Here is a 72,089-nt window from a genome sequence, read left to right as displayed (position 1 = left end):
CAAACAGTGGTTTATCCCCATATATGAAGTATCAGCGTACTCAGGACAAATTGCACAACAACTTTTGGGGTCCAATTTATCCTGCTACCCTTGGGAAAATAAAAAATTGGGGGCAAAAATATCATTTTTGTGAAAATTAATATTAATTTTTTTTTACGGCTCTACATTATAAACTTCTGTGAAGCACTTGGAGGTTCAAAGTGCTCACCACACATCTAGATAAGTTCCTTAGGGGGTCTTCTTTCCAAAATGGTGTCACTTGTGGGGGTTTCCACTGTTTAGGCACGTCAGGGGCTCTCCAAACACGACATGGGTTCCGATCTCAATTCCAGCCAATTTTGCATTGAAAAGTCAAATGGCGCTCCTTCCCTTCCGAGCTCTGCCATGCGCCCAAACAGTGGTTTATCCCCATATATGAAGTATCAGCGTACTCAGGACAAATTGCACAACAACTTTTGTGGTCCAATTTATCCTGCTACCCTTGGGAAAATAAAAAATTTTGGGCAAAAAGATCATTTTTTGTGAAAATTAATATTAATTTTTTTTTACGGCTCTACATTATAAACTTCTGTGAAGCACTTGGAGGTTCAAAGTGCTCACCACACATCTAGATTAGTTCCTTAGAGGGTCTACTTTCCAAAATGGTGTCACTTGTGGGGGTTTCCACTGTTTAGGCACGTCAGGGGCTCTCCAAACACGACATGGGTTCCGATCTCAATTCCAGAAAATTTTGCATTGAAAAGTCAAATGGCGCTCCTTCCCTTCCGAGCTCTGCCATGTGCCCAATCAATGGTTTACCCCAACATGTGGGGTATCGGCGTACTCAGGACAAATTGTACAACGACTTTTTTGGTCCAATTTCTCCTGTTACCCTTGGTAAAATAAAACAAATTGGATCTGAAGTAAAAATTTTGTGAAAAAAAAGTTAAATGTTCAATTTTTTTTAAACATTCCAAAAATTCCTGTGAAGCACCTGAAGGGTTAATAAACTTTTTTAATGTGGTTTTGAGTACCTTGAGGGGTGCAGTTTTTAGAATGGTGTCACTTTTGGGCATTTTCTGTCATATAGACCCCTCAAAGTCACTTCAAGTGTGAGGTGGTCCGTAAAAAAAATGGTTTTGCAAATTTTGTTGCAAAAATGAGAAATCGCTTTTCAACTTTTAACCCTTATAACTCCCTAACAAAAAAAAATTATGTTTCCAAAATTGTGCTGATGTAAAGCAGACATGTGGGAAATGTTGTTTATTAACTATATTATGTGATATAACTCTCTAATTTAAGGGCATAAAAATGAAAAATTTGAAAATTGCGAAATTTTCATAATTTTCGACAAATTTCTGTTTTTTTCACAAATAAATGCAAGTCATATTGAAGAAGTTTTACCACTATCATAAAGTACAATATGTCACGAGAAAACAATCTCAGAATCACCAAGATCCGTTGAAGCGTTTCAGAGTTATGACCTCATAAAGTGACAGTGGTCAGAATTGTAAAAATTGGCCGTGTCAGTTAGGTGAAAACGGGCTTCGGGGTGAAGGGGTTAACGACTACGAGCATTGTGTAGTTTGATCCTGCAGTTATGAGTTAGTTCTCTCCATATGCCTTTTTTCTTATTGATCTGCAGTCCGAAGGAGATGGGGTAGAAGGAAGAGAGTAACCCACAGATGCAGTGACACATGCCTGGGATTTGGGAAACGAACTGATGGTGGCTCTCTTCTTTGCCACAGACTACAGTAATCTATAGACAGTCTCCTTTCTCAGGATACAGTGTCATCATCATCAACCAACACCAGTTGGACAATTTTGATTTTCACCATGTGTAGTCAACTCTTTCTCATTTTATTCACATTCTTAAGGTGTCGGCTCATTCGCTCTCTAACTATCTCCTCCAATTATCTGATATTTATTCAGCTTGAACCTTCATTTGTTTTCCATGGGGTAAGGACAGAAATCTGTTCGAAAAAACCTCTGGTAGCAGGTGGTCTCCAGAAGATCAAAGAATTAGACACTTTGATTCTAGAAGCCGATCCTTCTCCAGAGCCAAGAGGTCCCTATACATATTAAGGGGGTGGCCGGTCCTGCTGAAATCAGGGGGTTCAGCACACTTTACTATTACGTGTGTGGAAGTCTTAAACTGAATGAGAGTAAATTTATCCTAGAAACTAAACACAAACAAGTAGTAAAACTGGTCATAATACAATAATATTACATGAGAGATTCTCTCTCCATTGAAATAGTATATTGCCTTAGCTACCAGGATCTCTGTGTGTGCAAAGGCTAAAAGTGGGGCTTATATCTGACAGATCAGTGCGCACATGCTGTAATTCCTACTAATAAAATAGGTTTTCTATATCCATAGAGTAATTAGTTTACAGCCCCTCCGTGTTTATTTACCCATAAGAGCTGCTGTTAAATGGCTTGGGAGAGCAATTGCTTAATGGCACCATTCTGAATCACAGCCTGCGTGTGATCGGGAAAGAGAGAAAAGTGTTTCTGGCGGAAACAAATTGTACTGCTAATGGAGTTACAGACTTTATGACCCAAGGTGCATGTGTGTATGTATATATATATATATATATATATACAGTGGGCATGGAAAGTATTTACATTTTTCACTCTTTGTTTTATTGCAGCCATTTGGTAAATTCAAAAAAGTTCTTTTTTTTTCTCATTAATGTACACTCTGCACCCCATCTTGACTGAAAAAAAACAGAAATGTAGAATTTTTTGAAAATTTATTAAAAAAGAAAAAACGAAATATCACATGGTCATCATAAGTATTCAGACCCTTTGCTCAGTATTGAGTAGAAGCACCCTTTTGAGATAGTACAGTCATGAGTCTTCTTGGGAATGATGCAACAAGTTTTTCACACCTGGATTTGGGGATCCTCTGCCATTCTTCTTTGCAGATCCTCTCCAGTTCCGTCAGGTTGAATGGTAAACATTGGTGGACAGCCATTTTCAGGTCTCTCCAGAGATGCTCAATTGGGTTTAGGTCAGGGCTCTGGCTGGGCCAGCCAAGAATGGTCACAGAGTTTTTGTGAAGCCACTCCTTTGTTATTTAAGCTGCATGCTTAGGGTCATTGCCTTGTTGGAAGGTGAACCTTCGGCCAAGGCTGAGGTCCATAGCACTCTGGAAGAGGTTTTCATCCAGGATACCTCTGTACTTGGCTGCATTCATGTTTCCTTCAATGACAACCAGTCATCCTGTCCCTGCAGCTGAAAAACACCCCCATAGCATGATGCTGCCACCACCATGTTTCATTGTTGGGATTGTACTGGGCAGGTGATAAGCAGTGCATGGTTTTCTCCACACATACCGCTTACAATTATCACCAAAAAGGTCTATCTTCATCTCATCAGACCAGAGAATCTTATTTCTCATAGTCTGGGAGTCCTTCATGTGTTTTTTTTAGCAAACTCTATGCTGGCTGTCATATGTCTTGCACTGAGCAGAGGCTTCTGTTGTGCCACTCTGCCGTAAAGGCCCAACTGTTGGAGTGCTGCAGTGATAGTTGACTTTGTGGAACTTTCTCCCATCTACCAACTGCATCTCTAGAGCTCAGCCACAGTGATCTTGGGGGTTCTTCTTTACCTCTCTCACCAAGGCTCTTCTCCCACGATTGCTCAGTTTGGCTGGATGGACAGGTCTAGGAAGACTTCTGGTGGTCCCAAACTTCTTCCATTTAAGGATTATGGAGGCCACTGTGCTCTTAGGAACCTTGAGTGCTGCAGAAATTCTTTGTAACCATGGCCAGATCTGTACCTTGCCACAGTTCTGTCTCTGAGCTTCTTGGCCAGTTCCTTTGACCTCATGATTCTCATTTGGTGTGACATGCACTGTGAGCTCTGAGGTCTTACATAGACAGGTGTGTGCCTTTCCAAATCAAGTCCTATCAGTTTAATTAAACACAGCTGGACTTCAATGAAGGAGTAGAACCATCTCAAGGAGGATGATATGGAAATGGACAGCATGTGTGAGCAAAGTGTCTGAGCAAAGGGTCCGAATACTTATGATCATGTGATATTTCAGTTTCTCTTTTTTATAAATTGGCAAACATTTCTACATTTCTGTTTTTTTCAGTCAAGATGGGGTGCAGCATATACATTAAGGAGAAAACAAATGAACTATATATATATATATATATATACACACACACACACTCCTCAATACAATATGAATACAGTGCTCAGCATAAATGAGTACACTCCCTTTGAAAAGTAAGATTTTAATCACAATCTCACTGAACACAGAAACAATTTAGGGTTTGAATTTGATAGTTTCTTTTTTTAACTCATAGCATGATAGCAAGGTTAATAATATAACTTTCACTATAAAATTTTTAGCTTTACTTAAATTAGTTGATGCAACAATGAATACACTCTACATCAAAGACTACTCCATCTAGTATTTTGTATCACCTCCATGAGTTTGACGGACAGTGCCAAGTCTTCTAGGCATGGAATGGACAAATTGGCGACATATTGCATTATCTATCTCTTTCCATTCTTCAACAATGACCTCGGATAGAGCCTGGATGGTGGATGGAGAGTGAGGACAACTTGTCTCTTCATTATTCCCGATAGGTGTTCGATTAGGTTCAAATTAGGAGATACTTTCACCCGTTTTTCGTCAGAAATGGTATGCTCAATACAAAGGACTGGCACATGACTTATTCCTTCCAAAGACCATACTAAGGACCAGACGGCACTTATTAAGAGTGGAAGAAAGGTGAGCCCAGCAGCTAAATAGGAGAGGATTATTTGACAGAGCCGTCAGACTGTGGAATGCCCAACCACAAGATGTTGTAATGGCAGATACAGTATCTGCTTTTAAAAAAAGGGCTGGATGATTTCCTCAACACACATAACATTGTCGGTTATAGATAATTTAGTGATAAAATGTACAATTGGTGGAGAAAGGTTGAACTTGATGGACCTAGATCTTTTTTTCATCCTATATAATTATGTAAAACGATGAGTGTTTTGGATCATTGTCATGTTGGAAAAGTGCACGTCTACAAAGGGCATGGAGTGATGGTAGCATCTTCTCTTTCAATATAGAGCAGTATATCTGTGAATTCATGATGCCATCACTGAAATGTATCTTCCCGATACCAGCAGCACTCATGCAGACCCACTCGTAAGGACAGTGCCACCACCATGTTTCACTGTAGGTACCATGTATGTAGAAAAATGAATTTAGAAAAATTGCACACAGAGCAATTTCTAGCTGTCATTGCGTACAAGACAAAAGCACAAGAACATTAAGGATTAATGGGAAAGAGGACAATTGAAGGAATGACTGTTCCACTATTGGGTTGTGCTCTCACGTTGCGACTCTTTTGCATGTTTCTGCTGCTAGAACCTTGCTAATCTATTGCAAATGCAGCAAAAAAGTGCAGCATGTGAACCCAGCCTCAGACTAAATTTCAGTAGTTGAAGCTGCTGGGTTTCTTGTAATCATAGTGTATACACGACATCTTATCCAGGTGGGCAACCCTGTGGATTTTTCAAGAGGAATACACTTCAGGAAATGCCAGCGTTTTTCGTTCCTAAAGTGTCTTTTTAGCGTTTTTTTTTTATTTTAGTTTCCACAGTGCTTTTAAGACATTTTTGTCCACTGGCAGGTTTAATGAGCATTTTTAAGGTGTCTATAAAAAACGATATCAGTTTTTCAAGCAAAACCACTGCGGCGGACATATCAATGAGGCAACCTGAAAAGCCACAGATTGGTCCACGATGTAAGGGGACAACTTCCACTTCTGGAGAAAATGCAGCTTTTGTCACACTTATATTGGTGCATTTGAATAACTTTATTGAATAACATTGGTCTGTGTGGCTGTCAGTATTTTCCAAGGACAGCACTGGAACTGAAAATACAGTTGTGTGAATGTAGCCTTAGTGGTACTCAGGAGCCCCTGAGCCATACAGCATGTAGCTGTGAATGGCCATTCTATGGCTGTAGTAGCATAGAATATCCCAGATGCATATTATAATATAAAGATGAGTGTAGAGAGATAGTTTTTCCAGTTTCATAGTTAAAGTGAATTTGCAGCTGCACAGGGGCCCAAAAGGTAAGTGGGCCACTACTACCCCCAAAGCAGAAGGAATTGGGCATTATAACAAGCTATTGGACTGCAAAGAGCCCTTATATTGTTCTTGCACAGGAGCCTCTTCTGTCTGTGTCCGCCCCTGGTTTAAAGCTCTTCCTAGCACTGCTAGAGGTAATTGAAATGTCTCTCCCACAGACAGACCTGTCAGTTCCCTGCAGGTAGTGAGATGGAGTTAGAGTTGGACTAGTCTCGTCTCCACCTGGACGGATTTTTCCTGGCAGGATCTTTTAAGCATATTTTCTGTGATTTGCTGGACTGTTTCAGTGAGTGATATACCTGGCTACAATCATGCCACTAGGCTCTGATTTATTCTGCTCATGGTTTGGTGGGTTATCTTGAAAACATAATTGTCATACATGTAAAAAAAAAACAACTGATAAACAAGTTTATGAAAGTGGAGGTGAAATGTTAATCTCAAATGTTCCCCTTAAAGCACCACTCCAGTGTTAGTTTCTTTTCAGCCCTGGAGTGGCGCTTTAAATGTAAGTCCCCTGCCCCCTGTCATACATTCACTCTCCTTTTTCTTCACCAATTTTCAGCATCGCTCAGGTCCGGGGGCGCCATCTTGTGCCGGTAAATTCTGACTGGCCAGAAGTCAGAAGCTAAGTCATAAGTTCTCAATGCAAGTCTTTGAGAGCCAGAACAAGGCCAGAACGAGGCTCTCATAGACTTGTATTGAAAAGTGACCTCCGCGTAGGTCCATGAAACACAGAAGTGGATCGTCAGGTCACTTTACACAGGAGACCGACAGGAGCGACGCAGGAAATCAATGAAGGTGGTGGCTGGTGAGTATCAGACAGGGGGCAGGGGAATTATATTTAAAGAAACACTCCAGGATAAAAAAAAAAACACTATAGTGGCGCTTTAAGTAAAAAACAGATGATGCAGTGTTCACTGATTCCATTTATAGGCAATCATATGAACTGAATGTACTTGTGTAATATTGGGTTTGGCAACCAGAGGCCACTATAGTGCAAATGACTATAAAAAGAGCTGAGAAGGTGGAAATTTATAAGTGTGTGGCTGAGACCAAGAGAGAGACTGAAGTCCCTTATTGTGTGGACAACAAGGAACTAGGCAGCGACCATGGTGTGGTTCACAAACAAATCACCTGAAAAAGGGGGAAGCCTCACAAAGGCCTGCTGTGAAACATACAACAGCAGGGAGATATTGGTTAAGTCAGTGATTTTCAACCTTTTTTGAGCCGCGGAACACTTTTTATACTTAAAAAATCCCGGGGCACACCACCAACCAAAATGGCACAAAATGACACTAAAACAGTACATATTCTACATATAGTTAATAATATAGATTCTAAATGTATTTATACTCACTCAGTGTGAAACCTGGGCCTGTTTCGATAAACACAAAAGGGATATCCTGGCAGGAATGGTGGAAAGACACACACAAAGCTCTTCCTCAACAGTTCTCAGTCTCTCCCTGTTTTTAGTTTTTTTTTGTGCACATGCTCTACCCCTAACCCTACCCCTAACCCTACCCCTAACCCTACCCCTAACCCTACCCCTAACCCTACCCCTAACCCTAGTTCTAACCCTAGTTCTAACCCTAACCCTAGTGGAAAAAGAAAAAAAAATATTTTCTTTTTTTTTATTATTGTCCCTACCTATGGGGGTGATAAGGGGGGGGGGTCATTTACTATTTTTTTTATTTTGATCACTGTGATAGGTTATATCTCAGTGATCAAAATATACCTGGAACGAATCTGCCAGCCGGCAGATTCGGCGGGCGCACTGCGTATGCGCCCGCCATTTTGGAAGATGGTGGCGCCCATGGAGAAGATGGACGGACACCGGGAGGCCCGATAAGTATGAGGGGGGGGGCATGGGGGGTGGATCGGAGGACGGGGGGGTGGCATCGGAGCACGGGGGAGCGGGCAGGAGGACGGGGGAGCGGACAGGACGAGGGAGGGGAGCGGAGCACCGGACGGAGGACCGGAGAGGAGATCGGTGGTGGTGGTGGGGGGTACATAAGTGTTTCCAGCCATGGCCGATGATATTGCAGCATCGGCCATGGCTGGATTGTAATATTTCACCAGTTTTTTAGGTGAAATATTACAAATCGCTCTGATTGGCAGTTTCACTTTCAACAGCCAATCAGAGCGATCGTAGCCACGGGGGGGTGAAGCTACCCCCCCTTGGGTGAAGTACCACTCCCCCTGTCCCTGCAGATCGGGTGAAATTGGAGTTAACCCTTTCACCCGATCTGCAGGGACGCGATCATTCCATGACGCCACATAGGCGTCATGGGTCGGATTGGCACCGACTTTCATGATGCCTACGTGGCGTCAAAGGTCGGGAAGGGGTTAATGAGCTGTTGCTTACTTAATGATTATACACAGCATTATTGGCGGGCATTACCTTGGCGGCGGGCAAATGTGAGAGTCTCTCCGCTCTCAGGATGACACGCCGGCCTCGGTGACGTCATTAAGTCGCGCGAGCGATCAAAGCTCGCGCATGTGTTAAATTCCGTGACTTCGCATCGCTGCGCATTGCCGGGGAACTTTTCCCGCGGCACACCCGACCATGTGTCGTGGCACACTAGTGTGCCGCGGAACACTGGTTGAAAATCACTGGGTTAAGTGATCGCATTGACCCTCAGTCTACTTTCTGTGTATCCTGCCTCTAAGAGATGGAGAGCATGTAAATCTTTGTATTCCCCATGAAATAACAATTGGGAAACATTTTTTTTTTCTGAGAACACTGCACTGTTCTTTTCCTTTGTTATTCCTACTGGAAATGTATGAGTAACCTGACAGCTTGACATTATACAATAGACACACTTAGCTCCGATTGGATAATGTCAGATCAGGTAGCTTTAAAGCCCGATCTGGTAACACCCAGTTGTCAATGTAGGAGGAATAACAGAGGAACGGCAAAGCACAGAGTTACAGCAAAATATGTTACTCTATGGGGGACACAAGTATTTTTGCAAAAAGAGAAAAGGGGCAACAAGTCCTTTTAAGAATTTAAGTCCATACTGTGGGCAAACCCCTTACGCAGCAAGTTTATTTGCTAAGTCTGGATCCAAGTTTTCCTCTCCGATATGGCCCATCAGTATACTTGTTTTTTCAAAGCAATATGTTCCTCTCAAGTGACATTTGTTAACAATACAAATATTACCTTTGCTACAACACATTAGATATGTTTTCTACCTCAGGAAACTTCAAGATACCAGCTCTGCACTTGTTGTGCTAAATAGGGGTAAATGAAGCATTAAAATGGATCCCGATTTAGAGAAATGTGCAATTAGACCAGAAGTGCAGAGTAAATATGGTGCATGTGTGTGTATAAGTGTGAGAATGACAGACTGGAGCGGCCACCGCAGTGATCTTTGTCCTGTTTGGAAGCTCTCCGCCTCCTCATATCCTTGTCACCAAGTCAACCAAGAGCAGATTATCTGTAAGGGTCAACACATTTCAGCCAAGCCTCCTGAAAATACCCCTTCAATAATCAATAGACTTACTATCATACCTGCATTGATAGCATTGTGATCCCTGCCAGCTAATATCTAACAATGTTCCAATTCTCTAGTAAACAGCTCACAGAAGGTCAATCTACTGCGTCCCGACTGGGGCTGTCAGGGAATCAGATCACAGCTGGTATTTTTCCCTAAATGGGAAAAGACAAAACAAATCTAAAACTAGTTTGGTGAGAAAAGAGATAAAAATGCATTACGAAATTAGACACCACAAGAGCGGTTAGTCCCATATTCTCTATCAGGAGCACGCCACTCCCCAGCCAACTGCCTGATGATAAGAGGTCGGATACTCCTGAGTGATTGGCAGTTGGCATTTTTGTGCCGCCTGTCTGAACTCTACCGCTAGATCAAGCAAATTTTGTAACACTGAAGTTGTCCGGGATCAGGCGTTTGCCGTAAGCAGTGATCCAGGTCAACTTCAGAGCAGCGATTAGAAACTCTATTGTAAAGAGTTTGCAAAACTACAGTAGTGGCCCATTCTCTAGACCAGTATCCCCCAACACCAGTCCTCAAGAGGCACCAACAGGTCATGATTTCAGGATTTCCTTAGTATGGAGTATGGAGCTTACTCTTTGCCACATGGTTTTTTTTGCCTTCCTCTGGATCAAAATGTTAGGTTAGGCTATGGGTTGAACGAGAAGGACTTAAAGTCTTTCTTCAACCTTAATAACTATGTTACTATGTAACATGACCTGTTGATGGCTCTTGAGGACTGGAGTTGGGGGACACTGCTATAGACAATGAGCTGTAGACAATAAAAAATGTAATATCATGGGAACAGAGATGAATTTTAATAGGGAGTTACAAAAGCACTACCAAATAATATCCATCAATGTAGTTGGGAATAACCCTTTAATTCTTAAATAAAACCTGCAGAGCAATCAGCTGATTGGCTTTAGTAAACTTTGGGGATCAGTTGAGAGATGTTGCACCTGTGCATGTCGGCTATTCAAATCCGACACATGAATGGACCTGGTCCATTAGAGGAAGATCTACTTGTTGTTCATGAGTCTACACTGTAGCTCAGATGGACTTCAAGGTCTAGGGACCCTTCTCTTTGATTTGTATATGCCCTAATAGGGCCATTGAATAGGGGTTGATTTAGTTAGAAATCCCCTTTAACAATCAGGTAACATTCATTAGCTTGGGCAGAATCTACAGCTGCTACTGGAGAAAAGAAGACCTCTTTCACATGTCAGTTATTTTCTCATACAAGAAAATCGGTCAGCGTTCTGTCAGAATTTCATTAGATATTCATCAGAGTTTCATCAGTTTTTCACTGATGAAATAAAAAGTTTTCCCACCTTCTATCAGTCCATAAAAAAACATACTGCCCATTGATGGCATCCAAACGCTCCTCAATTATTTTCAAAGACCAATAAACCTTTATTGCCAGGTTTGATCCAAAAAAGTATTACAAAAAAAGAAATAGCCTTACTGTTTAGGCCTCCTTCACACTTCCGTCTTTTGTCTCACGTCGAAATCCGTCGAGTTTTGAAAAAAACAGGATCCTGCAAATTTTTCTGCAGGATCCTGTTTTTTTCCCATAGACTTGTTTTAGCGATGGATTGTGACAGATGGCCATCCGTTTCATCCGTCGTGCACTGGATCCATCGGAGAATAGCGGTCCGTCGAGGAGAGAAAATGTTCAGAGGAACGTTTTTTCTGCACGTCGGAAAATCTGTCAGTGACGGGTCCTGCGCTGTCCGTCGTCGGCTATAATGGAAGCCTATGGACTCAGGATCCGTCGTTGACCGCCACACACAGGAATCCAGCGACGTATCACGTTTTTTCCCTCTGAGCATGCCCGGAAGGATTCTTTAAGTCTGGGGAAATCTCTCTCTCTCTTGCTCTCTCTCTCGTCCCCGGAATACCAAGTCCCATATCTACAGCGGAAAAGCTCAGCTGACGCATCCGTCATAACACTGGATGCGTTGCCTCCGTTGTATCACTATTTTCTCGACATCCATCGGCACGTCTTAATGACGCATTAGGACGGGACACTGCCGACGGAAGTGTGAAAAAGGCCTTAGTAAAAGTTTGACTGCTTTCAAGAACTTGGTGCCATGCATTGTGTGCGGAGGCTTCTGAAGTTGGAGGCCTGGAGGCAGCGGAGACCTGCGGCCTACAAGTAAGTGTACTGCACCCCATACCCTACAGTGCACTGGGACTGGGACACCCCTTGTCTGTAAAGTGCCAGAGAGCAACCGGACAGCAGCTTGGTCGTGACTACCGCTGTCGGACACTTTATACACATTTTCCATTTTTATGCAGGATGCAGCCAGGCCCTTTATTGTTGGCTGGGTGAATTGGGATGTCTGCCCTTGTGGGGTGCACTTATATAGTGCTGGCAGACCGCCTGATCTAATAGTATGGGTGTCATCAATAGGCTGTAAGCCAGACACTACGTATCACACGTATTAGTGTGACTGGAGTCCTATGAAAACCTCAGCTGTGGGCATTTGTAATACTAGACAACTCCTCTATACGTGAATTGTTAGGTTTGGGAGTTGTTGCCCCTTCAGTATTTTGCATCTGTGCAGCCACGACATTTATCATGGGGGTCTACTGCATCCTTTTAGTGCATTTGTAATCTGATCTCATGTTGGTAAGACTGTTTGATCTAACACTTGGATCAATGTCAGACATGTCTAAACTAGGGTTGAGCGAAACAGATCGGACATTTTCAAAAGTCGCCAACTTTCAGCAAAGTCGGGTTTCATGAAACCCGACCCGATCCCACTGTGGGATCGGCCATGCGGTCGGCGATCTTCGCGCCAAAGTCGTGTTTCATATGACGCTTTCCCCGCCATTTTTTCAGCCAATGAAGGAGTGTGGGCAGCGTGATGACATAGGTTCCAGCTTGCTTTGTGCGGCGTCACAGGGGGTAAAACCGCCATCTTAACGCTTGGGATATAGCGATTTGCACAGTGAAACACAAACTTTGCAGGGACGGAGGGGAGAGAGAGAGAGAGAGAGAGAGAGAAAAAAAATCCCCATTGACTTGCATTGGGTTTCGTGTTTCGGTCGGCTCCCCGACTTTTCACAATAATCGTCCGATTTCAGACGATCCGACTTTCGAGACAGTCGGGTTTCAGGAAACCCGACTCGATCCTAAAAAAGCAAAAGCCGCCCAACCCTAGTCTAAACGATTTTGCATGGACCACTTGGTCAGCAAAACATTGTGGACATATGAACAGCCCCATAGACTTTTATCGGTACGAGCGTTGTCCATGAATAACACAGATAGCACTTGTACGTGAAAAACTGACGTCTACATGAGCCATGAATCCAGTGAACCTGTGGTAGAACAGATAAGATGGGACAGACCATAAAATGCTTGGAAGTTTAGGACCAGCAATGGCAGTTCCGGCATAAGCAGTACTACAGCATACATAAAATGATGGACAGGAAGGAGATGTCCAGCAGAGTGTGGTCCATTGGCCCAGGTGGCAGCAGAACGGTGTAGATGTCAGTCATTGGACAGGCAGGCATTCAGACGTTAAAGCCGATATAATTATTGGCTTCAGCCGATGGTGCATGAAGGTTTGCACTGATCCATAGTTGAATCGTTTTGACAAGTAAAAGGTTTTTATTGGTGTAAAAACAGATCCACTGTTGAACACACACTTTGACATTACACTGGGACAGGAGATCATAGTACACCCATAGGAAACTGGGCCATTTTTTGCCACTGGTCCAATTTGTTGACCCAGAAACCCATTGGATTGGTGCTTAGGGTATCTGATTGAGAAAGGTAGCAGTCTAGGTGCGACTGAAATTTCTGAACAATTTGGGAAAAATTGATAACATTTTTTAATTTCACTTATAAATATTAATTGAATCATGATGATCAGGACAATCATATTTCCTTCCAGGTAATTTTTACTGCAGAATGAATGCCGAGAAAACAAAACTCAAACACACAAATGTGGAATTGCGTTTTTTTTAACAATCTGACTTCACTTGGATTTTTTTTCCATTGATCACATGGACGGTGTCATTCAAAAGTATAACTAGGCCCTCAAAAACTAGCTGTCACATGGCTTTGTCAGTGGGAAAAAAAGAAAGTTTGAGCTCTTGAAAGAAGGGAATGGAAAAATGAAAGCTCAAAAACAAAAAATTGCTCGGTCATTTACTGGTTAAAGTTGAAAAAAACTTAAAGCCCAAGCAAAATCAGATGGGACCAGAATATGTAAGTAGAATCATTTGACACAGGCAAGCCCATGCAACTAGCCACTATACGAAGGTGGCGTGAGTACAGGTGTAATATTAGACTAATTAAAGCAATGAAGAGGGCTCAACAAATCTTTTCAAACAAAGCACACACTTCAGTAGGTGAACACCAGGGAGGAGTGAATAGCTTTGGATAAGTCCTTATCCGAATAGCTATAGCTCTTACCGAAGAAGCTGCATCGGGAACCCAGATACCTGGAGTGCTCCCGATAATCAGCTGTTCAGCACCGCAGCTGCATGTGTCGTGGCTGTGTGACAGTCACAACACATGTATGGAGAGCACAACAACAAAAATATATTTTTCGAGCATGCCGAAGACACTCGGATAGCACACGAACATGGTCGGATAACACCTTATCCGAGCACATTCACTCATCACTAATACACAGCTATGCACTGAGATTATACAGGTCCATAGAGATACATTGTGTATAACAGCGTATTTATATGTCCTTGTATTCTAGAGGTGAAGAAACGATCAGATTGTTTCCTGTTCCTATAAAACTACTACAAAATCATGAAAAGCAATTACAAAAATTATCTGATCTGCTCTCCATGGGAATCAAACCCACAAGCTACACCTTTGCAGGCAGTAGCTAAAGCTTTGAGCCACAGCAAACTAACAAGTACAGGAGGATTTTCTACACTTGAAACTGCATTGCAACCACCAAACCCACCAAGAGATTATGCTGGTATGTAGAGATGCATTTGTACATAGAGATACATCTCTACATAGCTGTGTATTTTAAGGTTCCTGTATTCTAGAGGGAAAATTAAAAAAAAGTTGTTTTTTCTTCCTATAAAAAAAATTGATAATGCAATGTTTAATTTATGAAAAATAATAGATATCACAAATCAGCAAATAGACATATTTGGTGCCTGTATAATGACTAAGTCATTATAACAACCCATAAAACACACCAATCAAATTATTTATGGCAATCAGTAAATGGTGTAAAAAAAATTGTGAAGATTTTTTTCTCTATTATACTCATAATTTTAAGTGTAACGCTGAGGCCGTGTTCATTTGTAGCGTGATTGCTGCATTTTTTCTGCAGGTGTTTTCACCACACAGCACAATAGCAATATTCACTGTGTTCATTGTGTTTTTGTTATGCTTTTCCCACCTTATTTGATGCGTTTTTGGTGCAAATGTGAAGATGAATTTTTAACACTTTTTAGTACAGAAAAATGTTGATTCTGCTCCTAAAAATGCCATTTTTTTTGTTTTCATGCATTTTTTTCAAGCTCTACAGATGTTTCTTGAGAAAAAAAAAGCACCAAAACCACAGAGCACAGTCTTTAGGCACACTGAAGGCAGGAGTTTACATTAAATCACATCCACTTTACTTGGACATTTAGGCCGTGTTCACATGTAGCGTAAATGCTGCTTTTTTTTCTGCTGCTTTTTTGCACATAAATTCTGCTCTGTTTAACTGTGCCAGCAAAGTGGATATGATTTCATGAAAACTGCGGCCTCTGTGCATCTGCTGAACTGTGCAGTTTTTTCTCTATGTGGAGCCTAAAAACGCAATATATAAAACACTGAAGTTACTTTTTTAAGTGCGGAATCAAAATTTCTATAGTATAAAAAACACCAAAAAGCAACAACTGAGAAGGAAAAGGCGATAATACAAACTTGCAATAATCAGAGAAGATTGTGCAGTATGGTGCGGGTCCTGCAGCACACACACTATTTAAGTAACATGTGAACACGGTCTTAGGGCTCATACCCATGTGCGAGAAAAACGTACGAGTGCAATCCGATAAAAAATCGGATTGCACTCGGACCAATGTTATTCAATGGGTGACATCTCATTTGTGATTTTTTTCGCAGCCGAAATCAGACTGAGAAAAAAATCGCAGCATGCCGCGATTTGCTGCGATTCTTGGATGAGACACGGCAATGCAAGTCAATGGCTGCGAGAAAAAAAATCGCACGGCACACGGACCATCCGTATGCTGTCCGTTTTTTACAGATACCTTACTATTCTGTGACATAGAACACTGTAAATGGTCCTGTAAATGATTGTAGAAAAATAGTTGCAGAGAAAAAAAAAACGCATTGCATACGCATGTGATACGGATGCCATGTGAGAAAAATCGCATTAAACTCGCATGACACTCGCATGAAAATCGCATAGTTTTCATCCGCTTTTTCGGTCTGGAAATCGGACTTTTTTTTTCTCGCAAATGAGTATGAGGCCTTACAGACACAAAAAAGCCAGATGTCATATAGTGAAGCTACATGAAGATGAGAACGTTCTGGCGGCTCCGACTGTGAATGAAGGAAAAAAAAAAATCGACAGGACCCAACTAGAGATGAGCAGGACGCATAGATGATGTCGCATCAGCCCTGGCTAACCAAAAGCCGTGCCCGGGATGCCAAATGGTTAAGGTACCTTCACATTAAGCGACGCTGCAGCGATAGCGACAACGATGCCGATCGCTGCAGCATCGCTGTTTGATCTCTGGAGAGCTGTCACACAGACCGCTCTCCAGCGACCAACGATGCCGAGGTCCCCGGGTAACCAAGGTAAACATCGGGTTACTAAGCGCAGGGCCGCGCTTAGTAACCCGATGTTTACCCTGGTTACCAGCGTAAAATGTAAAAAAAACAAACAGTACATACTTACATTCGCGTCCCCCGGCGTCCGCTTCCTGCACTGACTGAGCGCCGGCCCTAACAGCAGAGCGGTGACGTCACCGCTGTGCTGTACTTTCACTTTCACTTTACGGCGCTCAGTCAGTGTGGGAAGCGGACGCCGGGGGACGCGAAGGTGAGTATGTACTGTTTGTTTTTTTTACATTTTACGCTGGTAACCAGGGTAAACATCGGGTTACTAAGCGCGGCCCTGCGCTTAGTAACCCAATGTTTACCCTGGTTACCAGTGTAAAACATCGCTGGTATCGTTGCTTTTGGTGTCAAACACGACGATACTCGCCGGTCTGACGACCAAATAAAGTTCTGAACTTTGTTCAACGACCAGCGATATCTCAGCAGGATCCTGATCGCTGCTGCGTGTCACACTCAACGATATCGCTAGCCAGGACGCTGCAACGTCACGGATCGCTAGCGATATCGTTTAGTGTGAAGGTACCTTAAGAGATTCGCGGCATCCCGTCCAGCCGCCACTGGCCTGGACAAAGGACCAGAGTTCCCTGAATCGATTAGCTCATTCCTAGTCCCAACTGTCCCGGATAGAGCAGACAATCTCAGATTTGGGTTTGCGTCCTGCAGTCTCGGGAGTAGTGTTGAGCGATACCGTCCGATACTTGAAAGTATCGGTATCGGAAAGTATCGGCCGATACCGGCAAAGTATCGGATCCAATCCGATACCGATACCCGATACCAATACAAGTCAATGGGACTCAGGTATCGGACGGTATTCCTGATGGTTCCCAGGGTCTGAAGGAGAGGAAACTCTCCTTCAGGCCCTGGGAACCATATTAATGTGTAAAAGAAAGAATTAAAATAAAAAATATTGCTATACTCACCTGTCCGACGCAGCCGGGACCTCAGCGAGGGAACCGGCAGCGTTGTTTGTTTAAAATTCGCGCTTTTACTTGGTTACGTGAGGTCCCGGCTTGTGATTGGTCAGGGCGGCCATGTTGCCGGGACGCGGACCAATCACAGCAAGCCGTGACGAAATTACGTCACGGCTTGCTGTGATTGGTCCGCGTCCCGGCAACATGGCCGCCATTAACCAATCACAAGCCGTGACGTCACGGGAGGCTGGACATGCGCGTATTTTGAAAAGCGCGCGTGTCCAGCCTCCAGTGACGTCCCGGCTTATGATTGGTCACGGCGCCATGTTGCCGGGACGCGGACCAATCACAGCAAGCCGTGACGTAATTTCGTCACGGCTTGCTGTGATTGGTCCGCGTCCCAGCAACATGGCCGCCCTGACCAATCACAAGCCGGGACTTCACGTAACCAAGTAAAAGCGCGAAATTTAAACAAACAACGCTGCCGGTTCCCTCGCTGAGGTCCCGGCTGCATCGGACAGGTGAGTATAGCGATATTTTTTATTTTAATTCTCTTTTTTACACATTATTACATTAATGTTGTTGCGATACCCGATACCCGATACCACAAAAGTATCGGATCTCGGTATCGGAAATTCCGATACAGCAAGTATCGGCCGATACCCGATACTTGCAGTATCGGAATGCTCAACACTACTCGGGAGTCTTCCAAATGTCCCTCACTGCCTTCGGCCAGTGAAGAAAGCAATGGTAAATGGGTTTGGCTTGAGGTGTGGCTAGGGGTGTAGTAAAAGTTTACCATGGCGCACTACAAGCCTTATGATTTGTCCTTCTTTTTGTTCTTCAAAATTTGGAAACATGCTTCTACTAATGTCCACTGCACATTAGTTGGATTTCTCCTCACAGACTGACACTAGCGCTACCATTTTCAATCTGGCACATCAGCACTGAAGTAGCATACCTCAATCCAGTGTCAGACTGAAGAACATTGGGCCCACCGGAGGATTTGATTCTGAGGGCCCACCTTTCTCCCTCACTGAAGAGCCCCTTAGCAACTGCAAGGTTTGCACTATGAACTCTCCTGAAGGAGAAGCCAGGGCCCACGGGAGGATTCTCCGGTTCTCTGGTGGGCCAGTCCAACCCTGCCTCAATCATATCAGGCCTTTTTCTATCCCTATGCTGTGTGCTCCTATCCCTAAACAGTATAGGTATAAGATGGCTTTTTTGGCCAGCCCCTATGTTTTATACCGCCAGTGATAACCCTCCAGATTGGCTGTACTACACCATGTGATCAAATTGCCGCAAGGCATTATGTGGAAGTGCGCATGCTGCCACGTCAGATCCCATTGGCCCGCTCACGGAGTGTGCAGCATTTTTTTTTTAAACTGCGAACCGCGAATCTTATCGCAGATTGTTCGAATGTGCGTGAAATTTCAGATTTCCGGAAATTCGACTTGATCTTGTTCCTCCGAGGATCGATCCCCTCATCTCTATCGCACATGTATATCTGTGGAGTGAAGGACACCATTAAAAAAGATTCCGGTAATAAAGCTTCCATGTGTTATCTTTTCCTCTGATAGCCCTCCATATGCTGATAGGTTATCAGATCAGGTGTACAGAAGGAAGCTACTGCGGCACAACACATGTTCTCTCAAGATGCTGCCCGTAATCCCTAATCAGCCCCGATAATCAGTTCACATTCACAATGTGACCCGATGCGCATGGTGTCCAGGTCTAATACACGATTCCCCTGTGTGACATATAAAGTAAGGGACAAATATAGGGAAATGGTCACTAAGAAAGAGTGAAACAGCTGCACTTATCTTATGTAGGACACTCCCATCTGATGCCCATTGCCAAATCACATGAGCCAAGGAGCAGCCAATGTGGCTGTAGCACTGAGGCCATTCCCTGCAGGTGAAGCTTACCTGTCAGCTAGCAGTGCAAACTTCACAGAGGAGGACTTATCCAGCTCCTTATGTTTTCCTGATACACTCACAGCCATGAATGCGGATGACCAGTACTACTCCACAGCCCACATCTACAAGGACTCTTGTGCATTTCAGAGGAGCCAAGGCCAGGCTTACAGCCCAAGCCCCCCAGCATGTCTATACATGGGAAGACAGCAGCCCTCCACCTACTCCAATTCAATGATAAGTCTGGATCCAGGAAGCCCCCCAGATATCTCGCCATACGAGGTGCCGCCTATATCAGAAGACCCTGGTGTGCCCCATCTTCACCATCATCATCACTCTGGGATCCCTCACCCCCAGCATCAAACGATACCTTATCCAGAGGACTCCGAGCCGGGACTCTTGGATGAACGAAGCAGAACCATTTTACCTTTCCCATGGATGAAATCCACCAAATCACACAGCTGGAAAGGACAATGGACAGGTGAGTGTCAGGAGGTCTTATGCGTTATAACAGAGTTGTCAGACAAGGGATGACTAAAACTGTGAAAAGGAAAGTCCAAATATTCCTACAATCCGTCAACAATATATATGGTAATGAGTAGAAAGATCCACAAGAAGGATCATGGCGCATTAATTAATAACATGGCGGCGCCTACTAATGCATCAGAACACATGGCATCTTCGTAACCGGATGAGAGTGTGCCCATTGCAATAAGGTAACCTCAGCAGCCCTGTACAGAAGTGCACATTCTACACCAAAATGGACATGACGATGCCTGTATATAATCACGCAGCACATATATACAGTACAATACATGCATGTGTTCAGTATACTCATACTGCGTGTGTGTATATATAGATATATATATATATTATATCATACAGTATGTTACATAGAGTATAAGTATACTGAACACACAGAAGTACACAAAGTCTAGCGTATGTACGTGTATGTGTGTGTATATATGTATATATATATATATACGAGCATGCATAAAAAGAACGTGTGTATACTTATAACACACTATGTACATTTATAAATGATATGAGCATACAAAACAGACATACATACACAAGCCTAATAAAGATGATGACACATACGTTTAAAAAAAAATTAACGCTCAGCTATGAAAATAGTAAGTAAAGCTAGATCTATATTCACATGGAACATAAAATAACACGCATAAAGTATGTAAAATAGATTGTCCATATCATCATATAGAATACACTTACCTACACAAACAATATCTAGCTATAAGGAAATGGAAGACATAGTTACAGATATATACAATACATCCAAATACAGAGCTACTGTACCTTACACACGTGATATACAATATATACAGATAACTGTACAGGCAGGCACCGCACTACACATATAGAAGTATACAATATATACATAGATCCATACACAACAGGCATAACTACACATATATACAGCACGGTGGCTCAGTGGTTAGCATTGCAGCGTTGGGTTCCTGGGTACAAATCCGAGGAGCAAAAACAACATCAGCAAGTATTCTGTATGTTCTCCCCGTGGTTGCTGGGTTTCCTCCCACATTCCAAAGACCATACTGATAGGGAATGTAGATTGTGAGCCCCAATGGGGACAGCGATGATGTTTGTAGAGCGCTGCGGAATATGATGGCGCTATATAAGCAGTTAAAAATAAATGAAGTAGTACAGTATATAATATAAGCATACACAACAGACAGATGTCTGTATACAACACATAGATTATTCAATGCGCATATATGGTATATATTCTCATGAAAATATTACGGATATATACAAACTACATACAAAACGCCTACACATTTCCGCATATGTCCGTTTTCCCCCACATATTTCTACATGCACACAGTATACACATATACCTATGTACACAATCACACGCCGTCATCATCAGTCTTTTTCCCAGTCTACATGCACCTTCAGGAAACGCTCAGCGTGACTGACAGTTATCGGAACAGACTCTCTATACAGAGGGTTCAGCTACGGAACAATATTGCTCTATCTCGTGGTACAATGTTATCGCAGGTCCCATTATACACTTTATGTCACACCTGCAAAGCAAATATTTTTTTAATCACACTGTTCAAATATAGTTTTGAAAATGTATATTCTAGTAATTTTCCTGGCAGATATGTCTTATATCCGCTGCCCTACAACCCTCAGTATACAATATGCATATACACAAGCTCACATTCACTATGTCAATGGAACGCAGTGCCTGTCCATGGGCCTGTAGAATGGAGCAAAGCAGCAAGAACACATGGGAGTCACATTCAGAGACCGACAAGGAATTATGTACTGTATAACCCTGAAAAAAAAACTGTGGTGCATATATATATTTTTCTCTTCTCTCCCTCTCGCTAAAAAAAATAAAAAAAATAAAATATATAATATGCAGAGAGAGACAGCTGTACATGTTTGACATTTATATACTGACCACATATACACATAATATTCATGTTTATTATTTATGTTCTAAAAAGAACAATGATTTCTAGACATCTAAGAAATTACTTTTAACCTTTCTAGTTGTACGGAGAGGGTTTTTAATTTTTACTACATGTATTATTTGCATGTAGTTTATGTAGTAATTCGTGTTTGAGACTAAGTTCAGTATTTTGCACACATTGTTAAATATTTATTAGAAATTCTATTTCTTACTTTGATAAAATAGAAATTTGTACTAATTGACTTGATGAAAAAAAAAAAAGTATTTCTTCCTTCATGTATTATGGATTCATTACAAGTTCACAAAAAAAAAGAAAATAATTTATTGTAGACTGAAAATCAGTTACTGTAGAAATGATTAGCTGCATGATTTTCTGTGACAATACTGCAATATATGCAATATATGTACACGTGTATACGGATGTCTTAAGATAGCTATACACTTAACAATGATAATAATAATATAGATAGGTGCGTATATATATACACACATATGTATAATATATAGAGCAGTGTTTTTAGTAAAACCAGTGTGTCAGTACCGTACATTGTGCTACTTTGCTAATAAAAATAATTATTTCAGTACATTTTAATTTAATAGGCTGCATATAATCGCAGATCTTTCCTCACGTAACACATAAAATCATAGAACATGTACAAAATACAAATTCTTTCATTCAATATATAAGAGGAGACCTGAACTTCACTGTCGGTGATAATTCTCAGCTCTTCCTTTATATCTGTTCTTTTTCTTCTGGGGTATTTGTGATGAATTGTGTAAGGAGAAAAAAATATTAATTAATTTTGTAAAAAATAAAGTGAATTCACACTTTAAAATATCAAATGTCTGATCAGAAATATTAAAAGTAAATTTGTTTGCCACATGGGGCAGATGTGGCTGTGACTGTTCCAATCTTGTCTTTTTAATTTTTTTTTCATTTGAAAAGTTGAATATGTTAAAATTGTATAATTGTAAGACCAAAATAACACAAATATTCTGGAATGCTTTGATTTTTATTATTCTGGTCCATATTTATCAACCAATTTCATATATAATAATATCTCATTTCAATATTTTTACAGAATAAAACACATGATAAAAAATGATAATAATACATAATAATGCATGAAATAATTAGTATAAGTGCTTAAACTGGAAACCATTGCTTATAAAAATATAATAATCATGTACAATAAAAAATTATATTGTGGTACCGATACCGTGTTAGCCAGAAAAATCTACATAAATACTTTTATGCCCAAAAAGACAAAAGTATTGTAATACCTTAGAATATTGTTGTCTTTTTGGGCATAAAATATTTATTAAAAAAAAAAAAATTAAATAAAAAATAATAAGCATTTAAAAACGAATAATTAGGCTGCTAAAAAATAATCTATTTAAAATTTTAGCAGAAATTGCTATAATAATGGCTTTTTAAATTTATTAAATTGTTAGGAAAATTTATTAGACAAGTTTTCATAGAATTTTTATTTATCGATTAATCATTATGAGGACACCACATTACAAAATATTTTGTTTTACAATGATCCTGTGTTTTCCGAACATTATCAAATAATTTTTAATAAATGATTAAAATAAGTGTACTAATTTTATTAGCAGCTTACATTATTGACATTCCTCCATAGTCATCAATATGAGACTTCAGCAAGAAAAATAGCAAAATAGCATTGGTATTAATTAGCTAATTCATTAGTATGACTGGTCTTCAGGGCACAAAACCATATTTTTGGGCCAAGTGTGATCCAACAAAACATCAGATTGCGCTCGGACCAATGTTATTCTATGGGGCCGCGCACATGTCAAATTTTTTTTTCCTACGGACTGAGCCAGTCTGAGGAAAAAATCGCCACATGTCTGAGTTGAATATGTGGATGACATCTACTACATTACTATTTTCACGGACTCGCAAAATGGAGAAGATGGAGAATTTATTTTTTTTTTCCATCTTCTCCTCATCTGAGAAAATTGGTTCACACGCTGATGAGGTTGATTAGTAAAATCGTCCCTATTGTCTCAGATGAGAGAAAATACGCTGGTGTGACTGATCTAATAAATATAAAGACTGTATGTTGGTATTAGCTGTATTTGCCATGTTGAAAAACCAGACAATTGCCTGGGGAGGCAGCAAACATGGGGCGGCACAGAGAAGAATAATGTTATTTATTGCCCATTTTTGTATTGTGTTCAGCCACTTGATCCTGGTTACAAATACACTTTTAGCCAATGAAAACAGGGAGGTATGCTAATCAGGAATAAGTGGATACAAAGTGGGCCTGGGTCCTCATTAACTTTATAGACCGTATAATGCCTCCTGTACACGACAAAGTCCTACGTGCCGAACTTACAGCTGCAGAGTTTGGTGCCATCCCATGGCATTGTATCCTTCTCTGGAAGCTATAGATGAGAACACCTCTGTGATAGTTCATCTGATGAAGCACAGGGAGAAGCAATGGCTTATAGCAGTAAATGGGTGCTGTGTTATGGATCTATACAACACAAATCAGTTATATAGCCTTTTCTTTTCTTTATTATTATTATTATTATTATTTCTTCATTCTACAGATGCAATCTGATTGGACAGGCGATGCATCCTGTAATGATCGGATATATATATATATATATTTTTTTAATTTTTTTTTTTAGGTGTGCCCACATTAGCATATAAATCGTACGGGCGCAAGGCAAGAAAAAAATCGAATTGCGCCCGGACCAATGTTATTCAATGAGGCAGTGCAGATTTTTTTTGCATGAGAAAAAAATTGGAGCATGCTGAGATTTCACTAAGGCCGGGGTCACACTTACCGTATGGAAAATCGGCCCGAGTCTCCCTGCCGAGAGTCGCATTTTTTCCGTTTGGTCATCTGTGTGTAATGCGTTTGCAATGCGATGATGTGATTTTCTCACCAATGTATCCGTATGGCATCCATATGGCTTTACATTTCTCACTGCTTTTCCCCGTTGAATTTTATAGCTGAATGGGCTGAAATGAGGAAAATGTGTGCCTATTTATCGCAAGTTACACGGATGGTCCATGTGCTGTCCGATATTTTCTCGCACCCATAGACTTGCATTGGTGAGACTCGGACTATATACGCGTACAATCGCTGCATGCTGTAACTTCACTGGTACGTAGAATACGCCTGAGAGAAAAAACGGTGATGTGAGCTGCCCCATAGGTTAACACTGGTCCAAGTGCTACGTGATATTTTCTCACATAGCACTCGTCCGTACCCTACGCTGGTGTGACCCCGGCCTATGAAACAAAATCGTCTCACTCTTCTGGATGAGAATAGGATTTTTTTTTAACTTGTAATTTATCCCTAAATTATACAAACAGATGTTTGTTCATTTTTTTAAATCTCTATGCATATTATGGACACGAGTACAAAAATGTATTTTCTTTTGGGTAGTCTGTAACTTTAAATTCTCATAATAGTGAAAAGTTCACACTAAATAATGATAAAGATATGTTCACATCTGAGTCGGAGCCTGGGGTCACAGATTCTGCCCAAAAAAAAGCTGGACAAAAAAGTGCAGCATTCTGCATGAAAACGATGCAAGTCGACAAACGAATCCCGCAAAGTAATTATTTTTGTATTCCTGTCCTTAGAATAGAAGAAGGGAAATGAGTAGTCTAGAAGAAAAGTATAATGAAATGCTTCTATTGGACACTTGTATTCTTTATATCAGTTTTCCTCCTTTTCTCTGTATATATTAAATATATAAGTAGGTGTCATAGGTGCATGAACCCTAAGAGTTGGAAAATATGAGTATGCAGTAATGCTCAGAGATAACTAAAAGAAGACTTGGGCGGTGGTCACACGTTGTTCAATATTGTTATGCATATATATATATCAACAATTTATTTTTTTAAGTCCGAGTGTCCGTGGGAAAGAAATCGCAGCATGCATTGTTTTCATCCAAGTCTTGGGTGAGACTCACACATTGAAGTCTGTGGGTGCAAGAAAAAAAATCGGACAATTGGACCGGCATCTGATTTTTGCGGACAGATTTATGTTATAAACTTAGGAAACTGTATGTGATCACGTACATGTTGTTAAGGTAGTTGTATGAAAACGGATCAGACACGGATGTAAAAAAATGCACCCACAAAAATGGCACATGGATGAAAATCTGATAAATTGGAAAAGGTTTCTGGATGAAACTGAAATGATTCTGCATATGCTCATCTGCAGGCGTTTCAGAAAAATTTGGTTATGAATTCTGCGTCTCAGAAGATCACTCTGAGGTGGGTCCTTTCTATGTGTGAGTATAGACAAAGACCTCTATGGGAGTGGGGTGGGGAGAAGCCACCAAGGACCAACTAGACTAGTCATCCAAGACGTATAGTTCCTGGCCGGCTTTTCAAAGTTAAATGCCGCATGACTAGGGCTGGTTTCACACTTGATTTGACTACAGCACCGCTTCAAGATTTCCATGAGAAATGGAGGCCGTTATTATGCACATGTAAACAAAGCTTTAGGATCTGTTCACACTGGTATCATGGTTTCCCCTTGTAATGGAAACTATCAGGCAATGCTGGATCAGACTTGCTTTCTGTATATTCTAAAAAAAAAAAAAAAAAAACTACCCTCTGGTTTGTCTCTTTACCCTCTGGTTGACTCTTTAATCAGTGTCTACAGCAGTGACCAACACATCATTGTTGTAGTCAGTGATTTGCTCCATCAGGCTCATATCAATGACCAGAAGAGGATGTACTTACAACGGCACTGTATATTCTCTTCAGCACTGGGACTTGTAATAAAAAAATGGACAACAAATTTATAATAACACTATAAAAATCTGCTTATTTTGGTCATTTACTATAGTGATAATGTTAAAGCACACCTGACTTTTCAAAAAAAAAACAAAAAACAGTTATGTTGTCTATGTAAGGAATAACATTAGTTCTGGCCATTATATGACTTGTATCCAGTATTTTTCATCAATTTTCTCCTCTATAGGCTACATCTCTAAATTTCAGTTGTCTCTCAGCTAGTGGGTGGGGACTAGCTGCAATGTCTCCATGCACAGTGGAGCGCCCCCAAACGCAGGGCCGCGGGGTACTCGGTACCGGGCTTCTCTGTCTCAGTTCTGGGGTTGTCACGGTGGCTAGACCCGGTCCGTGACCCTGCTAAGGGGCGTCCAATGAAAGTTGTAAGTGGTGGTGCGTGGTGCAGGTCGCGATGAATAACGAGGACACAGGGTTGCAGTCTCTTTACCTCTTTACTGAAGGCTTCAAGGTCCTCAATCCAGAGTACGGTTAACAGGGCTGTCTGAGACCGGCCGGTCCGATGGCACCTCCAGAGTTCCCTTTGTAGGTGGAAATCTGTGCCTACCTTCTAGCGCCTGTGTGTTGTAGTACTTCCCTGCTGAGCACCACGGGATACTCCTCACAACTGTTGTGTCTGTTTCTAATGTTCTTTCCCACAACTTATGTCTATTCTGATGTTCTTCTCCGACCCCCAGATGATATGAATAGGACGCACCCGTATGACGGGTAGGCCTGGAGTTCTTCCGGGACCCTAGCGTCGCCCCTCTCCCACAATTGCCCCCTATGTCTGCTTAGGTGATTTTGGTGAGACAGCCAACCTAAAATTAACTGTCCTGCCTTTGGTTTGAAGTAATGCTTGGAGCTTAATACTTCCTCGGCGTTCCAGCCACCGGCTACGCGCCTCAGTAGGATGTTGCCTCGATCTTACAGCACGACTCCTACTGGTGTTATCTCCTTTTCGCTTTGATCCCGTTTCTCACTCTCCACAATAAACCTCGGTTCTTGTCCTTTCTTGAGATACCGCCGCGATGTAGTGCAGGCGCGGTTCCTTAACGTTCTTTCCTGTTCGCCAGGCCTCTGTCAGGATCCCACCCCTGACAGGGACCCCCCTGAATCTTCCCCTGCAACACCCTCTGCCACAGGATGTTGCCTGGTTCCAACCCAGTCAGCTTCTCCTCTAACTTTCTATCTAACCCCCAGTTTAACAGATTGTGAGGAGTGGCCTAATACATAGCGCCCTTTGCTCCCCCTGGAGGCCAGACTATGAAGTGTATTGGTGTCTGTGATACCTGGTCAGATGAACTCCTTCAGTGCCATGAGACGTACCGTCACTCCCCTTAGCGGCGGAGCATCAGTACTGCAACGACCAGGACTCTGGGGCGCTGCACACAGCATATATGGATATGAGGGATTCTTGCTCCCACGCTTCTTTGTAGCACATGCTCGGGTGCAGCAGCAGCATGAAGAAGATCGTACAACAGTATTGAGTAGTATAGCTGTAAATCTAACACTGGGGTGAAGAGAAATAAAACACTTTTCAGAAATGAGCAGCATGGTCTCTCTGCTTCTTTCTCTCTCATTCTGCTTCTCTCTCCTCTCCTCCTCCTCCTCTCAAAAGACTTCAATAGGCAGCTGTTATCTGATCCCTCAGTGACCTGCCAGGCATCTTGCCGATGGAGTAATATCAGGCTTTAGGTTCTGCAGGTGTGGTGTCGGGGTTCATGTACTGCAAGAGCGGTGTCAGGGTTCAGGTACGACAGGTGCGGCTTCAATACTGCAGTACCACCAAAGGACCTAAGAGTTCTGGACTACGCAACACGAAAAACAGGAAAAGGTTTAGACACATACACAAGATACAGCCCCATAGCATGATGTTGCCTCCACCATGTTTCACTGTTGGGATTGTATTGGGCAGGTGATGAGCAGTGCCTGGTTTTCTCCACACATATTGCTTAGTTACAATCACCAAAAAGTTCTATCCTCGTCTCATCAAACCAGAGAATCTTATTTCTCATAGTCTGGGAATCCTTTATGTGTTTTTTAGCAAACTCTATGCGGGCTTTCATATGTCTTGCACTGAGGAGAGGCTTCTTTCAGGCCACCCTGCCATAAAGGCCCAACTGGTGGAGGGCTGCAGTGATAGTTGACTTTGTGGAACTTTCTCCCATCTCTCTACTGCATCTCTGGAGCTCAGCCACAGTGATCTTGGGGTTCTTCTTTACCGCTCTCACCAAGTCTCTTCTCTCACAAGTGCTCAATTTGGCTGGACAGTCAGGTCTAGGAAGACTTCTGGTGGTCCACAACTTCGTCCATTTAAGGATTATGGAGGCCACTGTGCTCTTAGGGACCTTGAGTATTGCAGAAATTATTTTGTAACCTGGGCCAGATCTATGCCTTGCCAGCTCCTTGGACAGTTCCATTGACCTCATGATTCTCATTTGGTCTGACATGCACTGTGAGCTGTGAGGTCTTATATAGACAGGTGTGCGCCTTTCTAAATCAAGTCCTATCAGTTTAGTTAAACACAGCTGGACTCCAATGAAGGAGTAGAACCATCTCAAGGAGGATCACAAGGAAATGGACAGCATGTGACTTAAATATGAGTGTCTGAGCAAAGGGTCTGAATACTTATCACCATGTGATATTCCAGTCTTTCTTTTTTAATAAATTTGCAAAAAATTCTACATTTCTGTTTTTTTCAGTCATGATAGGGTGGTGAGTGTACATTAATGAGAAAAAAATGAACTTTTTTGAATTTGCCGAATGGCTGCAATGAAACAGAGTGAAAAATTTAGGTGAAGTGAGTTCTTTGGCTGTGAACTCCCAGGACCTTTCTGAGAGCACTGGGAGCGTGAGAACTTTCTCATGCTCACGGTGACATCAGACAGATTATAGGAGTTCACCGTGAGACACTGAGCAGCGGTAGCAGAGGCTGCTCATTGTCTCTGCTGGATGGCAGGCTGTACAATTGCATCATGCAACCATATAGCCTGCCATCTAGATGTAGCAGAAGTAGACCTGTCATGAGACAAATGGATTATCATCTTCTCAGCGGACAGGTGAGGAATGTTATTTATTTTAATTACCTTGCAGGGGACAGTGGCGTCACAGGAATGTGTGATGCAGTAAGTATGGTTTAATTAAGATTGATTAAAGGAGTTTGTGTCAGTCTTTCAATTAAAGGACTTTATCGCAGCAGAGCAAGAGTCAAGTGTCTTTAGCGTATCGCATCAGATGTGATTCGCTAGTGGTACCCCAGCCTAAAAGTCTAAATCTGTCCTAGTATGTGTCATCACTGAGCTTCAGCCCGGGGTCCCACTAGCAAATCACATTCTATATCCGAGCATCGGATGCGATATGCAAATGACCGTCGGCTCCTGTTCTTCTGCAAGCGGGAGCAAAGCTTCAGTGCTCTGATCCTCTAACATCAGAGAATCCGAGCACAAGTGCGGAGGAGACCATCTCGTGATTTTTTTTCATCGGATTCCATTCGTCTGATTTAATCGGATGTGAGAATGAGTCCTTCACAGTAGACTCATCATGTATCATCACTGACCTGCATCCCAGCTTTCCTATTATCAACAGCCTTCCCAGCATTGGCAGCCGTTCCAAAAAGTATCATTACCGAACTGCAACCCTGATTTCATAGCATCAGCAACAATCTCAGTGCATAATGATGAATTCTATTTCCATTGTTGACAGCAATTTCAGAATGTATCATCACTGGGCTGAAAAACTAGATTTACCAGAATTTACAGCAATCTCAGAAAGTATCATCATTGAACTGTAGCCCAGCTTTCAGATTGTCAGCAGCAGTCTCAGAACATATCAATACTGAGCTGTAACCCAGCTTTCCCAGAATTGACAGTAGTCTCAAAGTATCATCAACTACAAACCTATACTTGGCTGTAACTGCAGATGGTTAATGTATAAAGCATGTTGATTGATATACACTCACCGGCCACTTTATTAGGTACACCATGCTAGTAACGGGTTGGACCCCTTTTGCCTTCAGAACTGCCTCAATTCTTCGTGGCATAGATTCAACAAGGTGCTGGAAGCATTCCTCAGAGATTTTGGTCCATATTGACATGATGGCATCACACAGTTGCCGCAGATTTGTCGGCTGCACATCCCAAAGATGCTCCATACAAGGCAGGATGGATCCATGCTTTCATGTTGTTTACGCCAAATTCTGACCCTACCATCCGAATGTCGCAGCAGAAATCGAGACTCATCAGACCAAGCAACGTTTTTCCAATCTTCTACTGTCCAATTTCGATGAGCTTGTGCAAATTGTAGCCTCAGTTTCCTGTTCTTAGCTGAAAGGAGTGGTACCCGGTGTGGTCTTCTGCTGCTGTAGCCCATCTGCCTCAAAGTTCGATGCACTGTGCGTTCAGAGATGCTCTTAGGCCTACCTTGGTTGTAACAGGTGGCGATTTGAGTCACTGTTGCCTTTCTATCAGCTCGAACCAGTCTGCCCATTCTCCTCTGACCTCTGGCATCAACAAGGCATTTCCGCCCACAGAACTGCCGCTCACTGGATTTTTTTTCTTTTTCGGGCCATTCTCTGTAAACCCTAGAGATGGTTGTGTGTGAAAATCCCAGTAGATCAGCAGTTTCTGAAATTCTCAGACCAGCCCTTCTGGCACCAACAACCATGCCACGTTCAAAGGCACTCAAATCACCTTTCTTCCCCATACTGATGCTCGGTTTGAACTGCAGGAGATTGTCTTGACCATGTCTACATGCCTAAATGCACTGAGTTGCCGCCATGTGATTGGCTGATTAGAAATTAAGTGTTAACAAGAAGTTGGACAGGTGTACCTAATAAAGTGGCCAGTGAGTGTATAAAGCATGTACACTGTGTGCAGAATTATTAGGCAAGTTGTATTTTAGAGGATTATTTTTATTATTGATCAACAACTATCAATCAACCCAAAAGACTCATAAATATCAAAGCTTAATATTTTTGGAAGTTGGAGTGGGTTTTTTTTTAGATTTGACCATCTTAGGAGGATATCTGTTTGTGCAGGTAACTATTACTGTGCAGAATTATTAGGCAACTTAATAAAAAACAAATATATTGCCATCTCACTTATTTTCACCAGGTAAACCAATATCACTGCACAAAATGTAGAAATAAACATTTCTGACATGCAAAAACAAAACAAAACCCCCCAAAATTAGTGACCAATATAGCCACCTTTCTTTATGATGACACTCAACAGCCTTCCATCCATAGATTCAGTCAGTTGCTTGATCTGTTTACGACCAACATTGCGTGCAGCAGCCACCACAGCCTCCCAGACACTGTTCCGAGAGGTGGACTGTTTTCCTTCCCTGTAGATCTCACATTTTATGAGGGACCACAGGTTCTCTATGGGGTTCAGATCAGGTGAACAAGGGGGCCATGTCATTATTTTTTCTTTTTTGAGACCTTTACTGGCCAGCCACGTTGTGGAGTAGCTGAAGGCATGTGATGGAGCATTGTCCTGCATGAAAATCATGTTTTTCTTGATTGATACCGACTTCTTCCTGTACCACTGCTTGAAGAAGTTGTCTTCCAGAAACTGGCAGTAGGTCTGGGAGTTGAGCTTCACTCCATCCCCAAGCCGAAAAGGTCCCACAAGTTTATCTTTGATGATACCAGCCCATACCAGTACCCCACCTCCACCTTGCTGGCGTCTGAGTCGGAGTGGAGCTCTCTGCCCTTTACTGATCCAGCCTCTGGCCCATCCATCTGGCCCATCAAGAGTCACTCATTTCATCAGTCCATAAAACCTTTGAAAAGTCAGTCTTAAGATATTTCTTGGCCCAGTCTTGACATTTTATCTTATGTTTCTTGTTCAAAGGTGGTCGTTTTTCAGCCTTCCTTACCTTGGCCACGTCCCTGAGTATCGCACACCTTGTGCTTTTTGTTACTCCAGTAACGTTGCAGCTCTGAAATATGGCAAAACTGGTGGCAAATGGCATCTTGGCAGCTTCACGTTTGATTTTCCTCAATACATGGGCAGTTATTTTGCGCCTTTTTTTTGCCCAACACGCTTCTTGCGACCCTGTCGGCTATTTGCCATGAAACGCTTGATTGTTCGGTGATCACGCTTCAAAAGTTTGGCAATTTCAAGACTGCTGCATCCCTCTGCAAGACATCTCACAATTTTGGACTTTTCAGAGCCCGTCAAATCTCTCTTCTGACCCATTTTGCCAAAGGAAAGGAAGTTGCCTAATAATTAAGTACACCTTATATAGGGTTTTGATGTAATTAGACAACACCCCTCCTCATTACAGAGATGCACAGCACCTGATTTACTTAATTGGTAGTTAGCTCTCAAGCCTGAACAGCTTGGAGTAGGACAACATGTATAAATAGTATCATGTGATCAAAATACAACTTGCCTAATAATTCTGCACACAGTGTATTTCAGGGCCACTATCCATTAAAGGTGGCACACTAGTACGTCCTTTTACTTACACTTATAGAGGGTGTGTCGTAATTGGCTTTTCAGAACATACCAATGAGATAAGAAGTGTACCTGTGCTGCCGAGGAACACCCACTCTGCTCATATAGTGCTATTTGTCAGTGGATCAATGCCACTTCATTAGTTATAATTGAGTCTCGAATTCAGCAGATTGTTCGAATCTTGGCAGGAAATCTGATTCTTATGGAAGCCATTCGATATGAATTCAATATTCCTTATAGGCTGGGGTCACACTTGCGTGTGCAATGCGAGTCTCTCGCATGAATACCCGGCACTGTCGCCGGCACTCGGGACCAAAGCGTGCGGCTGCATGTATTTCTATGATGCCGGGTATTGATGCGAGTTTCTCGCATTACACACGCAAGTGTGACCCCGGCCATATATTTCATCTCTTCACTTTACTTGGCACTTTAGTGAAAAAGGAGCCTCTCTCCTACAATTTCAGCTCATCAAAACTACATTTTTTTTTTAAAGTCATTGTCTCTATTTTGAACCATGGCAACTTGGTGGATGTACGATTGATCAGAAGATCGATCTTGTGCAAGCCTAGATAGGCCCACCTGGGTCTTCTCCGCCGTTATCTTGATAGTATCAAATCATCGGGTTGCTGGTCTTCCTCTTCATCTTGTTCCATCTATTCTTCCAACCATGATGTCCTTCTCCAGTGATTACTCTCTTCATATAATGTGTCCAAAGTAGCCAAATTGTAGCTTGGGGGATCCTTGCTTCCAGTGACATGTCTGGCTTGATTTCTTACAAAATTGATTGATTTGTACTTCTTGCCATCCATGGTATTTAAAACATCCTTCTCCAGCACCACATTTCTAAGGCATTGATTCTTCTTCTGTCTTGTTTGTTTATCATCTAGGTGGTTTCGCTTCCTTATGTTACCACATAAAAGACCAACCAATGTACTAGCCATATCTTCATCGCCAGTGAAATTTTCTTCAATTTGAAGACCTTGTTCAGCTACTTCATCATTGATTTGCCCATAGCTACTCATATTTTCCTATTGACTTCCGGTGTCGTTGCTGTATCTTAAGTAATCATCTATCCGAGTAGGTTGAAGTCCTTTATGACTTCCAGTTCATCACCATCTATTTCAAATGAGTCCCGGTCGTACCTGGACGTAATCAATATCTTTGTGTTGAATAACAATCCCATGTTCAAGCTCTCCATCTTGACACTGTAACAAGTCTTTCATTCCATCTATGCTTGTTTCTATCAATGTTGTATTGTCTGCGCATTTAAGATTGTTTATTTGTCCAGCAATTTTAATTCCTTCTTTTTCGGCAAGTCCAGCCTTCCTGAAAATAGCTTTTGAATATAAGTGAAGAGAAATGGTGACAGGATGCAACCTAGTCTGATGCCTTGCTCTACTTTAAACCATGCAGTGTCTCTGTGTTCCATTTGGACTGTTGCTTCTTGGTCAATATAAAGGTTCCTAATGAGGATGATCCGAAGGATTAGCACACCCATATCCGTCATGGTAGTCCAAAGTTTCTGGTGATCAACACGGTCAAAGGCTTTGCTGTAGCCAAAGAAAAATAAATCTCCTTGTTTTCTTTGGCCTTTTCCATTATCCATCTAATATTAACTATTAGTGTTGAGCATTCCGATACCGCAAGTATCGGGTATCGGCCGATACTTGCGGTATCGGAATTCCGATACCGAGTTCCGATACTTTTGTGGTATCGGGAATAGGTATCGGAACCATATTCATGTGTAAAATAAAGAATTAAAATAAAAAATATGGATATACTCACCTCTCCGGCGGCCCCTGGACCTTACCGATGTAACCGGGAGCCTCCGTTCCTAAGAATGAGCGCGTGAAGGGCCTTCAATGACGTCGCGGCTTCTGATTGGTCACGTAACCGCTCACGTGGCAAAGTGTTTTATAAAAACAATTTTTGGGCACTTTTCTTTATTTTTACAGCTTTTACCTTGTAAGATGTAGTACAATATTGCAATATTAAAATTTCTGATGTTAAAAATGTTTATTTTTAATATTGTAATATTTACGGAAGGGAACAAGGTGTTATTTGAATTTGTAGATTTTTCAGGTTTTGTTAATTAGTGGCTTACGCAATTCACCCCCCTTGGCATTTTTCGTGTTTTGCTACCTCATGACCTGAAATTTCACTGGATTTTTTTGAATTTTCCATCAGTTCATGTAAAGAACATCCCTACAATTGTGAACATTTGGATTTCTTTTTATTGTTACGCAAGCATAAAATAGGGCAAAATATCTGTAAACTTCAATGTGCATAACTATTCACACCCTCTAAAGTCAGTACTTTTTAGAGCCTCCTTTTGCGATAATTACACCTGCAAGTCACTTTGGATAAGTATCTATGAGCTTTCCACATCTTGTCACTGGGATTTTTGCCCATTCCTCAAGGCAAAACTGCTCCAGCTTCTTCAAGTTTCCTCTGGTGAACAGCAATAGTCAAATCTGAACCCAGATTCTCAATTGGATTAAGATCTGGGCTTTCACTAAGCAACTCCAAATCATTTACACGTTTCCCATTCAACCGCTCAAGTGTTGATTTAGCAGTATGCTTTGAGTCATTTGTCTTGTTGGAAGGTAAACCTCTGTCCAATCACTGACAGACTGAAACAGGTTTTGCTCAAGAATACCCTTGTATTTCGCACCATTCGTCTCCCCCTCAACTTGAACTTTTTTCAAAAAATCATCCCCACAGTATGATGCTGCCACCATCATGTTTCACTCTGGGGATGGTGTTCTTGGGATGATGAACTGTGTTCGTTTGGCGCCAGACATATTGTTTACATTGGTGGCCAAAAAATTCAATTTTGGTCTCATCTGACCACAGCTCCTTCTCCCATACATCTGGGGAGTCTCCCACATGTTTTTTGGCAAACTCAAAAAGAGCCTTACAATTTTTGTGTGTAAGTAGTGTCTTTTTTTCTGCCCACTCTTCCATAAAGGCCATCTCTATGGAGTGTACGGCTTATTGTGGTCGTATGGACAGATACTCCAGTCTCTGCTTGGAACTCGTGGAACTTGCAGCTCCTTCAGGGTTGCCTTTTGGTCTCTGTGTTGTCTCTAATGCCCTCCTTGCCCTGGCTGAGAGTTTTGGTGGGCAGCCCTCTCTTGGCAGGTCTGATGTGGTACCATGTTCTTTTCATTTGATGATAATGGATTTGATGGTGCTTCAGGGAATCATCAGAGATTGGGATGATTTTTCATAACCCAATCCTGATTTTTACTTCTCAACAACTTTGTCCCTGACTTTTTTGGAGATCTCCTTGGTCTTCATGGTGTTTGGTTTGTGGTGCCTCCTGCTTAATGGTGTTGTTCCCTTTCAGAAAAGGTAAAGTGCATATACTGACCGGCATGTGATACTTAGATTGCACACAGGTAGACTACTTTCATTAAGCATGTGACCTACAAAGGTAAATGCTTGCACCAGAAATTTTCAATTATTTAATCCCATAAATTTAATTTCTGCCTATATTTTTCTCACTTCACCAACTTAGACTATTTAGTACTGATGTATCACACACAAATGTATCACTGAAATACCGATACAATAATTTGATAGCTTTGTACTGTTATTTTATGCTGGAAAATCGACAGTGAAAATAAGTAATTAATCCACGATTAACTATAAATGACGTCAAAATAGTAAATGAAAGCAGTTGATTCCTATTTAATAGTATTCCAGATACTGCTTAAACTTTCATGTTTATTGTCATTGGGTTTTCCAAGATCTAATCATACAAAAGTCAGAACTGACAAATGATTATTACTTCAGTGCGGGGTTTTATTCCTAATGAATCAATAAATTCTAAAGTTTAATTGCTGAACATGAAAAACTGGATTATACAAGTTCAACTGAACATCAAAAAGGAACTAAGCAGAAAAGTCCAAGGGTCTAGAAGATTGATTGATTGTGGGGTGAGGTAAACGTGCCTGATGGAAGCACTGATCATTGGTAAAAATTTTAGCTCAATTTATGAGAAATTACCAGGGTTGGAACTAGAAGCTTTGATCGACTGAAAAATTTTTAATGTCCTCTTAAGCATTTACCATATTTATGTGTAAGTTAAGATATACATTCAGACTGCGATGTGTTAAACAAAAATACACCACTTCTGTGAAGGTAAAATTCAAAAAGTAAGCCAAGAAATTAGCAGAACATGCTTGGACGATGGTACCACACACAACCATCCAAATAATCAGGAAATACAGGATGGGGGCATGGGTGAAAACCCCAATCAAGACTTCAAATCCAATCACGTAGATCAAATCAGATCTCGATATTTATTAGAACCTATGTTGAATCCTTTGATAAAATCAGACCCCAAGGTCAGAGTGCAAAATTAATGTAAACTCGTAAATTGAACACGTAAATTTATTCAGATCCTGGAATTAATTTAAACCCCTAACCCATTCCTCTAAATAAATTTAGACCTCTAAATGAATGAAGACCTTAGTGAAAGACCCCTACATTTATACAGGTCGATAGTTTTCCAATTAATGCTACCCATCATCATCCTATGTAAACATGCCACCAATAAGCCAACGAGCACACAAAGCACTAATTCGTCGGCTGATTGCTCTGTTATTTCTTGTCAGCAGCACATCAGGATGTGCTGCTGATACATTGTATGGGGACAGAACAATCCCAGTAATGTTGTTCTGTCCCCATACAGTTGTATCCACCTGTGGGAATAGGACATTAAACGAGTATATGATCGGCACCTTTTTATAGAAAAAAAAATCGCCCCCTGTAAACGATGCCTAATTTAATGCTGCTATGGACCAGGTATTAAAATTAATTTGGATCCCTGACTAGATGCTAAAATGTATTTATATCTCAGGTCTTACCCGACTAAAGTAAATTTTGATTACTTACATTCCCTTACTTTTCACTTCCAAACACTGCTGCTTGGTTTCATGCTTTCACTGCAGCTTGGCTTCCTCAGATTGACTGTTGGAAGTTGTGGAGACACAATTTTTATTACAGGAATGATTTAAGGTTTGATATATTTGCTGCTAGTACAATACAGTAAAGCCTTTGGTTCCTCTTTAGTAAAGTCTAATACTACATTCACACATCCATGTGACACAATTGTGTGCTGTCCACTTTTTTCAGACCGCACATTGATCCATAATTTAAATGATCCACAAAGATCCATTTTTTAAAAAAACGAATCCATCTCTCTGATTTGTGAGACTCAGAACTGTCCCATTTCCATGACTTTGCCATTTAAAGACAACCTTTCACTGGTTTGACTATGTTGAATTGGCCACATTATGGCATAGTGGCTGAAAAGCTGAATAAAAAGTATGGTAATTTTTATTTTATATTTGTAGTCTATGTGGCAGAGATATTAATTAGGTCTAGATTCCAATTTATCATAAGCCAAACTGGACCTTACCAGAAATTCATCTCTGGGAATGTGTACTTTTTCCTCTGCATGATTTTGGCCAATCATAAGCATGTGTCATCATCAGTCAAATGAAAAAAGAACACTCCAGAAGATTAGAAAAATATTCTCTAGCAAGACATGTAATGACAAATAGCCTCGATGTCTACAGCTACAGCAGAGCTACGTATTATTACAATCACAATCAGCTTTTATCTCACAGCAGTCAGTGTAGCAGGAGGGACAGAGCTGACAGGCCTGTGTGAGGAGTGCTGCAGAGGTGTTTGTAATGAAGCTCAGCTCTACTTCCCCTCACTGAGTGCTTGAGGTGTTTGTAATCACACTGAGCTTTGCTTTCCTCAAAACACCCTCCCACCCCCAAACATACACTGACTGCTATGATAATAAAGCTGGATGTGTTGGTATTCCCACTCACCCCTACTGTATGCAGAGATCATGGCTGAGAGCAGGGCTATATGTCATACATGTCTCACAGGAGAAAGCATGTTCTTCTGACATTTTTCCTCTGCATGATGTCTCCTGCTTATTATTGGTTAGCGTCATGCAAGGGAAGAAGTACACTCCCTCAGAGATAAATCTCTGGTAATGCCCACTTGGGCCTATCGTAAATTAGAATACAAACTTTACAAAGTAATAGCTACACAACAAAGATGGAGAAATAAAAAAACTTATTCAGGTCTTCAGTCACTATTCAATGAATTGGCTGGTATAATATGCTGAAACTGAAACTCCTGTGGTGGGCATGTAATAGTATGCAGGTACTGAGTGTGTCACCACGGAACAGACAGACCAACAGTTGAGGGGTTTAATAACAGGAATCAGGTTCTCCTCGCAGGGAGGAAGCGGTAGAAAATAACTAACAATAAAACAGTGCAAAAATATGGGAGTCAAACAGTGTAACAGAAATAAGCAGGATTTCTTGAGAAAAAGAACACTTATCAGTCTGGTGAGGACTTGCTTGAAGGGTCGTCTTCTCCATCGTAGGCGCCGAGAAACAGCGGCACTTGTCGTCCCTCTGTTGTCCGTGGGCTGAGTAGTCTCTAGGAGCCCGCTGCCTGGGGTTTTGGGAGTTAATGCGATATGCACAGGCTCGGAGTCTTTAGCTTTTACAGCACAGCCTATCCTGGGAAAACAATGGTCAGTCTATTATTAAGTCTCTCACCAGGAATCAAGGGCTCTGCACTGATACCGTGGGTACCAGGGGTCACAGTCTCTGTACTGATACCGTGGGTACCAGGGAGTCACAGTCTCTGCATGGGCCAATGTCTCTGCACGGGTCTCAAAGCGCCCCTCTCCAGTCACAGCAGAGTCTGCTTTCTGTACTCACAAGATGCAGTCTTTCTGGGCAATCTCCCTGTATTTGTCCTCTGACCAGGAGCTCTCTCTCTTGGTGCACAGCTGTGCCCTGCTCTGACCGCTGCTCATGCTGCTCTGCTTCTTGCGCGCATGTCTTTCCCACTCTGCCCGGCTTTCTTCCTGTCCCAGTCTCTAAGTCTGCCCCCTGGGGAACCTGTAGCACAGCTCAATGGTTCCAGGCACGGAGCTGAGAAGGTAACCGCCCCCAGGACTCTACTTGTGCTTCACCTCCTTACAGGCACATCTTTGTCGGTATGACTTGTTGCTGTTTTGATTATTCATCTTTAGATGCTATGACCCCCTAAGCACTGTAGGTTTAAGACATATATTCCTCTACTGAGCATCTACATCCACTGTATAGTATGAAGAGAGTTCTTTCGTTGTGTCCTCGAGACCTGAAAGGAAGATATCCATTCCAATTTCATTGAGATTTGAAGAGCTGGGGTCGCCACTCGCCATGACTTGTCACACCCCATCGTTTGTCAGAGCTCATCGAAACTAGGGTGAAAACACCAACAATCACTAAAGTTTTGTGTAACCTCGTGTTGCGCAAAAAAATTTATTTCTTTCAAATCTTTTTATGCTATAACTCTGGTGAAAAAGCTTTGATGAATCGGGTCCAATGAGTCAACAAATTGAGACAAATGTCTTAAAAAGCCCTGTAACAGTCTGACCTCCATCTGCCTTTGCTTTTACCTCCCTCTGCTGGCTTACCAACTAACTGTATTAGCTACTATCGTAACATGTATGACAAATTAATGATTGCCAAATTGAAGAGCGATGTTTAAATATTGCATTGAATTGTAAGTGAATGGTTGGGGAGACATCTGAATGACATCAAAACTAAAGGTCAATAATATTTTTACAGCTCTAACTGGGCAAAAGATGCCATGATGTCTGTTTTTGACTTTCCTATCCTAAGTCTCAATGAATCATGCAAAATCTGTTATCTGCTGCTAATTTAGAGGACTGCTTATGAGATGTCGAAACTAACTCCCTGTTTTGTATTGTGCAAAACATTGCTAAGCAGAAGTCACCTTTGAATAGTATTTTTTATAATCTGATGAAGAAACTTAATCCAATGCTGAAATAATATGCCAGAAAAACAATGAAAAGACGTGTGCGCTTCTCCACCTTGATGACATCTTTTTTTTCCGAACGCAGACAATCAACCTGACTGTAAATTTCTCTATTACATCTTGAACACCCCCATTCTTGCAACATAAATGCTGTTCCTTCTAAATATTTTCTAACTGACGTCGTCCTCTTCTAGATGCAGCTTTTGCAGCCAATCCATATTATCCAAAGTAAACTCCACCTCTTCCCAAATGCCTTCTAGCCACTTCCTCCCGCCTTACCATGGCTGTTCCAGGTTGTCATCAAGTAATGTATTAAAGGGAACCTGTCACCCCCACAGGTGTTTGTAACTAAAAGAGCCACCTTGTGCAGCACAAATGCTGCATTCTGGCAAGGTGGCTCTTTTAGTTATGATGCCTGCACACGCTGAAATAATCACTTACAAAATGGGCCCCCTCTTACCCTGAAATCGCCAGGGAGGCGGGTCTTTCCTTTCTAATCAGACGCAGCACAGCCGTCACTCCGGGCCTGGGCGCGCCGGGCGCCGCCTCCTCTTGCTTCGTTGTCGTCCCCGGCTCCTGCTCTGTAAGTACAAAGGGCAGCGCAACTGCACACGCCCCCCAAAAAAACTTAATGTGCAGGCGCCGGGGACGATAACGCAGCTAGAGGAGGTGGCGCCCGGCGTGCACAGGCCCGGAGTGACGGCTGTGCTGCGTCTGATTAGAAAGGAAAGACCCGCCTCCCTGGCGATTTCAGGGTAAGAGGGGGCACATTTTATAAGTGATTATTTGACATGTTTCTATATCTTATTTCAGATATGCCTCGTTCTTGCAGTAACAAAGCAGATAGTTTATGCTACATTCGCAGAGAAGTCACTTTTGTGTCACAAAGGCGAAACTTGACTACTATAAGGAATAGGGAGATCACAACGAGTTAGGCTCCACACATGTGCTGCAATAGATCACATCTTACCCAGTGGTTGCATGGGAAGAGGCAATCTATGTCTTTTGCACTTTCAATGATCTGGAAAGAGCTAATCAACTACAATACCAATTGCATTGCTGCATGGTGTCCCACATTAGGATAGGCGTTTAAAAGACCAAAAAGTGATCTTTATAGTAATTTTCCATCTGCAATACACCCAGTACCACATACAGAAGAACTGCCAGTTCCAAAAGCATTAGAAACATTTTCAGTCGAGCCAAATGAGCAATAAGAGGGCACTTGGTGTCATCAAGCATCTTCCTCTCATGACCCAGACTTTGTCACCAACCTCATCTGAGCCACACCTTATAACAATAAGTGAACTGAACGATCTTGTTAGAAATTTGGATCTGCCGAAGAGTAATAATGAGCTCCTAGGTTCCAGGCTACAGCAGTGGAATCTCCTAGTGGGTGATGTTGGGATTTCTCTGCCTGGCAAATGCGATGAAGATCTTGTCCAATACTTCATGAAGGGCGGTCTTGTGGCATGCAACAACATCAACAGTTTTGATGGAAGCTCGAAAGATAATTCATAATCCAGAAGAATGGAAGCTTTTCATCGTTTTGTCCAAAACAAGCCTAAAAGCCGTATTGCTGCATAATAGCAATGCGCTACCTTCAATTCCAGTTGGTTATGCAGTCCACATGAAAGAAACTTATGACAACATGAAACAGCTGTCGAGGTGCCTAAAAATTTGTGGCTCATCTGTGGTGACTTAAAGATGGTTGTAAAAAAACAGAAATGCCAAGTAAAGTCAGTTTACAAAGCCTTCTGATGATCCCCATACATCAGCCAACGTCTTGCACGAATCTGGAGCAGTCCAAATATAGCAGAATCAAAGCAAGGAGGGTGATCCAGCAATAGGCGTGGGTGAATTAAAAATATTTTTACTATTTCATATTTTAAAATATTAATCCATATGTATCAATTGTCCGCTACACTGCCACTGTGTCCAGATCTACGCGTTTTGACATAAGTCTTTTTCAAGATCTCCAAAAAAGACTTGCGTCGAAACGCGTAGATCTGGACACAGTGGCTGTGTACCGGACAACTGATACATATGGATTGATATTTTAAAATATGGAATAATAAAAATATTTTTTAATTCACCCACGCCTATTGCTGGATCACCCTCCTTGCTTTAAAAAAACAGTAAGGTTGCACCGTAATTTACCAAGAATGATTACTCTAGAACATTGAAACTGCATTGCTGCCATAGAAAATGGGTAAAAAATGAAAAAAAAGCGCTATATAATGTACAGTGGGTACGGAAAGTATTCAAATCCCTTTAAATTTTTCACTCTGTTTCATTGCAGCAATTTGGTAAATTCAAAAAAGTTTTTCTCATTAATTTATACTCTGCACCCCATCTTGACTGAAAAAAAAACAGTAATGTAGAACTTTTTGCAAATTTATTAAAAAAATAAAAACTGAAATATGACATGGTCATAAGTATTCAGACCCTTTGCTCAGTATTGAGTAGAAGCACCTTTCTGAGCTAGTACAGCCTTGAGTCTTCTTGGGAATGATGCAACAGGTTTTTCACACCTGTATTTGGGGATCCTCTGCAATTATTCATTGCAGATCCTCTCCAGTTCTATCTGGTTGGATGTTGAACGTTGGTGGACAGCCATTTTCAGTTCTCTCCAGAGATGCTCAATTGGGTTTAGGTCAGGGCTCTGACTGGGCCAGTCAAGAATGGTTACAGAGACAGTTGTTCTGAAGCCACTTCTTTGTTATTTTAGCTGTATGCTGAGGGTCATTGTCTTGCTGGAAGATGAACCTTTGGCCAAGTCTGAGGTCCAGAGCACTCTGGAAGAGGTTTTTATCCAGGATATCTCTGTACTTGGCCGCATTCATGTTTCCTTCAATGGCAACCAGTCGTCCTGTCCCAGCAGCCGAAAAACACCCCCATAGCATGATGCTGCCACCACCAAGTTTCACTGTTGGGATTGTCTTGGGCAGGTGATGAGCAGTGCCTGGTTTTCTCCACATGTATCGCTTAGAATTACCACCAAAAAATTCTATCTTCCTCTCATCAGACCAGAGAATCTTATTTCTCATAGTTTGGGAGTCCTTCATGTGTTTTTTAGCAAAGTCTATGCAGGCTTTCATATGTCTTGCACTGAGAGGCTTCCGTCGGGCCAATCTGCCATAAAGGCCCGACTGGTGGATGGAGCGCCCCCACACCGCCGCAGGGCCGAGGGGTACCCGGAGCCGGGCCTCTAGGTCTCAGTCCTGGGGTTGTCACGGTGGCTAGACCCGGTCCGTGGCCCTGTCCGTCAGTGGGGGGACGTCCGGTGAAGTAGGTGCTGTTAACGGTGGTGTAGCGGTGCAGTTGTGGGGTGCAGGTCGCGGTAAATAACGAGGACACCAGGTTGCAGTCTCTTTACCTCTTTACTGGAGATCTCTTGGTCCTCAGTCCGGAATCTGGCCCACCAGGCTGCGCAAGTCCGGCCGGTCCAATGGCACCTCCAGAGTTCTCCTCACAGGTGGAAATCAGTGCCTTCCTTCTTAGTGCTGTGTGTTGTAGTCCTTCCCTGCTGTGCTCACGGAAAGTACCCCACAACTGTTGTGTCTGTTTCTTAAGTTCCCTCACAACTCGATTAGATGTTCCTCTCTTATTCCGTCCCTCCCTGGTATTCAGGTTGGAACGGCACCCGTTTGTCAGGTAGGCCTGGAGTTCTTCCGGGACCCTAGAGACGCCCCTCTCCCGCAATTGCCCCCCAAGACTTCATAGGTGATATGTGGTAGACAGCCCGCCTGAGACTGACTGTCCTGCCGCTGTTTGGAGTATGGCTTAAAGCTGTATATTATTCCACTCCCTCGGCGTTCCGGCCACCGGTAATGCGCCTCAGCAAGGTGCTGCCTCTTTCAACAAAACCCCTGCTGGTATTCTCCGTCTGCTTGATCTCGTTTCTCACTCAGCACAATCTATCTCGCTTCTAGTCCTTTCTTGGGCACCGCCGCTATGCTGAGCAGGCACGGTCCCGTTACGTTCTTTCCAATGCCAAGCCTCTGCCAGGGTCCCACCCCTGGCAGAGACCCTACTGTCTCTTCCTCCACAACACCCTCTCTCACTAGGTGTTGCTTCGTTCAATCCAGTCAGCGTTCTCTCTAACTTCCTGCCTGACCCCCAGTTTACCCACTATGGTGGGGAGTGGCCTAATGAATAGCACCCTTAGCTCCCCCCGGAGGCCCAGCTGTGAAACATATTGGTGTCTGTGATACCTGATTGGAGGAACTCCTTCAGTGCCATCGAACGCACCATGGCTCCCCTTAGTGGCGGAGCCACAGTACTGCAACGACCAGGACTCTGGGGCGCTGCATGGAGAGCTGCAGTGATAGTTGACTTTGTGGAACTTTCTCCCATCTCCCTACTGCATCTCTGGAGCTCAGCGACAGTGATCTTGGGGTTCTCCTTTACCTCTCTAACCAAGGCTCTTTTCCCATAAGTACGCAGATTGGCTGGACAGCCAGGTCTAGGAAGACTTCTGGTGGTCCCAAACTTCTTCCATTTAAGGATTATGGAGGCCACAGTGCTCTTTTGATCCTTGAGTACTGCAGAAATTCTTTTGTAACCTTGGCCAGATCTGTGCCTTGCCACAATTCTGTCTCTGAGCTCCTCGGCCAGTTCCTTTGACCTCTTGATTCTTATTTGGTCTGACATGCACTGTGAGCTGTGAGGTCTTATAGACAGGTGTGTGCCTTTCCAAATCAAGTCCTGTCAGTTTAATTAAACACAGCTGGACTCCAATGAATGATTAGAACCATTTCAAGGAATTTCGCAATTTTCCAACTTTGAATTTTTATGCCCTTAAATGACAGACATATGTCATGCAAAATACTTAATAAGTAACATTTCCCACATGTCTACTTTACATCAGCACAATTTTGGAACCAAAATTTTTTTTGTGACGGAGTTATAAGGGTTAAAAGTTGACCAGCAATTTCTCATTTTTACAACACCATTTTTTTTTAGGGACCACATCTGATTTGAAGTCATTTTGAGGGGTCTATATGATAGAAAATACCCAAGTGTGACACCATTCTAAAAACTGCACCCCTCAAGGTACTCAAAACCACTTTCAAGAAGTTTATTAACCCTTCAGGTATTTCACAGGAAATTTTTGGAATGTTTAAATAAAAATAAACATTTAACTTTTTTTCACACAAAATTTATTTCAGCTCCAATTTGTTTTATTTTACCAAGGGTAACAGGAGAAAATAGACCACAAAATGTGTTGTACAATTTGTCCTGAGTACGCTGATACCCCATATGTGGGGGTAAACCACTGTTTGGGCGCATGGCAGAGCTCGGAATGAAAGGAGCGCCATTTGACTTTTCAATGCAAAATTGACTGGAATTGAGATGGGACGCCATGTTGCATTTGGAGAGCCCCTGATGTGCCTAAACATTGAAACCCCCCACAAGTGACACCATTTTGGAAAGTAGACCCCCTAAGGATCTTATCTAGATGTGTGGTGAGCACTTTGACCCAACAAGTGCTTCACAGAAGTTTATAATGCAGAGCCGTAAAAATAAAAAATCATATTTTTTCACAAAAATGATCTTTTCGCCCCCAATTTTTTATTTTTCCAAGGGTAAGAGAAGAAATTGGACCCCAAAAATTGTTGTGCAATTTGTCCTGAGTACGCTGATACCCCATATGTGGGTGTAAACCATTGTTTGGGCGCAGGGCAGAGCTCGGAAGGGAAGGAACGCCATTTGACTTTTCAATGCAAAATTGACTGGAATTGAGATGGGACGCCATGTTGCGTTTGGAGAGCCCCTGATGTGCCTAAACATTGAAACCCCCCACAAGTGACACCATTTTGGAAAGTAGACCCCTTAAGGAACTTATCTAGATGTGTGTTGAGCACTTTGACCCAACTTCTGCTTCACAGAAGTTTATAATGCAGAGCCGTAAAAATAAAAAATCATATTTTTTCACAAAAATGATCTTTTCGCCCCCATTTTTTTATTTCCCCAAGGGTAAGAGAAGAAATTAGACCACAAAAGTTGTTGTGCAATTTGTCCTGAGTACGACGATACCCCATATGTGGGGGTAAACCACTGTTTGGGTGCATAGCAGAGCTCGGAAGGGAAGGAGCGCTATTTTACTTTTCAATGCAAAATTGACTGGAATTAAGATGGGATGCCATGTTGCGTTTGGAGAGCCCCTGATGTGCCTAAACATTAAAAACCCCCACAAGTGACACCATTTTGGAAAGTAGACCCCCTAAGGAACTTATCTAGATGTGTTTTGATAGCTTTGAACCCCCAAGTGTTTCACTACAGTTTATAACGCAGAGCCGTGAAAATAAAAATTCTTTTTTTTTTTCACAAAAATGATTTTTAGCCCCCAGTTTTGTATTTTCACAAGGGTATCAGGATAAATTGGACCCCAAACATTGTTGTCCAATTTGTCCTGAGTACGCTGATACCCCATATGTGGGGGGGAACCACTGTTTGGGCGCATGACAGAGCTCGGAAGGGAAGGAGCGCCATTTGGAATGCAGACTTAAATGGATTGGTCTGCAGGCGTCACGTTGCATTTGCAGAGCCCCTGATGTACCCAAACAGTACAAACCCCCCACAAGTGACCCCATATTGGAAACTAGACCCCCCAAGGAACTTATCTAGATGTGTTGTGAGAACTTTGAACCCCCAAGTGTTTCACTACAGTTTACAACGCAGAGCCGTGAAAATAAAAAATCTTTTTTTTCCCACAAAACTTATTTTTTGGCCCCCAGTTTTGTATTTTCCCAAGGGTAGCAGGATAAATTGGACCCCAAAAGATGATGTCCAATTTGTCCTGAGTACGCTGATACCCCATATGTTGGGGTAAACCCCTGTTTGGGCACACGGGAGAGCTCTGAAGGGAAGGAGCACTGTTTTCCTTTTTCAACGCAGAATTGGCTGGAATTCAGATCGGATGCCATGTCGCGCTTGGAGAGCCCCTGATGCGCCTAAACAGTGGAAACCCCCCAATTATAACTGAAACCCTAATCCAAACACACCCCTTACCCTAATCCCAACAGTAACCCTAACCACTCCTCTAACCCAGACACACCCAACCCTATTCCCAACCGTAAATGTAATCCAAACCCTAACCCTATCTTTAGCCCCAACCCTAACTGTAGCCCCAACCCTAGCCCCAACCCTAGCCCTAACCCTAACCCTAACCCTAGCAATAACCCTAGCCCCAACCCTAGCCCCAACCCTAACCATAGCCCCAACCCTAGCCCCAACCCTAGCCCTAACCTTAGCCCTAACCCTAGCCCCAACCCTAGCCCTAACCCTAACCCTAGCCCTAACCCTAGCCCTAACCCTAACCCTAGCCCTAACTCTAGTCCTAACTCTAGCCCTAACCCTAACCCTAATGGGAAAATGGAAATAAATACATTTTTTAATTTTTTTATTTTTCCCTAACTAAGGGGGTGATGAAGGGGGGTTTGATTTACTTTTATAGTGGGTTATTTAGCGGATTTTTATGATTGGCAGCTGTCACACACTGAAAGACGCTTTTCATTGCAAAAAATATTTTTTGCGTTACCACATTTTGAGAGCTGTAATTTTTCCATATTTGAGTCCACAGAGTCATGTGAGATCTTGTTTTTTGCGGGACGAGTTGACGTTTTTACTGGTAACATTTTCGGACACGTGACATTTTTTGATCGCTTTTTATTCCGATTTTTGTGAGGCAGAGTGATCAAAAACCAGCTATTCATGAATTTCTTTTGGGGAGGCGTTTATACCGTTCCGCGTTTGGTAAAATTGATAAAGCAGTTTTATTCGTCGGGTCAGTACGATTACAGCAATATCTCATTTATATCATTTTTTTTATGTTTTGGCGCTTTTATACGATAAAAACTATTTTATAGAAAAAATAATTATTTTGGTATTGCTTTATTCTCAGGACTATAACTTTTTTATTTTTTTGCTGATGATGCTGTATGGCGGCTCGTTTTTTGCGGGACAAGATGACGTTTTCAGCGGTACCATGGTTATTTATATCAGTCTTTATGATCGCGTGTTATTCCACTTTTTGTTTGGCGGTATGATAATAAAGCGTTGTTTTTTGCCTCGTTTTTTTATTTTTTTTTCTTACGGTGTTTACTGAAGGGGTTAACTAGTGGGGCAGTTTTATAGGTTGGGTCGTTACGGACGCGGCGATACTAAATATGTGTACTTTTATTGTTTTTTTTTTTTTTATTTAGCTAAAGAAATGTATTTATGGGAATAATATATATTTTTTTTTCTTTATTTAGGATATTTTTTTTATTTTTTTTTACACACATGTGGGGAATTTTTTTTTTTTTTTTTTTACTTTGTCCCAGGGGGGGACATCACAGATCATTGATCTGGCAGTGTGCACAGCACTCTGCCAGATCTGCGATCTGCTGTGCAGGGCTGCAGGCTTACCAAGTGTCTGCTCTGAGCAGACACTCGGTAAGCCACCTCCCTCCCTGCAGGACCCGGATGCCGCGGCCATCTTGGATCCGGGACCTGCGGCGAGGAGGGAGGTAGGAGACCCTCAGAGCAACGCGATCACATCGCGTTGCTCCGGGGGTCTCAGGGAAGCCCGCAGGGAGCCCCCTCCCTGCGCGATGCTTCCCTATACCGCCGGTACACCGCGATCATGTTTGATCGCGGTGTGCCGGGGGTTAATGTGCCGGGGGCGGTCCGTGACCGCTCCTGGCACATAGTGCCGGATGTCAGCTGCGATATGCAGCTGACACCCGGCTGCGATCGGCCGCGCTCCCCCCGTGAGCGCCGCTGATCGGTGATGACGTACTATCCCGTCGGTGGTCATACGGGCCCACCCCACCTCGACGGGATAGTACGTCAGATGTCAGAAAGGGGTTAAAAAAAGTAAAAAAGTAACCATTACTGACTACCACATTTTTTGTTCTTGATTTCTTTTAAGTATTTCTTAAATCCAGAAAGTTGCCATATGAAATTACGTTAGTTTTGTGCCATGTCTGTGATCTGCTTTTTTTCTACAAAATTAAACAACTGAATGAACATCCTCCAAGGCCGGTGATTACATAATTTTTGCCAGGGGTTGTACAGTACATCTGTCCATACATGGTCTGTAATTCTACTCTGAAATGTGATCAGAACTTAGCCTTATGATGAAAATATCTGAAAATGTATGTTCGGTGACAGCTAGAGGTAGAAAAAGAACATCACCAGTGATAGCATGGTATAACGCTAGATAATTACAGATAAGTATAATGTAACTATAAATCAGTTTACTAAAATGTATTATATAGGGTAAATTATGTTATATAAGTGAAGATTACATGAAAAACTATCCTACTGTACCTTAAACCAAGAGGTTGTGCAGTCCAAACCCCTTAAATGGGTATTCCCACCTTAGTAATAGCATATTAGTAGAATGTGCAATTAGTTAATCATTACAGTTATTCATCTTCTGGGACCCACACTGATGGTGGAAATGAAGGGGCCTCAACTCTGTAATTCCTTAATTCTCAGAATTAGTGGGGAGCTTAAGAGGTCCGAGCCCCAGTGCTACCTTCACTGAGCCAAAACAAACAAGACGCTGAGCTCAGTGATTGGCTGCAATGGTGATATGTACTATAGACATGTCACCACTGCAGCCAAGCACGCACCAGCTAGTCACACCAATGATAATATTATTATTATTTATTTATATAGCAACGTTGATTCCATGGTGCTGTACTTGAGAAGGGGTTACATACAAATTACAGATATCACTTACAGTAAGCAAACAATTACAGACTGATACAGAGGGGCGAGGACCCTGCCCTTGTGGGCTTACATTCCTAATACTAAAAACTTCAGTGTAAGTAAACAGCGCACAGCTTGATAATTGACATATCCTTGAATTCTGTGTTTTAACCCCTACCTCATGCTATGCTCAGATTACATAGCAAAAATCTGCTGACAGATTCCTTTTAAAGTGAAAAATCCCTTTAAGTAATGGAAAGATGTATATCTTTGTACCGTGTTAGCCAGTTGATAAAAAAATAGTTAGAATTAAGAGTCCTCAGTGGTTGATACCTTTTAATTGGTTAACGGAAAAGATGGTAACAAATTGCAAGCTTTTAAGACTACTCAGGCCTCTTCATCAGGCATAGACTAAAAGAAATTCTGAAGAATCACATATTTAAAGGCGCCTCCCAACAGGTGGAGGTGCCTTAAATAATACGTGTCTCCCAGCCATTGTCCCTAAGAACTATGTTCGGGGATCTGGTAGCAGTGCACAGACTGCGGGAAGTAGAGGAAGGAGGAGGAGGTGCGGGACGGGTGTCACGGCGGTGAGTGAGACGGCGTTCTTGCTGGGAGGGAAGAAGCATGCAGGGACACTGATGCTACAGAATGCATCTACTCCTTTGTTTAGAAATCAATAGAGTCTCAGCACTCAGACCTCAATCTCCCCAAAACCTCTGGCATAGTTCCATTATGGAAAATAGAAAAAATTGGTGTCCGGCTCAACAGGACTGGATTTTCCTTTTCTTTTTCGTTTTCAATACAAAAGAAAAATGTACATGGTCGACATGACCCAGTCGACGCATTTTGACTGCACTAAGCAGTCTTACTTATGGGGCCTATAAATTCCTGAGAATGGGGCTCTGCAAAGCCCTATCAGAATGGAGCAGTGGTTGTGCATGCATCCTTCCAATCCCTTCTGGACTGCCGGAGATAGCAGAGTTAAGCGCTCTGAATATTTTCATCAGTCTCAAAGAGGATGAAAGGAGCAGTGCTGCCACAATCTGACGGGACTTTTCAGAGCCCCATTCTCAGAACTGATGACGGGACTGTTATTTACATTTTCTTCTGGTAGGTAAAGTCTCAAAAGTGGAACCTCTCAAACATTCAATATATGTGATTTGTATATACATCCAAAACTGTGTCTAACATTTTGCCATTTTCATTGTAGGTGGCTCATATATGATGGAACAAGAAGAAAATAAGAGGACAAGGACGGCTTACACCAGAGCTCAGCTTCTAGAGCTGGAGAAAGAATTCCTCTTCAATAAGTACATCTCTAGACCTAGGAGAGTGGAGCTGGCAGTTATGCTGAACCTGACTGAAAGACACATAAAGATATGGTTTCAGAACCGTAGGATGAAGTGGAAGAAGGAGGAAGACAAGAAGAGAGGCCGAGGAAGTGACCCAGAACAAGACTCTGTGGTGTCCTCAGCGGATATTATAAAGGATGAGTCTCCATGTATGGGAAACACACCACCCTCCAGAGACTTGGTGCTGTCACCTCCTTTGCCAACCTCATCGTCCCCACAAGCCAGCTCTGTGCCATCCTCCAGACAAGCTGAAAAGCGATAGAGCTATAGCATCACTGGAGACTTTAAAGTATTACAATATATTGAACTCCATAGACTTGCATAACGTAGATCAGGCTATGGGATGGACGTTCTATGCCTGGCTATTCATGTAAATGTGACCTATGCTTTGTCGTAGTTTTTTGACCATGTATCACTTTTATTGAAAGCAGAAATATGAAGATCATCTTTTATTAATATCATCATTCAGCTGGACTCTTATCAAGACCGAAACCAGACCAGAGGTGGACAAAGACAATAGAGAACCCTGTGGAAGAACTGTAAATGGGCCCCTCTTATCCCGTAGCTCGTCATAATGCAACTAATTATTTTTATGAGTCATGATATTTATTAGTCCTTACAGTCTAATTGATAGTACGAAAATACTCTTAAGATGACAGTAGGCTCGCTAACCTTTTGGACCCCTGTACAGCTGCACCAATTGCACCAATGGTATGTCCGCCCGTGCCCCACACTATGATTTCTATATAAGTTTTCATTACAGTACCCATTAACGAGTGGTTACTTGTGTACCATAGAAGCAGCACTTAGGGGGGGTCCCAAGGAGGCTGCGGGCTCAAACTGGCCCATTCATTTCCCACATGCAAGTTCTGTGCTTATCTACAATTGACAAACATTGGGGAGGAAGAAGCCCCTGGCAGGGGCAGACATAACTCTTGGGCTCCACATTGCACCAATGATAAGGGGGCCCATTCCCACCTCCAAAGCAGGTCAAATTGTGCATTATGATGATATATTGCACTGCAAAGGGCCCATATTTTCTTCTTGCACAGATGCCTCTTCTGCCTGTGTCCACCAGTGGCCCAAGGTCATACTATCCCTCAACCATGTATCAGGAAGGTATACAGGAGGTGGTCTATACCAGAATCAAGAGAAAACCTCATTTGACTTTTTGTTATTTTAAAGGTGTTTTCCAGTGCTTTTATGATGTTGCATCAGCAAACGCCTGCCCCCATGGATGAATGATTGGCCATTATCATGAACACACCCTGTACTAATGATTGCCCCAATTATAACCCCCTTAAACTACATTAGAGTATTAATATTTTTTACCTAGTTGGATTTATCACTGAAAAAAGCCAAAATATAATCCCCAATAATTAGCTTGCTGAAAAAAGGATATAACTTAAAATAACCCTTAATGATAAATAAAAATAACCATAAACATGTAAAACTACTATATATAGTGCACTAAAGTATTACAATTCCTGATTAGCATAATCAAAAACATCACACAAACATCATCAGAAGACCATACTAAATCAAATTATAATAATCAAATAAATTTGATTTATGATGGTCTCTTCTTCGGTTGGCTTCCATTGGTCTCCTCTTCCGTTTTGGTACTTTTTTTTAAATGATAGGATTTTGTTTTTTAATTATCGATCTTCTCTGATAAACTTTCTGACACATGGACATGTAAGAGTCAAGCTCAAGTTTTATGCATCATGGTTTTGGTATCTCATGGATGCATGACGGATCTGTTTTTAAGTAACAGAATGGAGGCATAAAGAATCCCAATAGATCCCATTATCTTGTTGGGTTTTTTTTCTGAGCTGAACACAATTCCGTTTTACCTAATAAAAATAACAGAACATGACCCTGATTCCACCATTAAACATTAAATATTTGTCTCCAGCTAATGCAGATATTTTAATAGGGCAATGCATAAACCTCTGCATGACGTTTTATGCCAGTTACCTGGCAAAAAAACAACAACATTGCTTTCCAAACTGTGCATGTCCGGAGACTCCAATAGACGTTAGTACATGGTCCTTATATTTTATTATTAATATGTAAATGAGTTGTTAAGATCTATGGATCGGACATAGATCTCCCTGAGACTCTGCCTCCAGAGATCATTTTAAATAAAAGGGGGAGTTACTAGTGTTGTACCATTGGTAACTGTCTCTTTAATTTAAAATAATCTCTGGAGGCAGATTCTCTGGGAGATCTATGTCCGGCCCATAGATCTTAACAGCTCATTTACATATTAAGAAAAATGTGGATTTCTCTGGAATAACATATCGTAGATATCAAGGTATCACTTTATTCAGCTTCCTATGACCTGTGTGCCCATATAGACGTTTGAGAAGGATTGATCCTACTAACAGATTCCCTTTAAACACCAAGACCTGACCACTAATGCCTATGACCGGCTCAGATTTCTCAATACCAGCAGGGATGTTAGAATATCTCTGATTTACAGAGATCGCGTTTACTCTGCCATTATATCCCGTGTTGTCTTATTGAATCACAAACAGACTGTTTCCTCCTCATCGGATTGCAGAGATTTTCCATAAATTAATTCCAGGAGTATTTCCCCTCTCTGTTATACAGCTGTATTGGATGACTAGGATTAGTGTGTTTCTTTGTGGCACAATATTTGTAAGTTGGCTTTCATAATTAAAATGCTAAGTATGAATCCAATAACTGCAACTAGAAACTTCTGTGGAAAGTTTTGCAATGTATAGAATAATATGTTAGGACTTATTTGATTGAAACCAATAACTTTATAAACGAGGGATCTCTAACTGCAGCTCACGTCTCTTCCTGCCAACATCTAAAATAAACAATGCTAATCATTTGATAAAAATGAAGATCATGGCACATGACATATCATAGGATTACAGCCTAATGAAAAATAAAAAAAAAGAGGTTTTTGAACCTCACCTTATCGCTCCTAGGCATGCAGGAGCAAGGAAACTGTGTCCACACGTGTACTTTCGAGAACAAAATAGAGAAGTCCTGCTCCTAAAATTCCAAATATTTCCAAAATTTAAAACCTGAATCCACGCAAATGAAAGGTAGCGCGTTTCGAAAGCTCGCAGGCGCTCTTTGTCTGAGCTACGTGAATGTGGATACCAGAGGACGTATATACAAAAAAGTGACCAATAGGGTCATCAATCCTCTTCATATGGAGGGGGGATGTATCTGCCATACCAAATATTCATCCAGTATCTCAACAATAACCATTGCAATCTTTCATTCTCTCATTCCGCACAACCTTCTGATATTTATTTTCTGGATTTAGAATTAAGATGTGTTCAGGGTGATGCCACTCATACTTCTACCTTTTCTAAACCCTTGTCAGGTAGCAACATCCTCCAAGTAAACATCTTAAACACACAGTTAAATCAATTCCGGTAGGAGAAATTACACGTATTAAGAGAAATTATAGTAACAATAGTAAATAAGCCACGGAACTTGATCATTCACAAGCTAAAATAAGAAATAGGGGTTATCTTCGGTGGATACTTAACAGAGCTTCTAAAATAGTTGAGCACAAAAATCACCAACACCTGATTACTCCTAAACTTGCATTTCGATTGGTATCCAGTGAGGATAGGAAGATGGTTTTATTATTGTGATTTTAATCCTCAGTTCAAATATATCAAATCGATAATTTATAAACCTCTTCCCAGTCTGTATGAAGATCCTACTCTGTCCCATTTATTGCAACCTGGTTGCCAGATTGTACCAAAAAAATGACTTTAGGCAACATTTGTTTCCCCAAGATTGTTTCAGTCCCACAGTGTAAAACTTGACTAAATATTCCAGATTTTTTTTTTTAGATGTGTCAGCAAACGCTGCAGAACTTCTCAGCATTCTGAAACCACTTGTGTCTTTGGGAATGCTAATGGATCACAACAATATAAAATTGGAAGCTTTATTAATTGTAATTCCCATAATGTTGTGTATTCATAATTTGCACCGATTGCAGTAAAATGTATATAGGTTTCACTAGTAGAAAGTTGAAAGTCCAAATCTCTGAACATTTAATCGACATCTCTTGTTCCAGTTCCCATCGTACAAATTTAGCCTTTCATTACTCACAATGAGCGCTGCAGAGATTTCTTCAGAGTATGTGGCATAGAAAGGGTAACCAATTCAACGTGGGGAGGAGACATTAGGTGACGTCTCTTGACGCAAGAGGCGCTTAGGATCTATAACCTCAGCACCTATAATACGGAGGGCTCAAATGCGAGCAATGAAATCATGTTTAGTGTTGAGCGATACCGTCCGATACTTGAAAGTATCGGTATCGGAAAGTATCGGCCGATACCGGCAAAATATCGGATCCAATCCGATACCGATACCCGATACCAATACAAGTCAATGGGACTCAGGTATCGGACGGTATTCCTGATGGTTCCCAGGGTCTGAAGGAGAGGAAACTCTCCTTCAGGCCCTGGGAACCATATAAATGTGTAAAATAAAGAATTAAAATAAAAAATATCGCTATACTCACCTGTCCGACGCAGCCGGGACCTCGGCGATTGTAAGCGGCAGCGTTGTTTCTTTAAAATTCGCGCTTTTACTTGCTTACGTGAATTCCCGGCTTCTGATTGGTCAGGGCGGCCATGTTGCCGGGACTCGGACCAATCACAGCAAGCCGTGACGAAATTACGTCACGGCTTGCTGTGATTGGTCCGCGTCCCGGCAATATGGCGCCGTGACCAATCACAAGCCGTGACGTCACGGGAGGCTGGACACGCGCGCTTTTCAAAATAAGCGCGTGTCCAGCCTCCCGTGACGTCACGGCTTGTGATTGGTTAATGGCGGCCATGTTCCTGGGACGCGGACCAATCACAGCAAGCCGTGACGTAATTTCGTCACGGCTTGCTGTGATTGGTCCGCATCCCGGCAATATGGCGCCGTGACCAATCACAAGCCGTGACGTCACGGGAGGCTGGACACGCGCGCTTTTCAAAATAAGCGCGTGTCCAGCCTCCCGTGACGTCACGGCTTGTGATTGGTTAATGGCGGCCATGTTGCCGGGACGCGGACCAATCACAGCAAGCCGTGACGTAATTTCGTCACGGCTTGCTGTGATTGGTCCGAGTCCCGGCAACATGGCCGCCCTGACCAATCAGAAGCCGGGAATTCACGTAAGCAAGTAAAAGCGCGAATTTTAAAGAAACAACGCTGCCGCTTACAATCGCCGAGGTCCCGGCTGCGTCGGACAGGTGAGTATAGCGATTTTTTTTATTTTAATTCTTTCTTTTACACCTTTTTACATTAATGTTGTTTCGATACCGATATCCGATATTACAAAAATATCGGATCTCGGTATCGGAAATTCCGATACAGCAAGTATCGGCCGATACCCGATACTTGCAGCATCGGAATGCTCAACACTAATCATGTTCCATTCTTGATTTTTATAACCTATGTTCTTTTTCCAATTCTAGTTTTTTTTTGTTAAAATATATTGCATAGTTTTTCTTGTTCTTTTTCCCTTTTTCATGCTTTTTATGTTCATTTACATTTATGCTGCTATTGGGCTCCTTCAGCCAATCTGCATATTTATAGATTGTGACTGTCATGACTCGGATCCCCACCTGTTGTATAAGCCAGAGAGATAGCCTCCCTAATCCACTTGGCTAGTGTGCATTTTGATACTCTAAAGGCCCCGTCTCACATAGCGATTTACCAACGATCACGACCAGCGATACGACCTGGCCGTGATCGTTGGTAAGTCGTTGTGTGGTCGCTGGGGAGCTGTCACACAGACAGCTCTCTCCAGCGACCAACGATCAGGGGAACGACTTCGGCATCGTTGAAACTGTCTTCAACGATGCCGAAGTCCCCCTGCAGCACCCGGGTAACCAGGGTAAACATTGGGTTACTAAGTGCAGGGCCGCGCTTAGTAACCCGATGTTTACCCTGGTTACCAAAAAAAACAAACAGTACATACTCGCCTTTCGGTGTCCGTCAGGTCCCTTGCCGTCTACTTCCTGCTCTGACTGAGTGCCGCCGTACAGTGAGAGCAGAGCGCAGCAGTGACGTCACTGCTGTGCTCTGCTCTCACTGTACGGCGGCAGTCAGTCAGAGCAGGAAGCAGACGGCAAGGGACCTGACGGACATCAGATGGTGAGTATGTAGTGTTTTTTTTTTTTTACATTTACGCTGGTAACCAGGGTAAACATCGGGTTACTAAGCGCGGCCCTGTGCTTAGTAACCCGATGTTTACCCTGGTTACCAGTGAAGACATCGCTGAATCCGTGTCACACACACCGATTCAGCGATGTCAGCGGGACCTCAACGACCAAAAAATGGTCCAGGCCATTCCGACACGACCAGCGATCTCACAGCAGGGGCCTGATCGCTGGTACGTGTCACACATAGCGAGATCGCTACTGAGGTCGCTGTTGCGTCACAAAACTTGTGACTCAGCAGCGATCTCGCTAGCGATCTCGCTATGTGAGACGGGGCCTTAAGCCCCTTCCTTGGACCTTGGAAGGATAAAAATAACGCATTATCTTTCTTTCAAGCATCAGTGACTGAGATATATTCTAAAAGGCATCTTCTAACATCTAATGTATGGAGTTGTTCTTCCTTAGAGTTAGAAGGATTAGGGAGAAATGATAGTTCTACCATCTCCTGCGACCTGTGGAAATGGGATGCTACTTTCGGTAAGTATGCTGGGTCCAGCTTGAGGACTACTCTATTCTGTAAGAATTCTGTATAAGGGGGAAGTCTGGAAAGTGCCTGGATGTCTCCTATCCTACGAGCAGATGTTATTGCTACCAGGAAAGCTGTTTTAAGGGACAATATCTTAATTGAGGCTGATTGTAAGGGTTCGAAGGGTTCTTTTGTCAAAGTCGAAAGGACTAGGTTAAGATCCCATGGTACAGTTTTATTTTTGTGTATGGGTCTAGCTCCACCCGCTGCCTTAATAAATCTCAAAGCCCAATAGTTATTGGCAATGTTACAAGAAAACAGGGCTGAGTCCTGTACTTTAGTGTACTTGTGGAAACATTTACCTCCAACCCCTTCTGCAGAAATTCTACGATTCTGGCATATCGGCACCCCTTCTTTAATGTTAAAATCTGAAATGGCCAGGAACTTCTTCCAGGTTCTAGAGTAGATTTTTGTTGTGATCTGTTTCCTACTCTTCAGAAGGGTATCTACTAAATTTGGGGAGAAGCCTCTGTCTTTTAACAATGACGGCTCAAACTCCATGCCGTTAAATGGAGTCCCTTCACTTGTGGATAGCTGATCGGTCCCTGGTATACAGCAAGTTCGGGATTTCTGGAAGCACCCAGGGATCGCCTACCATCATAGTCCTGAGCCAAGCGAACCATGTCCTTCTGGGCCAGAATGGGGCAATTAGTATGACCCTTGCCTGATCTTCCCTGATTTTCCTCACCACTAGAGGTAACAGGGTCAATGGTGGGAAAGCGTAATCCAAGGGAAAATCCCATTTTATCAAGAAGGTGTCCATTACCAGAGGATTCTCCCTGGGATTCAGGGAACAGAATTTTTTCACTTTTCTGTTGTCTCTGGTGGCAAAGAGGTCCACCTCCGGTTGACCCCATTTGCAGATAATCTGATTGAAGATGTCCCTGTTTAGAGACCATTCTCCTTGCCTTAGGGTATAGCGGCTCAGAAAGTCTGCCTTTACATTTTCTTTCCCTCTGATATGAAGTGCAGTTAAAGATTGAAAATGTCTGTCAGCCATTTGGAATAGGCGATCTGCCACTTGCATCAGAGCCTCTGAACGTGTTCCACCATGGTGATTTACATAAGCCACTGCCATCTGGTTGTCCGAAAGGATCTTAACGTGGTGACCCTGTAGATATGTGAGGAGTTTTTTTAACCGACAATTCAATTGCCCTCAACTCCCTCTGGTAGGATGAAGATGTCGCCTGAAAGTCCCACTGTCCCGGAACCACAATGTCACCCATGTGGGCCCCCCACCCCGTGGGGCTAGCATCTGTGGTTATTATGCGAGTTATATGTGTTACCCAAGGAACACCTGCAGATAAGTTGTCCTTGTTTAGCCACCACCTAAGGGACATAAGGGTTAACGGACTCAATGTTATCTGACCCTGCAAGGACCCTCCCAAGGCCCTATTATTAACTAAGACATCCTTCTGTAGGGATCTAGTGTGAAACTGAGCCCACTTGACAGCTGGGATACATGATGTCAGGGATCCTAACAGGGACATAGCCTGTCGCAGGGTCATGGAGGGTCTATTAATTGCTCTTAATGCATTTTGTTGAACATGCAATAACTTCTGAAGTTTTAGGGGCTGCAACCGAGATTTTTCATAATTTATTATCCAGCCCAGGTGTTCTAGTCTGAGCCTAACTGTTCTTCATTGCGATAGGCAATGATCTGCTGAATGCCCCACTATGAGAAAGTAATCTAAATATGGAATAATAAGAATATTGGATTCCCGCAAATGCACCATGACCTCAGCAACTATTTTTGTGAATACCCTGGGGCGGCCAATAAACTGAAGGGAAGCGCCCTAAACTGAAGATGGCGAACTCCTCCTCCCATTAAAACCGCCACCCTTAGGAATTGCTGGAAATCTGCATGGATGGGTACGTGATAATACGCGTCTTTTAAATCCACGACTACCATGAAACAGTTTTCAAACAGCATCTTTATTGTTGAACTGATAGATTCCACTTTGAAGGTATGTTTGACCAGAAATTAATTTAGGGACCTAAGATTTATAATGGTTCTAAATGATTTGTCTGGTTTCTGGAGAAGGAATAGAGGAGAGTAGAATCCTCTATCTTTCTCAGATTCTGGAACTTCTACCAGGATATTTTTAAGACACAAAGTCGTCACTTCTGCTTCTAACATTGACTGTTCAAGGGGAGAAGAGCGCAAGGGAGTTAGTTTAAAACTATCTCGTGGAGTGTGACTAAACTCAAGTCTGAGTCCATCAGATATTATGCTCTGCACCCAATCACTATCTGTGATTTCTGACCATGCTGTAAAGAAGGCCGACAATCTCCTCCCTACCGGAATTGCTAGTCATTGGTCAGGTTTTTTACGCTCTCCTGAGGAATGACGGAACATAAATCTTGTACCTCTTCTACGTTTATCTTCCCATCTAAAATGGTCTCTAGTGGGTGATAATGCATGCTTCCTTCCCTGACCAAATCTTTTTGTTAAAGGGATGACAGTAGGACATGAATGATAAATTAGAGAATCTCTTTCTTTTTATCATCTCCGGCTTTTTCTAGCAGCTCGTCAAGGGCCGGACCAAAGAAATACTCTCCTCTGCATGAAATAGCGCAGAGCTTTGATCTTGTCTGAATGTCCCCCGACCAGAATTTCAACCACATGGCTCTATGAGCCGCATTAGAGTCCTGCCGCTCTAGCCGCCATCTTGACTGAGTCAACAGAAGAGTCCGATAGGAAGGCAGCTGCCTCCTGAATCACCGGTAGGGCACTCAAAATAGTGTCTCTAGAAGCCCCCTCTTTTAACTGGGATTCTAATTGGTCCAGTCAGACCATCATGGACCTGACTGTATAAGTTGATGCTACCACTGGTCTTAGGGATGCGGCCGCCATTTCCCAGGTTCCCTTAAGGAAGGTGTCTGCCTTTCTGTGAAGGGGATCTTTAAGAGTCTCCATATCCTCAAAGGGTAGTGAGGCTCGTTTTGATGCTTTGGCCACCACCGCATCTAATTTAGGGGCCTTGTCCCAAGTGTTGACTGCTGGGTCGTCGAAGGGATATCCGAGTTTCAGAGCTGGTGGTAAGGAACCCTTCTTTTCAGGTTTTTTCCATTCTTAAACTATTAGCTCCTGGATCTTTTCAATTAATGGGAAGGATCTACGTTTCTTTTGCTCCAGCCCACTAAACATGATCTCTTGTCTGGATAGCTGTGGTTTGGGTTCCGCTATGCCCATCGTTCCCCTGACAGTCTTAGCCAATTTATCTATCCAATCCAAGGGCAGACAGAAATGGGCAGAGTCTTCCCCAGACGAGGAAGACGAGGGGGCCAAATCGTAGGAGCCTTCGTCTCTATCGTCATCCGCCAAAGAATCAGAGTCCAAAGGGACCTTGAACTTTGAGCTTCCTGGTTGAGACAAGGACTTAAAGGACTGTCTTACTTCAGCCCTGACCATTTCTTTCAGGCTTGCCGAAACATTAAGGGATTCTTCTGCTACCTTAGGGAGGACAGCAAGGCAATATAGTCTGTCTAGATCTAATGCCACTCCACCCCTTCCCCTCCCTGAGGCCTCACCGTCTGCTGGATACAGGGGGCACACAATTTTGGGGGGCATGAATATGGTAAGGGGACTCCACAGATGGCAAATTCCTTGTGTTTAGCCTTACCGATGCTCTTCTTCCCCTAAAATAAAAAATATGAGGGGGACTGCATCACTGAGTGAACATTCATGTAGATCACTTACCAGTGGCTGCAGAAAAGATACCGGAGTATGAGTGGGATTCTTCCTAGCCGATGCTCCTGATGCCTGTCTGGAGGAGCTCTTACGACTGGACTCCTCACTCTTTCTGTTGTACCTCTTCCAGCAGCTGAGGCTGCTGCTCATAATCTCTTTCCATCGTGACTCAATACTGAGGCCAGAAGCAAGGGTCCGAACCTGGAGCCCACTTATGTCCCCTCCTCCGGTCAGCAGATCCACCAAGTGCTGCCCCCTGATTCACTGTCTGCCCCCACAGGTGTAGCCAACAGGCTGGAGGGTCCCGTGCGCGGTGTTCAAATCCAGGGTGGGTGCCATCTTGGAGTCACCGCGCATGAACAGGCCTTCAAGGCCCGGAAGCGCATGCCGGCTCCGCCCCCAGACATTACCACAGCCCACCAGCTCTTCTTGTCAGTGCTGAGAGCAGCGGCGGATGCCCGGCCAACCAGCGGCGCCCCAAATGGCGCCAACCATCGTGTTACTGGCCCCCACACAGCCCCCAGCACCATCCACACACAGCAGGAGCAGGAACAAGGGGGAAAATACCTACCTAGCGCTGGCCTCCCTGGAGACGGATGACCACCGGAATCCGCTCCCTGCTGCGAACGCCACTGCCGTGCAGCCATGCCAGGACCACTGTGATGTCTCCAGGATCTCCGCACCGGCCGAGGTAGGAGACCCCCCCGCTACCTGAGTCGGCCGGCCTGGGATCCATAGGTTCTTCTGTAGGATCTAGTGTTGAGCATTCCGATACTGCAAGTATCGGGTATCGGCCGATACTTGCTGTATCGGAATTTCCGATACCGAGATCCGATACTTTTGTGGTATCGGGTATCGGGTATCACAACAACATTAATGTAATAATGTGTAAAAAAGAGAATTAAAATAAAAAATATCGCTATACTCACCTGTCCGACGCAGCCGGGACCTCAGCGAGGGAACCGGCAGCGTTGTTTGTTTAAATTTCGCGCTTTTACTTGGTTACGTGAAGTCCCGGCTTGTGATTGGTCAGCGCGGCCATGTTGCCGGGACGCGGACCAATCACAGCAAGCCGTGACGAAATTACGTCACGGCTTGCTGTGATTGGTCCGCGTCCCGGCAACATGGCCGCCATTAACCAATCACAAGCCGTGACGTCACGGGAGGCTGGACATGCGCGTATTTTGAAAAGCGCGCGTGTCCAGCCTCCCGTGACGTCACGGCTTGTGATTGGTCAGGGCGGCCATGTTGCCGGGACGCGGACCAATCACAGCAAGCCGTGACGAAATTACGTCACGGCTTGCTGTGATTGGTCCGCGTCCCGGCAACATGGCCGCCATTAACCAATCACAAGCCGTGACATCACGGGTTGCTGGACATGCGCGTATTTTGAAAAGCGCGCGTGTCCAGCCTCCAGTGACGTCCCGGCAACATGGCCGCCATTAACCAATCACAAGCCGTGACGTCACGGGAGGCTGGACATGCGCGTATTTTGAAAAGCGCGCGTGTCCAGCCTCCAGTGACGTCCCGGCAACATGGCCGCCATTAACCAATCACAAGCCGGGACGTCACTGGAGGCTGGACACGCGCGCTTTTCAAAATACGCGCATGTCCAGCCTCCCGTGACGTCACGGCTTGTGATTGGTTAATGGCGGCCATGTTGCCGGGACGCGGACCAATCACAGCAAGCCGTGACGTAATTTCGTCACGGCTTGCTGTGATTGGTCCGCGTCCCGGCAACATGGCCGCCCTGACCAATCACAAGCCGGGACCTCACGTAACCAAGTAAAAGCGCGAATTTTAAACAAACAACGCTGCCGGTTCCCTCGCTGAGGTCCCGGCTGCGTCGGACAGGTGAGTATAGCGATATTTTTTATTTTAATTCTTTCTTTTACACATTAATATGGTTCCCAGGGCCTGAAGGAGAGTTTCCTCTCCTTCAGACCCTGGGAACCATCAGGAATACCGTCCGATACCTGAGTCCCATTGACTTGTATTGGTATCGGGTATCGGTATCGGATTGGATCCGATACTTTGCCGGTATCGGCCGATACTTTCCGATACCGATACTTTCAAGTATCGGACGGTATCGCTCAACACTAGTAGGATCTAGTCCCTATAGGAAAAGGAAACCAACTGATACGTGGGAGAGGTGCTGCCCTTTTAGTATATGTAGGTTTCCTGTTCCTGAAGGGCGGATCCCCTCTCTCGTGGTGCGGTCATGGGAGTCCGAATAAATAAGGAGCAATGATTTTTCATAAAGGATCAACGGCCTTAAGGAGTCTGTCCCACTATTACGCATCATTTTTATTATATAAATCATAACAAATAACAATGTCTTCCATTTACATATTGATAACCCCTTAGTGACAGAGCCAATTTGGTACTTAATGACCGAGCCAATTTTTACAATTCTGACCAGTGTCACTTTAAGAGGTTATAACTCTGGAACGCTTTATCGGATCCCGCTAATTCTCAGATTGTTTTTTCGTGACATATTGTACTTCAAGTTAGTGGTAACATTCCTTCGATATTAATTGCGATTATTTATGAAAAAAATGGAAATATGGCGAAAATTTTTCCTGAGTACGCCGATACCCCATATGTGGAGGTAAACCACTGTTTGGGCGCACCGCAGAGCTTGGAAGTGAAGGAGCACCGTTTGACTGTTTCAATGCAGAATTGGCTGGAATTGAGATCGGACGCCATGTCGCGTTTGGAGAGCCCCTAATGTGCCTAAACAGTGGAAACCCCCCACAAGTGACACCATTTTGGAAACTAGACCCCTTAAGGAACTTATCTAGATGTGTGGTGAGCACTTTGAACCCCCAAGTGCTTCACAGAAGTTTATAACGTAGAGCCGTGAAAATAAAAAATCGCATTTGTTTTCACAAAAATGATTTTTTCGCCCACAAATTCTTATTTTCACAAGGGTAACAGGAGAAATTAGACCACAAAAGTTGTTGTGCAATTTCTCCTGAGTACGTCGATACCCCATATGTGGAGGTAAACCACTGTTTGGGCGCACCGCAGAGCTTGGAAGTGAAGGAGCACCGTTTGACTTTTTCAATGCAGAATTGGCTGGAATTGAGATCGGATGCCATGTCGCGTTTGGAGAGCCCCTGATGTGCCTAAACAGTGGAAACCCCCCACAAGTGATACCATTTTGGAAACTAGACCCCTTAAGGAACTTATCTAGATGTGTGGTGAGCACTTTGAACCCCCAAGTGCTTCACAGAAGTTTATAACGTAGAGCCGTGAAAATAAAAAAATCACATTTTTTCTACAAAAATGATTTTTTGCCCCCAAATTTTTATTTTCACAAGGGTAACAGGAGAAATTAGACCACAAAAGTTGTTGTGCAATTTCTCCTGAGTACGTCGATACCCCATATGTGGGGTTAAACCACTGTTTGGGCGCACCGCAGAGCTTGGAAGAGAAGGAGTGTCGTTTTACTTTTTCAATGTAGAATTGGCTGGAATTGAGATCGGATGCCATGTCGCGTTTGGAGAGCCCCTGATGTGCCTAAACAGTGGAAACCCCCCACAAGTGATACCATTTTGGAAACTAGACCCCTTAAGGAACTTATCTAGATGTGTGGAGAGCACTTTAAACCCCCAGGTGCTTCACAGAAGTTTATAACGTAGAGCCGTGAAAATAAAAAAATCGAATTTTTTCTACAAAAATGATCTTTTTGCCTCCAAATTTTTATTTTACCAAGGGTAACAGGAGAAAATGGACCCCAGAAGTTGTTGTACAATTTGTCTTGAGTACGCCGACACCCCATATATGGGGGTAAACCACTGTTTGGGCGCATGGCTGAGCTCGGAAGCAAAGGAGCGCCATTTGACTTTTCAATGCAAAATTGACTGGAATTGAGATCGGACGCCATGTCACGTTTGGAGAGCCCCTGATGTGCCTAAACAGTAGAAACCCCCCAAAAGTGACCCCATTTTGGAAACTAGACCCCCCCATGGAATTTATCTAGATGTGTAGTGAGAACTTTGAATGCCCAAGTGCATCACAGCAGTTTATAATGCAGAGTCGTGAAAATAAAAAATATATTTTTTTTAACAATAAAGATTTTTTAGCCCCCAAGTTTTTATTTTCACAAGGGTAAAAAGAGAAATTGGACCACAAAAGTTGTTGTCCAATTTGTCCTGAGTATGCTGGTACCCAATATGTTGGGGTAAACCACTGTTTGGGCGCACGGCAGAGCTCGGAAGGGAAGGAGCGCCATTTTGAAATGCAGGCTTTGATAGAATGGTCTGCGGGCGTTATGTTGCGTTTGCAGAGCCACTGATGTACCTAAACAGTAGAAACCCCCCACAAGTGACCCCATTTTGAAAACTAGACCCCCCAAGGAACTTATCTAGATATGTGGTGAGAACTTTGAATGCTCAAGTGCTTCACAGAAGTTTATAATGCAGAGTAGCGAAAATAAAAAAATATTTTTTTCCCACAAAAAAGATTTTTAGCCCCCAAGTTTTTATCAAGGGTAACAGGAGAAATTGGACCCCAAAAGTTGTTGTCCCATTTATCCTGAGTACGCTGATGCCCCATATGTGGGGGTAAACCACTGTTTGGGCGCACGGCAGAGCTCAGAAGGGAGGGAGCACCATTTGACTTTTTTAGCGCAAAATTGGCTGTCGTGTTTGGAGACCCCCTGATGTACCTAAACAGTGGAAACCCCCAAATTATAACTCCAACCCTAACTCCAACACACCGCTAACCCTAATCTCAACCCGATCCATAATCCTAATCACAACCCTAATGATAATCACAACCCTAACCCCAAAACAGCCCTAATCTCAACCCTAACCATAACCCTAATCAAAACCCTAAATCCAACACACCCCTAACCCTAATCCCAACTCTAACCCTAACTTTAGCCCCAACCCTAACCCTAACTTTAGCCCCAACCCTAACCATAACTTTAGCACCGTCGTCACAAAAAGAGTTCAATGTAACCTTTTTTTTGTACGTCGCGTCCGCCATTTCCGCGCATGCGTGGCCGTAACTCTGCCCCCTCCTCCCCAGGACATAGACTGGGCAGCGGATGCGTTGAAAAACTGCATCCGCTGCCCACGTTGTGCACAATTTTCACAACGTGTGTCGGTACGTCGGGCCAACGCATTGCGACCGCCCCGTACCGACGCAAGTGTGAAAGAAGCCTAAGGCTACTTTCACACTAGCATCGTACTCGGCCCATCGCAGTGTGTCGGGCCGACTTACCGACGCTAGCGTTGTAAGCGCCGCCCAACGGGTGCAGCGGATGCTGTTTTTTCAACGCATCCGCTGCCCCATTGTTAGGTGCGGGGAGGCGGGGGCGGAGTTCCGGCCGCCCATGCGCGGTCGGAAATGGCGGACACGTCGCACAAAAAAGTTACATGTAGCTTTTTTTGTGCCGACGGTCCGCCAAAGCACGACGCATCCGTCGCACGACGGATGCGACGTGTGGCAATGCGTCGCTAATGCAAGCCAATGGAGAAAAAACGCATCCTGCAAGCACTTTTGCAGGATGCGTTTTTTCTCCAACGACGCATTGCGACGGAAGCCAAAAAACGCTAGTGTGAAAGTAGCCTAACCCTAGCTCTAACCCTAGCCCTAACCCTAACCCTAACCCTAATTTTAGCCCCAACTCGTCTCTCCTGCCGGCCAGCAGATGGCAGCAGATGGGCGCACTGCGCATGCGCCCGCCATAAGGGAAAAGCCGGCCGGCAGGAGGAGACAGAAGAGGACCCAGGGACACCGGGTGAGTATCATAGGGTCCCCGAATCCCCCTATTTCTCTGTCCTCTGATGTGCGATCACATCAGAGGACAGAGAATTACAGATCTCTTTTTTTTTTTTTTTTTTTGCGGTCGCCGGTAAACTGTTAATTACCGGCGATCGCAAAACAGGGGTCGGTGCAAACCGACCCCGATCATGTTCTTTGGGGTCTCGGCTACCCCCGGCAGCCGAGACCCCAAAGATCTTCCGGGTGCCGGGCGGCGGGCGCACTGCGCGTGCGCCCGCCATTTTTTCCCGGAAAAAAGATGGCGGCGCCCATCAGGAGCCACGAGGAGCACCGGGGGAGGTAGGTAAGTATCGGGGGGCTATTGGGGGCCATCGGGGACCACATTTCTCTGTCCTCCGATGTGCGATCACATCGGAGGACAGAGAAATTAAACGGCAAATCGCGTTTTGTTTTGTTTTTTGTTGCGACCGCCGGTAAACGGTTAATTACCGGCGATCGCAACTCGGGGGTAGGTAAAAACCCCCCGAATCATGTTCTCTGGGGTCTCGGCTACCCTCTGCAACCGAGACCCCAGAGAAAATCCGACTCTGGGGGGCGCTATTCACTTTTTCCACAGCGCCGTTAATTAACGGCGCTGTGGTTTAAGTACCCTTAGCGGCCGCCGTTAAAAGACGTATCGGCGGTCGTTAAGGGGTTAAAGAAACAATTCGGTGAATAGTTACTGCATTTTTTATTGTGGCACCACCTGATGATGGTGTATAGCAATAGACATGTCCACACAATAAGCTTCAAGGGGTAACATTACTCCTTACAAAGAGTGACATGTCAAGCCTGACATGCCAGGTCACAATGCTCCTCTGGGAAATATGCAAATTGTCTCTTCAGAGAGGAAGAGGACTAGAACTCTAGTGCCACCTATAGAAAGTAGCGATCCTGAAAGTCAATACTGACTCTCTAACGAGCCTTGTCACATTATTTCTGATGAAAGTCAAAATCTAAATCTAAATTTGCACATGCTGTTTCTTTCTTTTTTTTTTTTTTTTTAACCATTCAGGTTAGTTAGAAGTAACTCAATATAAGCTCATCAACTTAAACGTCATTTTTTCAACTTCTCATCATCATGGTTTATATTTTAGTATAACAAACCAAAAGTATACACAGAAAAGACATCCAAAAATCTCTAGGAAAAAAAGACTATCGCTAAACATCAATTAACTCACTAATATTTGATCAGGTGCCAACTTTTTAAATTTCGAAATGCCTTTAGCTTCAGAACCAACACCTGCTTTGCTGTCTAATTTATAAATAAAGAATAACCTAGAAAGGATCAGCCTAACATACTCATTCATTCACAGGTACATGCTTCTCTTTGAAAAGTGCCAAGTTCCTCACATCCCATAAACTCTCCAACACGCAAGCCATAATTAACCATACAAATCTATCTTTCAAATGACTACACGAACCAATTCCAAACAAAGCAACAAGCCAATCAATAAAACTCACACCTGCTAACTCATTACACAAACCACCTACACTCTTCCACACACTGTACGCATAATCACAGTCCCACATAGTATGCCACACAGTCCCACATCCACCACATCCTTCTCTCGGGCACACATCCATTCTGATCAGATCTCTATTCTTCTGAAACTGTCTCACAGGCAAAATATTGTGCAAGGACATCCATACAATATCTCTTTGCTTATTAGATATCCCAAACTCTTCCATGCAACTGAAACTTCATTCCCTCTCATCCCCAAAATATTACACTCCACCTCATTCCTACATATTCTATTCATTACATTCTTAGCCATTCTAAAATCATTCATTGGTACACTCAGTAAATCATGCTTCCTCACAAACTTTTCATTCACATCATACCAGACCAGACACTTGAAAGCAGCAGGCACTCTAGCATCTCTTTCTCCAACATAAGCCATACAACAATTAAAATAATTAACAACAATATTCCTCATCTGTCAGCCAACAAGATGATAATCCATTTGTCCCACAACTGGTCTAGTTCTGCTACATCTATATGGCAGGTTGCATTGTTGCATGATGCGACTATACAGCCTGCCATCCAGCACATCTGCTCATGTGCCATCAGAAAGGTCCTGGGAGTTCGCAGCCAATGAACTAAGTTCAACTCACTGATATCAGCGCGTGCGCAGTTACAACTTTTGCCATGACGCTCGCACTGATGTCAGTGAGTTGATCCAAGTTCATTGGCTGTGAACTCCCAGGACCTTTTTGACAGCATCACGAACATGAGAACTAGCCAGGTCATAGGAGTTCACTGCAAGACACTGAGCGCTAGCACATGCTGCTCAGTGTCTCTGCTGGATGGCAGGCTGTATATTCGCATCATGGAACAATGCAGCTTGCCATCTAGATGTAGCAGAGCTAGACCCATAGCGGGGCAAATGCATTATTATGTTCTTGACAGACAGGTGAGGAATATTGCTTTGTATTATTTTAATATTTTAATTCTGTTACAGGAGATATTGGTTTCAGTGGACTGGGTGATGACGTGAGAATAGCTTAATTTAGTTTCATTACACCGTGTTCCAAATTATTATGCAAATTGGATTTAAGTGTCAAAGATTTAATTGTTTTGCTTTTCAAAAAAACTTATGGATGGTATTGTGTCTCAGGGCTCAATGGATCACTGAAATCAATCTGAAACACATGTGATAATTAGTTTTCCAGGTGATTCTAATTAACGGAAAACTACTTAAAAATGATGTTCCACATTATTAAGTAGGCCACAGTTTTCAAGTAACATGGGAAAGAAAAAGGATCTCTCTGCTGCTGAAAAGCATCAAATAGTGCAATGGCTTGGTCAAGGGATGAAAACATTACATATTTCACGAAAACTTAAGAGTGATCATCATACTGTGAAGAGATTTGTGACTGAAACAGAGCACAGACAGAGTTAATGCAGATAAAGTCAATAATGAGGAAGGGTTCTGCCAGACAAATTCATTGGATTAAGAGAGCAGCTGCCAAAATACCATTACAAACCAGCAAACAGATATTTGAAGCTGCTGTTGCCTCTGGAGTCCCTCGAACCTCAAGGTGTAGGATCCTTCAAAGGTTTGCTGTGGTGCATAAACCTACTATTCGGACACCCCTAAACAGTGTTCACAAGCAGAAACGGTTGCAGTGGGACCAGACATACAGTACATGAAAACTAATTTTCAAACCGTCTTGTGTACTAATGAGTGTCGAGCAACCCTGGATGGTCCAGATGGATGGAGTAGTGGATGGTTGGTGGATGGCCACCATGTCCCAACAAGGCTACGACGTCAGCAAGGAGGTGGAGGAGTCATGTTTTGGGACAGAATCATGGGGAAACCGCTGGTAGGGCCCTTTAAGGTTCCTGAAGGTGTGAAAATGACCTCTGCAAAGTATATAGAGTTTCTGACTGACAACTTTCTTCCATGGTCTAAAAAGCAGAAACGTGCCTTCAGGAGCAAAATCATCTTCATGCATGACAATGCACCATCTCATGCTGCAAAGAATACCTCTGAGTCATTGGTTGCTATGGGCATAAAAGTAGATAAACTCATGGTGTGGCCTGTTATGATCCTAGTGGTAGAGGATCGCTGAAGTTCCAGCTAAGTCCGCAAACACAAAATCTAGCTCATAGGGAGGTGGTAACTAGGCTGACCAAATATCTGATCCTAACACAACAACTAACAGTAGCCGGGGACCTATGTTGATTCTAGACGTCTCGCACCAGCCGGAGAACTAACTAACCCTTTCAGAGAAAATAAGACCTCACTTGCCTCCAGAGAAGGGACCCCAAAGGTATGATACAAGCCCCCAACAAATAATAACGGTGAGGTAAGAAGAAAAGACAAACGTAAGTATGAACTAGATTTAGCAAAGTGAGGCCCACTAATTAATAGCAGAAAATAGAAAGAGAACTTATACGGTCAGCAAAAACCCTACCAAAATATCCACGCTGAATATCCAAGAACCCCC

The 72,089-nt window shown here is 43.0% G+C and overlaps 1 protein-coding gene across 1 annotated transcript; it reads left to right on the top strand.

Moving 5' to 3' along the window:
• The first annotated feature begins 19,231 nt into the window (after nt 1-19,231).
• Nucleotides 19,232-54,620, top strand: PDX1 (pancreatic and duodenal homeobox 1). The gene is made up of 2 exons (XM_077298282.1): nt 19,232-19,736; nt 51,772-54,620. The coding sequence occupies exons 1-2, from the start codon at nt 19,343-19,345 to the stop codon at nt 52,173-52,175; spliced, it is 798 nt and encodes a 265-aa protein (XP_077154397.1). The 5' UTR covers nt 19,232-19,342; the 3' UTR covers nt 52,176-54,620.
• Nucleotides 54,621-72,089: the final 17,469 nt, after the last annotated feature.

The sequence above is a fragment of the Ranitomeya variabilis genome, chromosome 3, assembly GCF_051348905.1.
Source record: "Ranitomeya variabilis isolate aRanVar5 chromosome 3, aRanVar5.hap1, whole genome shotgun sequence".
NCBI lineage: Eukaryota > Metazoa > Chordata > Amphibia > Anura > Dendrobatidae > Ranitomeya > Ranitomeya variabilis.
This window is presented reverse-complemented; position numbering and strand designations above follow the sequence as displayed.

Bases quoted from the DNA above. Each gene is read 5' to 3' on its own strand.
- PDX1 (XM_077298282.1), top strand. From the start codon at position 19,343: ATGAATGCGGATGACCAGTACTACTCCACAGCCCACATCTACAAGGAC. The intron at 19,737-51,771 runs GTGAGTGTCAGG...TTTTCATTGTAG, and splicing joins CTGGAAAGGACAATGGACAG to GTGGCTCATATATGATGGAA.